Source organism: Oryza glaberrima, chromosome 6 (assembly GCF_000147395.1).
Source record: "Oryza glaberrima chromosome 6, OglaRS2, whole genome shotgun sequence".
In the NCBI taxonomy this organism is placed as follows: domain Eukaryota; kingdom Viridiplantae; phylum Streptophyta; class Magnoliopsida; order Poales; family Poaceae; genus Oryza; species Oryza glaberrima.
In genome coordinates, this window is record NC_068331.1 from 20717469 (window position 1) to 20789350 (window position 71882).

At 41.2% G+C, this 71882-nt stretch overlaps 4 protein-coding genes and 1 pseudogene across 4 annotated transcripts; 3 read left to right on the top strand and 2 right to left on the bottom strand.

The window, feature by feature from the left end:
* Positions 1-8843: 8843 nt before the first annotated feature.
* On the bottom strand, positions 8844-13258 carry LOC127778062 (deSI-like protein At4g17486). Its single transcript, XM_052304706.1, has 4 exons — positions 12918-13258; positions 11025-11312; positions 9370-9453; positions 8844-9253 (listed from the first exon to the last, which is right to left on the bottom strand). Exons 1-4 carry the CDS (start codon positions 13072-13074, stop codon positions 9138-9140), a joined length of 645 nt encoding a protein of 214 aa, XP_052160666.1. The 5' UTR covers positions 13075-13258; the 3' UTR covers positions 8844-9137.
* An 11663-nt stretch (positions 13259-24921) lies between these two features.
* LOC127775964 (GDSL esterase/lipase At1g71250-like) lies at positions 24922-28398 on the top strand. Its single transcript, XM_052302280.1, has 4 exons — positions 24922-25461; positions 26342-26629; positions 27053-27320; positions 27883-28398. The coding sequence occupies exons 1-4, from the start codon at positions 25000-25002 to the stop codon at positions 28098-28100; spliced, it is 1236 nt and encodes a 411-aa protein (XP_052158240.1). The 5' UTR covers positions 24922-24999; the 3' UTR covers positions 28101-28398.
* Positions 28399-38199: 9801 nt separating this feature from the next.
* Positions 38200-42134, top strand: LOC127777883 (probable inositol oxygenase). The gene is made up of 11 exons (XM_052304503.1): positions 38200-38433; positions 38577-38691; positions 39803-39884; positions 40022-40226; positions 40807-40866; positions 40990-41042; positions 41159-41281; positions 41414-41483; positions 41582-41660; positions 41742-41823; positions 41926-42134. Exons 1-11 carry the CDS (start codon positions 38403-38405, stop codon positions 41950-41952), a joined length of 927 nt encoding a protein of 308 aa, XP_052160463.1. The 5' UTR covers positions 38200-38402; the 3' UTR covers positions 41953-42134.
* A 202-nt stretch (positions 42135-42336) lies between these two features.
* LOC127777884 (serine carboxypeptidase-like 50) lies at positions 42337-43855 on the bottom strand (annotated as a pseudogene).
* A 7648-nt stretch (positions 43856-51503) lies between these two features.
* LOC127777099 (K(+) efflux antiporter 4-like) lies at positions 51504-59671 on the top strand. Its single transcript, XM_052303606.1, has 20 exons — positions 51504-52072; positions 52281-52324; positions 53099-53157; positions 53273-53345; positions 53464-53525; positions 53610-53685; positions 53804-53878; positions 54723-54794; positions 54885-54968; positions 55133-55201; positions 56397-56474; positions 56654-56742; positions 57054-57150; positions 57270-57323; positions 57829-57924; positions 58116-58304; positions 58386-58463; positions 58697-58741; positions 58914-59006; positions 59097-59671. Exons 1-20 carry the CDS (start codon positions 51703-51705, stop codon positions 59175-59177), a joined length of 1884 nt encoding a protein of 627 aa, XP_052159566.1. The 5' UTR covers positions 51504-51702; the 3' UTR covers positions 59178-59671.
* Positions 59672-71882: the final 12211 nt, after the last annotated feature.

A 71882-nucleotide genomic window follows, 5' to 3' on the forward strand; every position in this document is an offset into this window, starting at 1 on the left:
TTGCTATTTTTAGGATGTGTATTCAACACATATTGTAGAACTAGCATAGTGTTTCAATCAAAATTTCCTGCTTTAATTTACCACAAATTCAGGTTTTTATTTGCTAGACTTAGAATTTACAGAAAAAAACACAAAAATTGAATCGAAAAATTCAGCCATTGTATCTATTATTTTTGCGTCACATATTAAAAAACCGCCACATAGTGTAGTAACTTCTAACTCCTTACTTTCTGGTTATTCATTATTAATTGGCATATGCAATGCATAACTCCAAAAAACAACCCAATTTTGGACGAGTTTTGAAACCAAGAAAAAAATTACATTTGTAAATCACAGTAAAACAGAATAATATAAGTATTGAAAAGCGTTGGAAACATAATTTAAAAACCCCTGCACAATCACGCGTTCTTACTAGTATATTGTCCAAAAAGAAAAACAAAAAAAAAGTATTAAACTCAGTACCGCTAAACAGCATGACACGCACTACTTAACAACTAGCGTGCCTCACAGTCGCCCAACAGTCCTTCTCTCCCTGTTCTTCGTCCTCTTCGACTCTCCCCTTATGTAAAAGAATTACTCTCAGTCACCTTTACGCAAACGTTCATTTCGTCCCTATCCTCCCCTCCATCCTCTTTGCTCCTGTTCTCTCCCCCACTCGTTGGTTGGAAACTCCCCTCCATATATATCCTTGGCCTCCCCGTCCCTCCCCTATTTTGTCTCAATGTAAACAAATTACTCTCAGCTCTTCCAAAGTTACCAGATAAATTTTTTACACCAGAAAGATGAAAGGTAAAACCCCTTCCAAAGTTACTAAATATTTTTTTACACAATAAGGAATGAGGGTAATTTTCTTACATCGGGAGGAGAGGGATCCGGCATGTTCCCTTCCCCAGTTCTAGAATGCAAGATATTTTCTGTATTATTTTACATTAGGAGATAGAGTGGGTAAGGAGAGGGGACGGATGGAGAGCCTAGCAATAGAACCAATGTTCGGGTGGGTAAAGGGAAGAGTAAATATTTTACATTAGGAGGGAAGGTGAGCAGGATGGGTGGGCGCTGTGAGGAGCACTACTTGCGCTAAACACTCGGTGCTATATAGTAGTTCTGTTAAATTTTAATAGTTTTAAAACCACGAAAAAAATTATATTTGCCCAATCATGGTAAAATTTGAAGATGTGTATTGAAAAGCGTAGAAAACATAATTTAAAAAGTCGTGCACTATTTGGGCACTTCATATTAGTATTACTCTAATGAATAGAAGAAGCAATGTTCCGGTTCCTCATTCTCTTTTACTTGTACACTATAATCAATGACAAAAAAAATAGCATCAATTTTGATGTACTAATTTAAATCAAATATATGCAATGATTCCACTAGTAGCGCACAGTGGCGGATCCACGACTGTCAACTCCAGGCGGCCTCCTAGGCTCATCAATGAACGTGCAACAAAGTTTAGTGTTATTTTAGGGATTAAAAATAAAGTTTACATAGTAAACGAAAATCTCTAAAAAAAACTTTTTATTTCTACTATCTACTATCAACACATAACTAGAAGAAATATGGAAATCAATTTAATATCATTGAAATATATACCAACTTTAGTTTACTTTTATACAAATTATAAAAGTTTCACCAGTACACTTCAATACAATTGAATCCACAATATTTTGTATTTTACTGTTGTGTCACATTCTCTTAACAATTTTTTTTATTTTTCAAAGGAAATATGTCTATATGAAATACCAAGGTTTCCCTTCTATTAAGTCATAAGTACTAAACACGTGCCCAACCTGTATACTCCGTGACACACATGGGGAGCAACATTAGTCACAAGCATTGCGCAGGCTCAAGCACAAGCAAATGCAAGAGGCAAGGCAGTGCTTACACACAACGAACCCTGTCCCGACTCACCTCTAAGCGCGATGGACCATGGGGTGGTGCATGAGCCATTTTTATTTGAAATCAAACATAATTGTTTTTAAAAGCATGGTAAAATAATCAAAACGAGATAACTCACTTTTTGATATTTTTTTTCTTATTAGGACCATAGAGATCACCAAAAATAGTTGACCAAATGGTTTTCTAAACCCTAGCTAATTGGCATGTGGATGTAAATTTGCTTGGTTATATTTACAAGTAATATTGTATAGAACACTATAAATATTATAATTAATAAAAAAATATAATGGTCCTAAATTTAGTAAAAAAAGTATTTATATCTATAACTAGCAAAGTACCCGTGCGTTGCTACGAGAAAAGGTTCACCAAATCCAATCTAGCCTTCCCCCCCCCCCCTCTCTCTCTCTATCTATCTAGCTAGCTTAGCTCCACCTATCCCTTGAGAGAGAAAGGGACACACAGACATGTCTACACCTATGCTAGCTGCTGCTCCTGGGTTTGAATTTTTTACTATTTTGGGTAAAATGGATAATTTGAGCAAATTTAGTTTGAATAGATGTTATACTAAACTAACAAAAATTGAAAAGAAAAGGACATTTGTTTGGAAAAAAAATAGTTGTGTGCCCAGGGATGATCGGATATTTTGAACCGGAATTGCAAACCATGCTGCTGCATACTGCTCGGTCTCTCTCTCTCGCTTGTTGACTCTCTAGTAAAGGCAAAATTAATCCAGTTGATACTCTAGTACTGTTGAAATATGTGTTGTATTTTGTTTGCTATTTTTAGGATGTGTGTTCAACACAAATTGTAGAACTAGCGTAGTGTTTCCAAAAAAAAAACACAAAAATTGCATCGAAAAAATCAGCCGTTGTATCTATTATTTACGCACCACATATTATAAAACCGCCACACAACGGAGTAACTACTAACCTCTTATTTAGTTTTGGTTATTCATTATCAATTGGCATATGCAAAGCTTAACTCCTAAAAAAAATGTTTGCTATTTTTAGGATGTGTGTTCAACACATATTGTAGAACTAGCGTAGTGTTTCAACCGAAATTTTCTGCTTTAATTTTCCACATACTCAGGTTTTTATTTACTCGACTCTAGAATTTAAAAAAGACACAAAAATTGCATTGAAAAATTCAGCCGTTGTATCTATTATTTACGCGTCACATATTATAAAACCGCCACACAACGTAGTAACTACTACTGTAACTCCTTACTTAGTTCTGGTTATTTATTATCAATTGACATATGCAAAGCTTAACTCCTAAAAAACAACCCAATTTCGTACTGGAGTTTTGAAAACAAGAAAAAAATTACATTTATCAAAATTTTAGTAAAATAGAATAATATAAGTATTGAAAAGCGTTGGAAACATAATTTAAAAACCCATGCACTATTCACGCATTCTTACTAGTATATTGTCCAAAAAGAAAAATAGAAAAAGGTATTGAACTCGGTAGCACTAAACAGCGTAATACGCACTACTTAACAACTAGCGTGCCTCACAGACGCCCAACTGTCCTTCTCCCCTCCCTGTTCTTTGTCCTGTCCAACTCTCTCCTTATGTAAAAAAAAAATATTCTCACCTTTATGCTAACATTGATTGCTTCCTATCCTCCCCTTCATCCTCTTTGCTCCTGTTCTCTCCCCCACTAGTTGGTTGGAAACACCCCTCCATATATCCTTGGACTCACCTTCCCTTTACTCCGTCTCAATGTAAAGAAATTACTCTCACCCCTTCCAAAAGTTACAAGATGAACTTTTTACACTAGAAAGATGAAAGGTAAATGCCCTTTCCAAAGTTACCAGATAATTCTTTTTACGAAATAAGGAATGAGGGTAATTTTCTTACATCGGGAGGAGAGGGACCCGTCATGTCCCCTTCCCCAGTTCCGGATTTGCAAGATATTTTCTATGTATTATTTTGAGATAGAGTGAGTAAGGACAGGGATGGATGGAGAGACTAGCAATAGAACCAATGCTCGGGTGGGTAAGGGGAAGAGTAAATATTTTACATTAGGAGGGAAAGCGAGCAGGATGGGTGGGCCGCTGTGAGAAGCGCTACTTGCGCTAAACACTCCGTGCTATATAGTAGTTCCGTTAAATTTTAGTAGTTTTAAAACCAAGAAATAAAATTACATTTGCCCAATCATGGTAAAGTTTGATGATGTGTATTGAAAAGCGTAGAAAACATAATTTAAAAACTCGTGCATTATTTGGGCACTTCATACTAGTATTACTCTGATGAATAGAAGAAGCAAAAAGATCGTCATATGTTCTGGTTCCTCATTCTCTTTTACTTGTATACTACAAGCAACGACAAAAATTAGCATCAATTTTGATGTATTAATTTAATTCAAAGATATGCAACGATTCCACTAGTAGCGCACAATGGCAGATCCACCACTGTTGACTCCAGGCGGCCTCCTAGGCTCATCAATGAACGTGAAACAAAGTTTAGTGTTATTCTAGGGATTGAAATAAAGTTTACATATATAGTAAACGACAAGCCTCTAAAAAGAACTTTTTATTTCTTCTATCTACTATCAGCACATAACTACAAGAAATATGGAGATCAATTTTATATCATTAAAAGATATACCAGTTTTAGTTTACTTTTCTACAAATTATAAAAGTTTCACCAGTACACTTCAGTACAATATGAATCCATAATATTTTATATTTTATTGTTGTGTCACATTCTCTTAAAAAAATTAAAATTTTTGAAAGGAAATATGTCTATATGAAATACCAAGGTTTCCTTTCTATTAAGTTGTAAATACTAAACATGTGCTCCAACCAGTGGACTCTGTGACACACATGGGGAGCAACATTAGTCACAAGCATTGCGCAGGCTCAAGCACAAGCACAATAGAGAGTGCAAGAGGCGGCTGCCTCTTCACACAACGAACCATGTCCCGACTCACCTCTAAACGTCATGGACCATGGGGTGGTGCATGAGCTATTTTTATTTTAAATCATACATAATTATTCTTAAAAGCATGGTAAAATAATCAAAACGAGATAACTCAATTTTGGATATTTCTTATTAGGGCCATAAAGAAAACCAAAAATAGGGTCACCAAATGGTTTTCTAAACCATATTTGGCATGTGGATGTAAATTTTCTTTGTTATATTTACAAGTAGCATTGTATAGAACAGTATAAATATTAATTACTAAAAATTATGATGGTCCTAACTTTAGTAAAAAAATGATTTATATCTAATAATACCAATATGGAGTAATAATTTTTTTTCTATATTTAAAGGAATATGTGGGATGGTCATGCATTAATTCACATATAGCAGCAGGCAAAGAAATAGCCATGTCGAACAATTATTCGACTTCTCGTGGCGTGTTCTAGGGATAAGCTAGGAAAGAAGAAAGCAAAATGTACAAAAGGCAAATAAAGCTGCGCATTGGGAATTTAGTGCATATAAGTTACCAAAGAATTGAAACTAGGCCCTCAAAAATCAAAATATACCTACAAGAATTATGTTTTGATTTTGTTTCTTGACAAAATAATGATTTGGATTGTTATGCTATATGGTCACCTCAAATCGATGCTCTGTATCACCAAACAAATTACTTTGATAGATCATCTACAAAAGACATTGAAATTTAGAACTCAAAAACTAATTAATCATCCTGGTTGGGTCATGTGAAGGCGGTTAGACCATATATACCTAAGATGTTATTCCATCGATCGAGAAATAGAGATGGTAGAGTAGAGATATCCTCAATTAACGGTGAGCTCATTTGAAAGTGGAGGTAAGGCACCACTGAAGAAGGAGAAGGACGAACAGCGATTGAGATGTAGCAATGAAAAAGGTGTGGGAAATGTCCCACACACCAGAAATGATTAATAGGGGGAATCAGCACCAGAGTTTTGGAATTGGGAGGACCATGTTTACAATATGGTTGGAATACGACTTTTAAATCCAAGATCAATACGCAATATTTCGTGATAATATATACTCCCTCCATCATAGAAAAGATCAACTTCCGGAGATGAATCCAGTTGATTCTTTTTAGACTCTTTTTGGAATGGAGGGTATGCTGTAGGTACCTTCTCACTAAATTATTTCTCAAACATTAATTAATTGTGACATTCATTGAATGTTTTCACAACTAGTGCATCTCTCCATTTATTGTATAAATGTGTGTTATATCTCTCTTTCTCATTGGGACACCTATTAGTGGTGCCAATGCATTTAAAAACATATCTTTGACTCATTGGAGGGCAGGGGCATTTAAAATAGTTTTACAAGCATGCATGTCCATCATGGGGTATATTAACCTTTTTGAAAAATGCACAAAAGCTTTACAAACATCACCTCTCATAAGAAAAGAAAGTGTATAACACAATAGTAAGTATGCACCAAATCAAAGTGACCCGATTATATATATGTATATACATTTTTACAGCATTTTTAGAGGTATTGTTTTTACTTCCTACATAGTAGCTAGAGACATTATTATAGCAGCATAAATTGTGCTACTACCACAAATCGTACTGAAAAATGTATGCCTTTGCTATAGTCAATCATTGAATTCTAGAGCAATCATGGAAGTTTAACTTATCTTAAATGTGCTAATAACCTCAACTTCGTTCCACTAATTATTTGTATAAATCTAACATTATTTGTACTAGTTGTTTAGCTACTTAAAAACAAATTAACCTCCCTCCTGTAGATGCTTCCAAATTGGTAAGACTATCCCAAGAAAAATACATATACACATTAAGGTCATCTTTAATGTATACCCTTAGGTCATAAGTTGGGCCTTACCATTAGATGATGTAGTTACCCCAATATATATAACCTGAGTCCCACTGGTCCCACTCAATTAGTAGCTTTGCAAGGGAGGAGGGGGGAGAAGAGAGAGAAATTATTGTTATTTTTTCCTTAAAGCTAGTTCTTAGATACTACTCCGTTCCAAAAAAACGAATTCCTGGATACATGTGTCTTGGTTCGTAGGTAGGATTGGTCTTTTTTTTTTTTGGAATGGAGGGGTACATAGGTAGCTCATTATAAGGACTGACATATGAACCACTTTCACAGTGTTGAGGTAGACCGTATGCTCTGTTGATCACCTTTTTCATACATTGTGGATGCCTTAGGTGAATTAGAGTGCCCAAAAACCATCTAGATTTAGATTATTCTTCAAGGTTCTTTGTAGAGTGTAGACTATAAAGCTCCTAATGAAAATCACCTCTACAATGAACATGAGGTTTTTGTTGTAGTACCCCATCTTCGACAAGCTCATTTTCAAACGGCAGTAAGGCACCACTTGAGCATGAGAATTAGTTATGGATGAACAGCAATGTGAACCTAATTGAAGAGCGATGAAATGCCCCCAACAAAGAATTATATCACATATCAATCTCTTATATTTTGGGAGAACAGGTACTTCAAACTATTCTGCCACCATTTTTTTTTCATACATTGAATGGTTTGCTGACCGGTGCATCTCCCATTATTTGTGTAAATTAATGTGAAATTTGACAATTAATTAATCGTTTGCATTGACCATATATAAAGTATATATTTAAATTGTAAGTGGGTAAGTTTTACAGCATGTTTGCAATGATATATAACCTTTTTTCTAGAACTAGAAAGCAAAAAAAAAAATGTTTCATCTCATAGAAATAATAAAACACGACACATAGACGAGCACCAAAGCAAGGCTCCCTGCCAAAGTTCTAAAGAATAAATACATCACAAAAGAAAAATCGAACAAACAGGACGAACAGAAAAAAAAAAACATCTTACTGTGTGCTGAGTTCATCTACCGCAATTTGATTTGCAGGCATTTTATCTATTTCTTTCCAGTAAGTATGAAAATAGTTGAAGTCTTCCTTTTGAAAGCATGATGATTTTGCTTTTGAACCCTAGCAATGAAAAAAGGCAATCGAACCTGAACATTGTTGGAACATAACATATCCATGCAAAACGTGGATCCACTAAAACCTGTCTGCCCATAAGTTCCTAGTACTGGGCAACAACTTGCCTTATCTGATGTTTCAGCTAAACTGAAACGATTTTGGATGCCCTGGTGAGTATTTCTCCAAATTGTTTCACACATGAAAAGCATACATAAAATTAAGTAAATGGGCAAACGTCGTTATTACATCCGAAATGTCCAGATAATGCATTTGAGTATTTGACAGTCTGACATGCATATCATGTACTATCTCCGTTTCAGGTTGTAAGACTTTCTAGTCTATATGAATATGAGCAATGCTAGAAAGTCTTATAACCTGAAACGATGTAGTATTTAGTTATATGGGTCTGACAGAGTTGACATATATTAAGTGCAGAGCAATCTGCTTGTTATAGGTGAGCAGATGCAACCCTCCTGAGACCATTCAGTTAGCAATTTGGCCACCACATGGAGCAACTCTCAACTACTTCTAGATCTTATACTCTGTTCAGCTGAGAGGTTAAACTGAATTGACCAGGTAAAAGGTAAAAGTTTGGTAGTACAATCTTCAGGGTTGATGTTGGAGCCTTCCTAGATTCAGAACGATCAGAACATTAACTTGAAATGAAGGGTTAACATTCTTAACGATAAACGAAACCGACCAGAAACTGGTAGACACTGAATCACTGCGTCTTTCAACCCATAGATCTGATCAAAGTTACCCAACTTTGCAACTAAGAGTTTAAAGGATGACTTGCTAATCTGCTATTACTGTCATCATTCACAATGGATAAATTATGAGAGTATATCCAAAACAAACAGCCATGGATATGGTAGGCCAACTACCCCTGTTACTGCTCCTTTGTATCATTTTCAGGTGCAACTGGAAAATTTCTATTACAATGGGTCAATAGTCGACTTAATTAATTAATTCAAAACAGCAACCATAAAAATCAATGGACATGAACAAATTCTATGCACAGTTCACTGACAATACGTCGCAGTCATCGGGATCAACTCGCTCTTTGAACTCACATTTTTACAAGAAACGAATTTAAGACTTAAGAGTACACATGCAGAGTGACTTCCAGACTACCTATAAGGCGCCTCAGTAGGTAGGGTATTACAGTGTTTGTACAAATGGAATGAACAAAATCAATCATGACAATAAACCGGCCACAATAATATGAATATCAACTTAGAATACAAAGAGCGCACTAAATTTTGGAATACAGAATTACAATGTACAAAATGAATGACAAACTACACACCAAATTATTCTGTATAGCCTCAGCAGTTTGTCACCTGTGAACTTCCTTTACAATTGCATCTTCAGAAACAGAAGATTGTGAAAGCAGGTGCTTGTCTTCAAGATCTTCATCTTCAAAATGCTCATTGCTGGATGTGTGGGAATCATCTAAAGGAAAAAAATGCAACATTACCACAAACCGCACACAAACATGAGATTGAAATAGCATGATCAGCTAACGTAGCAGCTAGTGAGCTTATGACAGGACAAACAACAGTATCTACCTGAGAAATGACAGTCCGCGAGGTGCTTTGTCCCAGTTGACTCCAACCGCATGCTTTCTGGCAGAAGGCAGTTGCAAAAGGCACCTGAAATAATTTGGATTATCATACATGCTAAAGAAAGGGTGACTATGAATTGTCATCTTTGCAACAGAACAATTCAGAACATAATTGGGAGCAGGAAATGTACATATTTTGGCATTTTAGCAGCTTTTGAATAATTGGATGTTGATATATGAGTTTCTTTCTGAGTAAATGGCTTGAAGTTGGGTCAAGAGTGGACAACTCAAGGCAAACACAGTAACGTGCATCTTGGATCAATTTCTCTCTCAGGCTCACATGCAATACAGGGGCAAGAAACAGTTGGAACAAATTCTGCCCTGCCAACTTATCGGACTACTTAAAATTTATTGATTGATATATTTAAACTGAAACACCATATTACTCTCACATAATTCCAATATAGAAACATATGTCATGATGCTCCGATTGTTTGAGCTATGTCTAACAAGCCGTAGAAAAATGAACAAAACAACCGAAACTAATTTATGGGTAACACTCTCTCAACTTGTATATTTGTGTTGTTTGCGATTTAAAGGATAATACTGGAAAATAGACTACGATTAAAAAGCTACTAAATTTATGTTTCAAAATTTCAAACTTTGGCTGTGGCTGATAAGCTAACAAGCAGACAATGAGAAGCTAAACTGCAATCTAATCCTCCTCATCCAAACAGACTTCCTATTTTTGAAAGATCTATGTTGTTTGTTGGAACCTGACCTGCTGATACAGAGCTTATTTCCAGCAGAAGCTAGCTATTTTCTCCATCTGGTGGAGAACGGTAGATGGCATTTTCTAATTCTATGACAGATTTCAAAATGATGGGCCCAATATATTAAACAACTAACAGAGAAATAATTAACTTTATTAAACTTCCATGTACTCATGTATATCAAGTTTGATATAAAATTATTAATATTAAATTATGTCATTAACATTTTAGTTGACACCTATGAGGAGATCCAACATACTCCTAATTTGGATCATTCAGTAATCCTCATTTATATTGCCACATATTACTATCTCTATGATTTTATCATCTATGATCTCATCATCATTTCTGTGAATACTCAATACTCTGTAGTCTGATCAGACATTTCCCTTCTTGTTCATGTCAGCAGATGATACTCCCTGGACATAAATCAACATCTCATTCTCAATTGATATTGTTTTCGCCCATGTCTGAACAAAGGTGTGTGGGAGAGGGGATTGCTTTATAACTTTTCGGGACATATTTAATTAAAAAAATCCTAAGGATTTGGATCCAGATTTCTGAATTGTGTAAAACAATACTGCATACTCCACCACTCTATGACCTTTCCCCCAAGCCTTAATGTTCGCTACCTTTTATTATAACTTGTCCAGAATCCTGACTAGTCAGGAAAATAGGCTGGAAGTTCAAAACTCCAGATACTACAAGTCGAATATTTGTTTCATCTTGCTTTGAAAAACTGTCCCACATAATGGACATAGTTTGTTGCAATCTTATCTTTTTTGACAAGGTAATATGCCAAAGTGCCAGTGTGATGTACTGCTTAGTAATAAAGTATTAGAAAAATCAAAATATAATGATGTAAAAGGAGCACAAGTTTTATTACCTAGCTTCGCAAGTCGGTTAACCCAGCCAGGAATCGGTTTTCCTGTCAATCTGGTACTGAGATCATCCGTAAAGTGGTTACAGTTTTTAGAAATGAGGTGATAAGTATCTCCATGGTATTCTGAAGCCATTCTCTGAATGAAATCTCGAAATTCTAAGGGATTCAAACTCGTACGGCCTATGAAAACTGAACATCTGTACATGAACCCTGGGCAGCACTTTGGTTCCACCTCAAAAACCCCACTCGTTGGGTGATCATGAGCTCCAAAACTGTACTCCGATCCATGGACTGTTCAACATAGAATTAGTCAAGGAGATAAATCATTAAAAAATGCAGGACATGGAAAACCATCATTCACATAGAGAATTAAATTGTTTTTAAGTCCACACAATACATTAAAACACTAAGAGAAGTTTACATCATCATCATAGAAGCATGAAAACAATTAGCTAAAGTGTACAGAACACACATTGGGGTGGAAAGTTGATCAAACATCACAGTAATAATACTACTAAATCTACACTTCTAGTTTTGAACACGATGAATAAGGAAGAGAAGCCAAGTCACAGACACATAGTACTCATTTTGTGTAAAAGATTCCTACAGAAAGAAAATTGACAGGAAGTTGAACATCTAACCTTGCTAAAACAGCATGTATATCCTATAGAGCCTTCTAATACTTGCAACCAAAACATAAACACGAATACACTATGAGACGAATATGAGAACATCTAACCTTGCTAAAACAACATGTATATCCTATAGAGCCTTCTAATACTTGAACCAACCAAAACATAAACACTAATACACTATGAGACGAATATGAGATATACATCACAGGACAGGATTCTAGTGCAACGGCTTCACAATGGCAAAGGTAACGTGTGCGGCTGTACCAACAATAAATACATACACACCCAATGTGATACTTTTCTTCTACTAGTTCTTTAGTGTCCCATAGTTGCGAGAGAAATTCAATAGCACGAAACAATCCAAAAACTAAATTGCTAAAGCTCTTTCTGGGAGAACCTTACATTTCGAATCAGAACGCACATGTCATTGTATCAAGAGAAGGTAATACTGTAACATTGTTTATCAAGTATATCAATGTGCAACACATCCAACTCAATTCCATTTCTCTAAAAGTACTCATTTCGATTTGATTTATCATAATAATTCACAAATTACAAACATATGTTTTGAAAACCCAGTAGAGCCCGTTAAAACAAAAGTTTAAGTAAATGTTTTGTTCCACTATACAACCCCCACAGATACTTTTCAAATGTGTCATATAAATCGTATAATTTGATCAGTACCAGAAACAAAACCAGTTCTAAAGGAAAGTGAAAACACACTGATAAGGAATCTAATCTTTCCCAAATGAATTAAGAAAAGCCTCGTCAGAAAGAAAACCGGAAAGATATTTGATGCCATCTTCAAAAGCAACCATAGCAATGCTTGGTCCCAATGTTAAACCAATGGCTTTACTTTGCAGCTGGGCTCACATAACTGGTACACAAATCAGAAATGATGAACAAAATTACCGGTATGCGTTCCGCAATTCAAACTGTTTGTTGCCTTTCACCCCCAAATATTTTTTTATGAATCCCGTTCCACCATGTTTCCAGCACGGCATCTAACCTACTAGCGTGATAAATCTGTCAGCTCGGCCAAATCATCCCGCCACTATCAGATTCGCGTAGCAAACCGCCTAGAAAACAAACCAAGATCTAGTAGTAGATACCCTTAACGCTAAAAGGAACTCACCTTTACATCATAAACTAAAGCTGGAATCCCATCACAAATCATGCGAAATGGTAAAATAATAAAAATAAACTGGGGGGAGATTTACGGTTGGAGCTTGGTCTGGGTCAGGATCAGGCAGAGGCTCACCCTCGACGGCAGAGTGGAAGATCCCGAGGCCGCACCAGTGGAGGTAGTTGTTGAGCGGCGTGAGGTCGTACACATTCAGCACCACCGTGTACGCCCCTTCCCCCTCCGCCCCCGCCCCCGCCGCCCCCGCGCCGCCGCCGGAGACCGCCCCGCCCATCTCCCCTATCCTATACCCTCCCCTCCCTCCCGCCAAGCGCAGCCCCACCCGGCTGCTGCTGCGGCGGCGGCGATCCGAGATGGGATCGAGGGGGGAGGCGATGCGGACTTGCGGAGCAGCGAGGAGGAGGACGACGACGACGAGGAGGAGGCAGCGTGCGAGAGAGGCGGGTGCGGGTTCGGGTTCGGGAAGAAATGGGTTTTTTTTTTTTGGGTCGCGGGCATGAGGTAGGAAGGTGACTGAGCGGTGGGGTCCAGGGCCGTGCGGGACCAGGTTGCAGTGTGGAGCGGCATACTGTAGTGTGTACGCGCGTGGTCGGTGATAGGGGCGGACACGTCGGATCGGTGGTAGTGCTCTTGTCGGCCGAAAGGCCCTGGGCCCTGGGCCCTGGGCCTGACCTTTGGGCCGTATCTGTGCCTCTGTCTCGGCACGATGGGCCGGCTGGGTCAGGGAAGTAAAATATAGGAAAAAGTACACTGAAGGTCCCTCAACTTGTCATGGAGTTACAAAATCATCCTAAACCAGATATCATGTATCCCTCAATTTACAAAACCATACAAATTAGGTCCCTCGACGGTTTTGACTCTGGTTTTATCCTATGTGGCAGCTGACTCGTGGAACCCACGTGGGCCCCACGCGTCAGCCTCTTCTTCTCTCCCCTCTCCACCTCTCTTCCTCTCTCCTCTCTTCTCCAATCTCCACGGGCGGCAGTGGGGAGCAACTGCACGGGCTGCCGCCGGCGGGCGCGGGCGGCGTGGGGAGGAGCCGCGTGCGGGCGGCCGGCGGGCGCAGGCGGCGGGGGAGGAGCTGCACGGGCGCAAGACGGCGGCCATGGTGCGCATCGACACGCCCACCGCCTGCTCCTCGTACGCCACGAAGGCGTGGGAGATGTGCTTGAACTGCATCTTCGTGTGGCTGAGCCCGTGGACGGAGGCGTCGTAGGTCGTAGGAGGACGACGACGACACGGATGCGTTGATGAGGAGGAGCGGCCGACGAACTCGATGAGGTGGAGGGCGTGGACGCCGACGGGTGACCGGCTGGACGGCGTCACCACGTCGAGGAGCGTCAGTAGCGGGGGCACATCACGTGGCACGTGGACGCATGCCAGGATGCGGAGCTCCGATTCCGGTTCCGGGTGAGCCCACGCCACCGTGCGCCGCTTGTAGAACACGAGGCGCCGCGGCGGCTTCACCACCATGCCGAGGAAAGGGCTCACCATCGCCGTGATCAGCGATTCAGCGCCGCACGAACACCAGCACCGAGCACCGTGAACGACTGGTCACTCATGATCTACACAACACAAGCAGCTACCTAGCCTTAATTAATCACGACATGCATCGCATGGCGATCGATTAAGTAATTAACTAATGGATTACCCCTTTGTTCCTTGCAATGTTGAGGATGACGAGCTCGATGATCCACTTGGTGTTGAGCAGCAGCCCGATGGACACCGACAACAGCGGCGACCTTCAAGACCGCAGAGGCCATGGCGGCTGTTATGAAAATAGATGCACAACGGAGACATAAATTTTTACGTGGAAAATCCTTGCAGGAAAAAACCATAGACGCCGACCGGCAATGATCACTATAGAGAAGATGATTACAAACGTAGAGGAATCACAATGGGAACGTCACCCCTTCCCGTATGGCTTACAAAAGTATATATAGGGGATAAAAGAAAGACACCTAATAGGACTCCTACTAGGAAACTAATCCGAATATATTGTGGGCCCAAAATTCGGATGACATATTTAACAATCTCCACCTTGAGACGAATTTTCTCTTGTAGCATAAAAACATCAATCACCAAAAAATACCTCATGTAGGTAAAATCACCGCGTGCCAAATAGTCTCTAGGACTATACTGTAACACCAACCAAGCTTGAGCAAAGCTCAAACTTAGTAGAAGGAACTAGCTTTGTCATCATATCAGCTGGGTTATCATGAGTACTTATCTTGCATACCTTGACATCACCTTCAGCAATCACACCTCGAATAAAGTGATATCTCACATCAATGTGCTCATGAAACATCTGATCCTTTGTAAGGCATATTGCACTTTGACTATCACAAAATATATTAATGCAAGACATAACTCCACAAAGCTCAGTGTACAAACCTCTAAGCCAATAGCTTCTTTACAAGCTTCAGAAATAGTCATATACTCTGCTTCAGTAGTAGATAAGGCAACAGTTGCTTGCAAACTTGCCTTCCAACTAACAGCACATCCTCCAATAGTGAAAACATAACCTGTGAGCGATCTTCTCCTATCCAAATCTCCAGCAAAATCTGAATCCACATAACCAACAAGTCTATCTCTAGATCTCCCAAACTGCAAACAAGCACTAGATGTACCACGTAGGTATCTGAAAATCCATTGAACAGCTTTCCAATGCTCTTTGCCAGGATTAGCCATGTATCTACTGACAACACTCAATGCATGTGATAAGTCAGGACGGAAACATACCATGGCATACATAAGTGAACCAACTACACTTGAATAAGAAACTCTAGACATGTACTCAACATCATAATCTGACTGTGGACATAAATCTGAAGATAATCTGAAATGTGCAGCTAAAGGAGTACTCACTGGTTTTGCATCATGCATATTGAAACGATGAAGAACTTTTTCAATATAACCTTTCTAACTAAGATATAACTTGCCAGAATGTCTTTCTCTAGTAATTTCCATACCGAGAATTTTCTTCACTGCACCCAAATCCTTCATCTCAAATTCACTACTCAATTGTGCCTTCAACTTTGCTATTTCTGATTTGTCTTTTGCAGCAATCAACATATCATCGACATAAAGAAGCAAATATATAGCTGAACCATCAACAACTTTGAGATAAACACAGCTATCATAATTGGATCTTCTAAACTTCTGAGAAAGCATGAAAGAGTCAAATCTCTTATACCATTGTCTAGGTGACTGCTTCGACCCATAAAGAGATTTCTTCAACCTACAGACTAGGTTCTCTTTTCCAGGAACAACAAAACCTTCAGGTTGCTCCATATAAATGTCCTCTTTTAACTCCCCATGTAAAAATGCAGTCTTAACATCCATTTGCTCTAGTTCATAATCATGCATTGCAACAATACTGAGTAAAGTGCGAATTGAACTATGCTTCACAACAGGGGAAAAGACATCATTGAAATCAATACCTGGAATCTGGCAATAACCTTTAGCAACTAACCTTGCTTTGTACCTTGCCTCATCACTTGGAGACATACCTTCCTTTCTTTTGAAGATCCACTTGCAACGGATAGGTTTCTTCTCCTTTGGCAACTTCACCAATTCCCAAGTATGATTCTTTTCAAGTGACTCCATCTCATCATGCATAGCAGTTATCCATCTATTGCAATCATCAGAAACAATAGCCTTAGAATATGTAGAAGGTTCGGCATTACCTTCAATTTCTTCTGCCACACTCAAAGCATAAGCAACTATGTTCGCTTGTTCAATATATCTTCGAGGAGGTTTAATACTTTTTTTGGCTTATCTTTTGCAATAGAACGTTTTGGAGACTGCTGAACAGTAGAAGAATTTGAATCTTCAATAACAGGTGCATCTTGGTTAATAGCAACATCTTCTTTTTCTGGTGCATGCCCTGAACTGATCAAGTGCTCCACCTGCACACTTGCTTTCTCCTGACTCTCAACAGGAACATTACTAGAAGGTTTGTCATGTAACGTAACTGATTCATGGAAGACAACATTTCTACTAATCACAACCTTTTTGGTTTTAGGACACCATAACTTATAGCCTTTCACACCAGATGGATAACCAAGAAAAATGCACTTAATAGCTCTAGGCTCCAATTTACCATTATCAACATGAGCATAAGCAGTACAACCAAATACTCTTAAGTCTGAATAATTTGCTGGGGAACCAGACCATACCTCAATTGGAGTCTTCTTATCAATGGCATAACTAGGTGATCGATTGATAAGATAACAAGCAGTGGAAACGGCCGCCCAAAACTGTTTAGGCAAACCTGCATTAGACAACATACAACGGGCCTTTGATATAATTGTCCTGTTCATATGCTCTGCTACGCCATTTTGTTGAGGTGTGTGAGGAACGGTGTAGTGACGCACAATGCCTTCAGACTTGCAATATGATTTAAATATCTTAGAACAGAACTCCATCCCATTGTCAGTACGAAGGATTTTCACCTTCCTTCAGTTTGTCTTTCAACCATAGTTTTCCACTCTTTAAACACATCAAAAGCTTGATATTTGTGCTTCAAGAAATAAGGCCAAACTTTTCACGAATAATCATCAACGATAGTCATCATGTAACGAGCACCTCCAAAAAATGTCTTACGAGCAGGCCCCCATAAATCAGAATGCACATAATCAAGAATACCTTCAGTAGTATGTGTAGATGTGTTGAACTTCACCCTCTTATGCTTGCCAAAGATGCAATGCTCACAAAATTTGAGCTTCCCGATGCTTTGTCCATCTAGCAATCCTCGCTTGCTCAATTCTGCCTAACCAATTTCACTCATATGCCCAAGACGCATATGCCAAAGATTAGTAGCATCGGAATTAGATAATGAATCAGAAACTGCTGCAACATTACCTAATATAGTTGTACCTCGCAGATGGTATAGGTTGGCAGATTTAATATCAGCTTTCATCACAACAAGAGAGCCTTTAGTTACCTTCAAAATTCCGTCTCCACCGGAATATTTGTACTCTTTGCGATCAAGAGTACATAAAGAGATGAGACTTCTCTTCAAATTTGGAATATGCCGCACATTTGACAATGTTCTGATACAGCCATCAAACATCTTGATTTGAACTGTTCCAATACCTGCAACCTCGCATGGTGTATCATCACCCATCAAAACAGTACCACCTTGCACAGCTTCATAGGTGGCAAACCAATCCCTATTCTGGCACATGTGAATCCCTATTCGAGCACATGTGATAGGTGCATGCAGTATCAAGAATCCACTAGTCACTAGTTTGTGCACAACCAACATAAGCAACAAGCAATTATGCATCAGACTTCTCATCAGTAACAACTGCGGCTTTACCTTCCTCTTCTTTCTTACCTTTTGGTACATATTTTCCGGTTTTCTTGTCTTTATCCTGTAGCTTCCAACACTCAGAGATATCATGTCCATCTTTCTTGCAGTATTTGCATGACTTATACCTGCCTCTGGACTTTGATCTCCCACGGTAGCTACTTGAACTTTTATCTCTTGATTTGCTGTTTGTGTTCTTCTCCTGTTGCCTGCCCCGAACAACCAAGCCTTCTGCTTGTGAATTTGAATCTTCAGAGGGTACCATCTTCATCTTTTCTTTGGCATGCAAAGCATCATAAGCTTCTTTCAAAGTTAGAGTATCACGGCTATAAAGAATAGTATCCCTGAAGTTTGCATATGAACTAGGCAATGAACACAATAAAATAAGGCCTAAATCCTCTTCATCATACTTTATCTCCATAGACTCAAGGTCAGCAACAATTTCCTTGAAAGCGGAGAGATGGTCCATGACAGACCCATCATCTTGCAACTTGTGCAAAAATAACTTTTGCTTCAGGTGCATCTTACTGGTCAGATCCTTAGTCATGCATATCTGTTCCAGCTTCAACCACAGCCCAGCGGCTGTCTCCTCCTTAAGCACCTCCTGCAAAATATTATTAGATAGATGAAGATGAATATATGACATATCCTTACGATCCCTTTTCTTCTCATCATTGGACCAATCCTATGTCCTCTTGTCAAATCCGGAAAGCGCATCATCGAGGTCTTGCTGTGCAAGAACGGCTCGCATCTTCACTTGCCAAAGTGAGAATCTTGTGTCTCGGTCCAAGAGCGGTAGATCATACTTCAAATTCGCCATGGGAATTAATCCTGAATTTGCTAGAAAGAAATTAAACATAGCAAAAACACGAAACCTGGTACACTTCTCGTGTGCACGTAGCGAAGTATGTAGATCTCCTGGGTACACAAGCTTGGTGCGTATAGCAAATTCGCCTCTGGGAAAAATCAGCCTGTACTGGACAGACCTCTCGGCTGATACTCCTATACTTTTCCTCGATGCGCGTGCGCTGCAGTAGTACTCCTCTGCTTCCGCTTTTCTCTTGCTTCGCTGGCCGGCTGCTGCTGCTTCGATTGCTTGCGCGACTTTTCTCCTCTGCGCGAGGACAGGAAACACTAAGTCGGACTGGGAATCGACGAGACGACGGGAGCCGCCGCTGCCGCCGATAAGATCGATTTCTTCGATCGGGAAACAATCGCTGGTGGCCAGGAATAGTAGAACGATCTCCAATGCTCTGATACCACTTGTTATGAAAATAGATGCACAACGGAGACACAAATTTTTACGTGGAAAACCCTTGCGGGAAAAAACCGCAGGCACCCCTCGTCGTCGCGTCGGCCTTCCGCTCTTTCAGTGAGTCGGAGGAGCTCGTGCATAGCCGCCCAATTGTTCCCCGCCGGCTTCCGCCCGTGCAGCTGCTCCCCACGCCGCCTACGCCTGCCAGCCGCCGCCCGTGGGGAGAGAGGAAGAGAGGGGGAGAGGGGAGAGAAGAAGAGGCTGACGCGTGGGGCCTACGTGGGTCCCACGCTGAGTCAGCTGCCACATAGGATAAAATCGGACTCAAAACCGCCGAGGGATCTAGTATGCACTGGTTTTATAAGTTGAGGGATGCGTCATATCCGGTTTTATGGTTCAAGGACAATTTTGTAACTCGATGACAAGTTGAGGGACCTTCGGTTTACTTTTTATTTTATGAGAGCGCCAAAATAGTTTTATTCTAGCCATACAAGGGGACATAAGGAATGCAAAATAGACTTACTATAGCCATATAAGAGATGGCCCAAAAGAGATGAGGGAGGCAAAATAGACTTTTCTAAGGAGGAGCACGGTGGGCTTTGGGCTGGACTGGCATGGGCCGAGTCTTATTAAGTCATTGCATCTTGTACATTAAATTTCAAAACCTCGAAAATCCACTTTGCATCTTGTACACTGGGTTTCAAAAATAAATTCCTTGTTGTATCCTCCTTGTTCCTTTTATGTGACTTCCGACGAAAACCACCATTGCGGACTTGGAGTCATCGGCACTAGCCGATTGAGGTTTTTGGCACCGTGCCAGCGCCGCGCCTCGCCTCGCCGCAGCGCCATGCCGAGGAGGTCAATGGGGAAAGGAAAGAGCAAGAGAGAGGAATGAAATTGGCAATTTTGCAAAAGGCCCTTTTATTATTATTATTATTTTTTGAAAATCACACCCACAACTCTCAGCATGGAGTTTCCTTGCGCAATACTAGAATTTCGGAAACTTCCATTTCTAACCGTCCACCGCATGGAAACTTAGAAAACGGCCCTTGGTTTTTGCAAATTTCGCTTATATTTCGTTTTTGAGCATATTGTGTCTTACGAATTTAGAATTTGAACTTGTCTTTTCATACTTGAGGCATTAATTACTGTTACTTGAGATTAAAAATTTTATTTTCAGTATTTATATGAATATATTCACTTTATGCTTCTTTTGTATATATTTTGTATGAACTCTAGCATTTCTTTATTGTATTTCTTTAATTGAATAATTCGCATTTCCTACATAGAAGTATTGGAAAAAATAATAAAATATTTGTATTCGTATTTGCAAGCATGTTACTAGCAGTTACTTATGAATTTTTTATCACTTTGCAACAGAATATCAGGAATCACGAACAAGGAGTTCGCTTATCTAGCCCCGCACAGCCAAAACTACCTAACCTAGGCATCCAATGTCCAGAGTGTCCTCAGGGCCAAGAAGCTTCGCCAGACGATCTGGATGGGCACACTGCAAGATCGTGCGCTTATCCCTGACGAGAACGATGAGGCCTTGCACTTCCTATGACAACATCTATGCGCCATGCTCAAGAATGAGGAAATGGGATTGAGCCATTAAAGAGCCTACTCGCTCTTTGGACCTCACTCAAGAAGCGATTCAAGAAGCTGAAGTATACCATCTTGCCCCAAGCAGAGCAGGAGTGGGCTCGCCTGAGGTTCACAGACTTCAAGAGCGTTGCCGGCTACAACTCCACACTGCACCGGATTTGTACCAACCTCTCCCTCTGTGGCAAAGTTGTCACGAACACAGAGAAGATGATCAAAAAGACACTCTCCACCTTCCACCGTAGTGCCATGCAGAGCACTCGTATAGGCATGCATCATACAAGGAGTATGACAAGATGATCGACATCATGCAAATGTCCGAGTCTCATGATGAGGTTCTTCGCAAGAACTTCGAACTGTACCTTATCGGCTGCCTTCTTCCTACCTTTCTTGCCCCTCTTCGTCTGGACGGGCTTGCGGATCTTGTAACTATTGGTGTTGACTTTAAAATAATTTGTAGGTAAAATTTTTATATATGTATTATTCATGGCTTAAAATTCAATGCTGAAAGTAATTTACAATAAAAAACCCCTCAAAGTTAACTCTAAAAATTGGTTTTAAAATATAAATTTTAGCAATGGGTGATAAGCCAAACATAGAGATGATCTAAGAGCAAGGATAATATTAGACTATAAGGCAGATATAAGCTTATGTAAGAGAGATATAAAAACAAATAAAAGGTGTTGGCCTTTATATAATAGCTAGCTCTACATATACTCGAAGATAAATATATTTAAAGTGAGAGAAAGAGAGAAGAAGAAAAAGTAAAAGCACCTTATAGTTAACATATTATATGTGTTGATTTTATGAGCTTATAGCTTACTGTGAGCTCGATCTAGCTACTACTCTGAGTGTTAGAAGCATAGATATGTCGGTTAGAGATAAGAGTCAAATACAAATATAGAGATAAGATATATCCTAGAGATAAGATAGAGTACTAGAGATAAAATCCTAGAGATAAATCTACTCTTACTTGTATTGTACTCCAAGTCTCTGTACTCCTATATATACTCCATGAGAGGGTCCATCTAATAGATCAGAAAACATCAGAATACAACAATTAGAATTTTTCACAATGAGACCCACAAAGAGACTATTCATATTTATTTATCTTTACTCTCTTCTATCAGTATCAGTAAAATAAATGCTACTATATGTATATGAGACGGATTGAGATCCTCTGACGTAACTTCCCTCTAACTTGATGGCTGAAATATGGGCCTGAGAGTGGCGGGGCCCATACGTCAGTCACAGTGTGAACAGTAACGTAAGATGATCTCAAACCATATGAGACGCGCCCAGAGCATCATTGCACTGTATCATGTGTGCACTGAAAACTTAAGACCAGGAGAAGGGGAACTTCCCATAGACAAACACTTCAATGAAGGGAGAACACCTGCGGACAAAGCGTTTCTATTCCTTCGTCTTCCTTCTGGGTCAAGTACTTGCTCATTCAATGTGCGAATTAAACCATCTGTCACCGATCGAGCTACCAGCTGCTCCCTCTATGTCTAAATTATATTTAGACGATTAATCTTTAGAATTTTTTTTATAGAACAGATTGAGTTGAGTTTTTTTCTTTTATGGAACTGATTGTAACTTTGGCCCAGCAGCAGCTAGCTGCCAGTAACCCTAATTAATTTAACCCACTCATGATACTGATCGATCTAGCGCATATGCATGCACGGTCAGCTCCGTACAGTAGCAGTGCAAATGCGCGATGGCCAGTTGCCCACACACAAACAGAAAAGCCAAGTTCAAGTTGATAACTAATCTGAAATAGGGATGGCAATTTCTTCCACGCGGGACCCGCCCCTACGAGTGCAGGGGCGGGTGCGATTTTGGACCCGCGGGGGAGTCGGGGCCGGGGACCCGCATTTGAGCGGGGAGGGGACAGGGGAGACATTTCACCCGCGGGGCCCCGGGGAGTGTATATAAACTCTCAAAATATATAGCCCATAAAAGATCCAAAACAGCCCAGCCCAACAAAAAAAAAGGAGATATATAAATAAAATTACTAAACCCTAACCTTATCCTCTCCCTAGTCTCCCCCATCCCCATCTCCCTCCCGTCCACATCACGCACAGCGGCGGCGTTGCGCAGGGCGCACAACGGCGGCGCGGTGCAGGGCGCATGGCGCACCTCTAGATCTCGCCGCTCGTCGGTCGCCCTCTTCCCTCCCCTCCTATCCTCTCCCCTCTGGCCTCCCATCCCGTCCCCTTCACCTCTCCCTCCCGAGTCCACCTCCACCTCTCCCTCCGGCAGTGCAAATGACGCACGGGGTGGCGCATAGGCCCGGTCGTGCGGCAAGGCGCGGCGGCCGGCGAGGTTGCGGCAAGGGCACGGCGCCCAGCGAGGGGACAGGCACGGCGGCAGCCGGCGATTCACGGTGCCGACGATTCATCCTATTTTTGATGGTGTGTCCACTATGTGCAATTTTTGTTTTTGCCAATGTGATGAATGTCTTGTATTTTTTTTCTGATTGGATGGAGATGCTATCCAATGCGGGGGTCCGGTCGGGTTGCGGGGCCCCGGAGGGGTCGGGGACGGGGGTTGATTTGGCCCCGCATCAACGGTCGGGGCCGGGGCCGGGGGGGGGGGGGTTGAAGTTGGGGGTCGGGGGCCAGGGCGTTCCAGCCCAACCCGCCCCCGCCCCGTTGCCATCCCTAATCTGAAACATATCTCCAATTATTTGAGTTCTACATTCATGTATTCATATTTTCCTTAAGATTATGATTAAGATATTGTTTCTACCTCGATTTCTATTAACATGTTTTCTAAACATGTAAAACGTAAAACAGTGAGTTTCGTACGAAAACTTTTTATATAAAAGTCACTATAAAATATTACATATTTTTTTTGAAATTTTATATATTTTTAACTTAATTAATTATACACAAATGGTTTTCTTGTTTTGCAAACTTGACTCGATCGTTAGAATCGAACACCACCAAAGATCTTACGCATGGATTTGATATATTCAATGGTCAAAATGCACAATGGCCGAGATAAGACAGAACAACTAGGGCTTAAGTCCAGAGCCCTAAATTTGTCTTCTTGATTTGTGTTAGATATCTATGAAAAAATTATAGAAAAAAATAAGATACAAAGTGTATAAGCAATTACAGCCTGTCTTGAACATTTCCCTGTTCTCCGTCCTTGAGCACATGTTGTTTATACAATATAGATGTGCCCTAGAACATATCAATGTGATTTTTTTTTAAAAAAAAGACCTAGCTCGTAGTACATCAGATATGTATATAACTAGAAATAAGCTACTATAAATATGATTGAAGATAAAATACTGTTTTCGGTGGTTACTTTTTGCATATAGACCAGCTGCTGCGAGTTATAAGTGGGAGGAGGGGATAGAAGAAGGCCTTGTTTAGCTCTCAATTTTTTTTCCCCATAAAAAACGTCACGTCGAATATTTGGACATATGCATGGAGCATTAAATATAGATAAAATAAAAAACTGATTGCACCATTGCATGGAAATCATGAGACGAATCTTTTGAGCCTAATTAGTTCATGATTAGCCATAAGTGATACAGTAACTTGTATGTGCTAATAATGGATTAATTAGGCTTAATAAATTCGTCTCGAGGTTTTCAGATGAGTTATGGAATTAGTTTTTTCATTTGTATCCGAAAACCCCTTCGGATATCCGATCAAACATCTGATGTGACACCCAAAAAATTTCTTTTCGCGAAGTAAACAAGGCCGAAGTACAGTTGGGCAAATGGCATGTGCCGTTGTGTGCACCAGATCCTTCCTTCGCGGGAAGAACACTGTACATGCATTGCAGTATTGCACCTTGCACCCGCATAAATTGCTGCTATACTAAAAACCAGCACGCAGTAACTTCTCTCTCTCCCCCAAACTGTAATTACTAAACCACGACGTGCATGCAGTGCCCAAACCTACCGGCTAGTAGCATTCAATTCTCTCCTTCTGCTATACAAGTAGCAGATGCTATCGATCTTGTGCAGCCACATTATCTAGCTCATCAGCTTGCCGGCCATGGCCAAGCTCGTCGGAGCAACTCTCTACCTCTACCTCTACCTCTTCCTCCTCCTGCTGCTGCATCTCCATTGCCACCAATGCAAACCTGCTGCTGCTGCTGCTGCTGCGAGCTTCGTCGTCCATGGCGGCGGCGGAGCAACGGCAAGGGCAGCGGCGGTGAGGGCGGTGTTCGTGTTCGGGAGCTCGCTGGTGGACAACGGCAACAACAACCACCTGAACGGCTCCGGCGCCGTGCGCGCCGACTACGCGCCCTACGGCGTCGACTTCCCGCTGGGCGCCACCGGCCGCTTCTCCAACGGCCGCAACGTCATCGACGCCCTCGGGGAGCTCCTCCGCCTCCCCGCCGCCGGCCTCCTCCCGCCTTTCGCCGACCCCGCCACCCGCGGCCGCGCCGCCCTCCACGGCGTCAACTTCGCCTCCGGCGGCTCCGGCATCCTCGACCTCACCGGCAAGAACAAGGTCTGCGTTACTTGATGAGCAATTGTCCCTATATAGTAATTCCCTTCGTTCTAAAATATACAATGACGCTGACTTTTTTATAATGTTTGATCAATCATTTTGTTTTTCAAAAAATATAAATATTGTTTATTCTATTGTTACTTGTTTTATTATAAAAAACTATAATCTAACTTCTATTTTTACAAATTTATATTGAATTTTTGAATAAAATAGATGGCCAAACAATATGTAAAAAGTCAACGGCGTCGTATGTTTTAGGATGGATGGAGTATACTTCTTCATTCCTTGTACTGATGCTTGTGTTTATTTGAGGGTAAGGCTCTATTCGGTTGAGCTAAGGCTGAAGTTGTGAAAAAAAAAAGGTTCAAGACATATTTTTGGTAAAATTATTATGGGCTGATTTGGTTTAAAACCCTACTAAAATACTGGTAGTGTTAAAATCTAGATAAATTTTAACACGGTCAAATTTTGTAGGGCGATATATTACTAGCTAGGTAAAAAATTTGGTCTTAATCCAAATACCAACAAAATACTATTTGAAACTACCAAAACAAATTGGAACCAATCCAAACATCCCCTATATATCTATTCTTAAAAGTTTGAAAGCCACAACTAGAAACAAAATGCCATAAAGAAACCTCAAATCAACTTATAAACTAAGCATCAAAATAGGTTGCTTCCCTTGGATGGATGGTTAGGAGTTTTATTTATACGCGTTGCTTGCGATGGGTTTTTTATAGGTTTCATTTTTATAAATTGCTCTGTTGTACTTTTTTTTTTCTTAATGAAATGAAGTGTATGGTTCTTGTGTTTCAAAAGAATTAAGATGTAAAATTAACCAGCTTAATTGCTAATTTGTGTCTGTAACTAATCTTATTAGGGAGAGGTCTTGAGCCTAAAGCAGCAGATCACCAACTTTGAGGCAGTGACACTCCCTGACCTGCGGGCCCACCTGCAGGGAGCAACCACAGCCACCACCACCACCGGACACAAGATGAAGGGCCAGGATTTCTTTGACCAGTGTTACCTGCCCAAGAGCCTGTTTATCATTGGGACAGGTGGCAATGACTACTTGCTCAACTACTTCAACGCTGGTAGTGGGCCCACAAGGGCCCCCTTGTCAGAGTTCACAAGCTCACTCCTCACCAAGCTCTCAAACCACCTGCAGGTAGTACCACCTTAATTTAATGCTCACCTTAATTAAGTAGGAGTATATCTTTGTGTACCCATAACATATGGATTTGCTATTAAAGCCACAGATATGGCATGTTAATTAATTATAACTACTGGATATGGTGGTATAGTTCCTGGTACATGTGAAATAAAGAGAAGGAGCTGGGGAGAAAATGTACAAGCAGCTATATATATGTGGACCTTGAACTCAATGAATGTGAAGGGTACATGACATAATAATATTGCAAGAGTACATAGTAGTTGGATGGATAGTACATTGATTGGTACTGTAGTCTTTCTTTTCTCCATATCATCCCTTTTATATTCTTCGAGATTACACATAATAATCAACAGATACAATAAATATCTTCTGTACATGTTTAATTTAAATTATGACTCTTATTTTTACTTTTTTCAGAGATTGTATGATCTAGGGGCAAGGAAGTTTGTGCTATTCTCCATCCAACCCCTGGGTTGCACCCCTGTGGTGAGGACCTTCCTCAACGCTACCAGTGATGCTTGCATTGAGCCGATGAACCATGCGGCGCTCCTCTTCAACTCTGGGCTAAGATCTATCGTTAAAAATCACAATGGTGGCGTGAGGTCACACATGCCCGGCGCGAGCTTCGTCTACGTCAATTCCTACAAGATCATTAGCGATATAATACAGCACCCGGCAAAATATGGTAATAATTAAGCGATCATATATTTCTGAAACTCAAAAGAAATTAGTTATGAGTGAAATGATGCACCCTCCCCTTTTCCTTTCCTACCACTACTACTTTCTCGTGATATTTCCAGGGTCTATTTGGTAGGGGAATTTTAAAGAAAAACAAAAGGAATTTAAAATTATAGTCTTTTTAGCTATATAGCTGTTTGGAATGCAGGAATGGATCAAGAATCCCTTGAAAAAACTTTCCTAACATTATCTATTCTATTGTTATTCTAGTGCAAATCAAGGGAAAAAAATGTCCTCAAATCTAGGGAAAAAAATTCCTTGAAAGAATCTATTACACCTTTTTTTATTTTAAGCAAGTCTAAAATTCATGTTCCAAAACCACGTCCATATTAATTTTTCAGTGTTGTTTTTTTAATTATTCATATATTTCTATATATTTCTTTTTCCTACAATATTATTATTCATGTGTTTTTGTCCATCAATCCAAACATTCCTCATCACTCGTGCAAGCAACAAAGCTAGCTGTATTAAGTGCCTAATTTGCTTTGATGGTTTTTATAATTGCTCAGGCATCAGGAAAACGAGTCGAGCTTGCTGTGAGGTGTCGAGGGGAGGCGTGCTGTGTCAGAAGGGGGGGCCCATCTGCAGTGACAGGACCAAGTACGCCTTCTTCGATGGGCTCCACCCGACAGACGTGGTGAATGCCAGGCTGGCACGCAAGGCGTACGGCTCCAACTCGCCGGACAAAGTCTACCCTATCAATGTTAAGAAGTTGGCAATGCTGTAGCAGTAGTAGTAATTAATCATCTCTAATTGTAATTAAGTCGTACTTAATTAGTATTACTAGCTAGTAGTTGTGAAATGGATAATTAGCTCTAGTGACATCTAGTAGTAACTTGGAAGTGTGGCCTCTGGTGGCATATATTGAACTAGGTGAAATCCCGTGTGTTACTACGGGAGTTTACTAAGTAAAAATAATGTGTAAGATATATAGCTAGAATACTAGATAATATAATCTTACGAAAGTTAATGTGGTTTATAATAATTTAAATTTAAATAGTATGTAGAATGATGATTCAAATGTAAAAGTAAGCTGATATGACTTTACGAGAGAAAGAAAAGAAAGAAGATAGTTTGGATCGTAGATTAAACATCGAAGGGCTAAAACAATTGATTAGTGATATGACTTAATAAGAGAATAAAAGAGGGAGATAATTTAAACCATAGATAATCATCTAAGAACAAAACAATTGAAGTGATGTAACTTAATAAGAGGAGAGAGAGAGAGGAGCATATTTTAACTAAGTTAGGAGTTAGGATGAACTATAAAGATTTATAAGATATTATAAAAAAAGATGAAAAATGACATATTGAAATATTATGTGAATTATATAAGATGATGACTTAACATGCTTGCATTTAAAAAGCTATAAAATTTAATAAATTATAAAATTATAGATAAAATAACATGTTTACACGATGTTTAAATATAATAATTGTTAGTGGATGATGATGTGGCATCTTTATACGTTAAGTTTTAGATTTAGTGGATATGCACTTCTTGACAGGTATCCCATGTGCATATAGGTTTTTCGTACTAATAGCTTGTTGATGGTAAAACTATATATCGTAATAACATATCAGTAATTAGTACTACTATGTTTTGGTGGCAAGATATAATGATCTAATTAGAGCTTTTGAGTAAGGTCGATTAGGCAATAATGCGCTGGTTATCTGAAGTTCATAGTGGATTAGTTATGAAATACTGCACATGACTTTTGATATATTGCGTTTTTTCATTGGCAACATGTTCAGTTCTCAAGATCTTTGGTTGTATATTTGGTAAGATTAATGCATGTTTGGCTATGAGATGAAGAACTAGGTATCTAGCAGAAACTGCAGTTTCTTTTCTTTTGGAAGAAACTGAAACCAGCAGTTAAGTCTGCGAATTGTTCACTCGCAAATCTACCGTAGCTTTTCATCGAATCCCTCTTCATTGTGTTGTTGCTGATTGTTACAAAGCTTAATTCTGTTGCATATGCTTAAGCTTCTACGGAGAGCTTCAGATATGATCAGAAAACTATTGATCAAGGAACTTGTGGTTCAATGTTACTAATGTTTCTCTCTTACAGCAGGCACATCTACTTATCTGACGCTCAATTGCTGCTTCCAGTCACCAGAGTAACACTTGTCACGGATGAGGTGGCGGTGGTGCTCCGTGAATGCGTAGAGCTCGTTCGAGAATTCGTACGAAATAAGGTTTACATCCTCTATCATTACTAATAACCATTATAAACACTGACGTGTGAAGCAATGGGAGAGTGGGAGTCATCTATCAGGGACTGGCTGGCTCAGGGAAGGGGAAATCGGTGCAGATCGTGCAGAAAACACTGCTTGTGTTAGTCGGTTAGTGGTCCAACTGCAACTTGCAAGATGATGTAAAATCCGACAAATCTGCTGGGTCGTAGAAATGATGGGTGGTCCTTTTATTTTTGTCTTCTAATGATTCTCGATCTTCTGGGTTCATTCACTATTGTTCTTGTTTGTTTCATCAAGACCAAGTGGCAGGATCACTGCATTTCAGCTAACAGGGTGAAATAACTCGGTTTTTGTGCAGGGCCTATCTATGGGCAATTACAATGTAGGCATCGTTTAGATTAAAAAAAATTTGGCCAAAAATTACATCAAACAAGACACATGCATAGAGCATTAAATGTGGAAAAAAATCCAATTGTATAGTTTGCATGTAAATTACGAGATGAATCTTTTGAGTCTAATTACACTATGATTTGACAATGTGATACTACAATAAATATTTACTAATGACAGATTAATTAGGCTTAATAAATTCGTCTCGTAGTTTACAGGCGTAATCTGTAATTTGCTTTATTATTAGTCTACGTTTAATACTTCAAATGTGTATCCATATACATCAAAAACTTTACAACCAAATAACTAAACACACCCGTAATAAAAAACCCGGTAACAAGCAATAAATACACCGTTGCTATAAGGTAATAAGCATCGTGGGAAGAGGTAATAACAAAAAGCGGATCTTTGTGCTATTACTAGCAACAAGCAAATAAAGCATATTATTTATAGTGTTTCTACTCACTAGAGAGACTGAAGTTAGAGGATTTTATTTTCAATAGTGCCTCGCCTTGTTTACCACCCTATCCATAACACATAATGGATTTGGCACAAACTTAGTAACTACCCTGATTATGGGACCTATACTACTATCGATGTGGGTAAGATACAATGTTGGTGCCCTAACACCTGAAACATACCGTAGCAAAAACGACAACTCTACCTAATACTCCCTCCGTTTTAATGTATAACACCGTTAACTTTTTTACTAAACGTTTGACCATTTATCTTATTAAAAAAATTTATATAATTAATATGACTTGATTTATCATCAAATATTTTTAAGCATGATATAAATATTTTTATATTTGCACGAAAAATTTAACTAGGACGAATGGTCAAACGTTTCATATATCCTTCAATTTCTTTCTTTGAGAGGTCCTACGGATAACGTGCGAACATATCATCGTTTCACCCCTTCTTAATGAATATTGACACTATAAATATTAAAGCTCTAATATTATATTTAACGTGTTGGTTTCCTTTGAAAGTGTAGTTGCTTATGTTAAAAGAGAGTCCACGTTAGTTACAACTAGCTAATTATTAATTTCGAATTTTAAAAATAGATTAATAAAATACTAAACTGACAGTCTAAGCTTGATATTTTTGCCACCATATTTATTAAGGGAAAATTTGAACCATGCCACATAAATTTTGCAAAATTTGTGATATGCCATCCTGACCCACATGTCATTGACTCATATGGGTCCTATATGTTATTGAGATACAGGTGGCATATCTCAAAATTTGCAAAATTAGGGTGGCATGGTTCCAACAAACCCTATTAATTACTAATTTCTGATTTATTAAATAAGAGTCCATATCATTTTCAATGGCATGATCTTTCTTGGGCGTAAAGTGTGGCATGATTTATTTAACATGGACCCTCAAGAGGATCTACGGTCATGATAATACATTCAATCAAACAATGGAGGGATGTTAACGTTCCTAAAAAGTGCCCAATTAGCGCATATATATATACTAGCAAAGGTGCCCGTGCGTTGCAACGGGAAGTGTACAGAACAAAAAAATTGAGAAAAAGTTAAGAAAAATTTACATTATGTAATTAATTAAAATAAGCAAAGGTGCCCGTGCGTTGCAACAAAAAGTGTACATAAAAAAATTGAGAAAAAGTTAAGAAAACTTTACATTATGTAATTAATTAAAATATTTAGTATTTTTAAATAGGTAGGTGTATAATTAAATCAATTTACAAGTAAAGCAAGTGTGAAAAATAAAATGACATGGTTAAATTTAATTTTATTAAATTTTCCATGATTAGTTACACTCTTTGGAATTTTATTGGAATTATAAGAGCTTAATTGCTAATTTTTAATAATAAAAAAGCAATTAACAATTATTTAATTGGAAAAAAAAATCAAAATCCTCCTTTCTATGATTGGGCCGAATATAGAAAATGTTATATTCCCTTCCTTTTATTCTATGTGTCTAGCCTGTTTTCTTCTCCATTGAAGTCCATTTTACGTCCTCCATTCGGTGGCCTGAATTGACTAACATACAGCACTAGCTCCAATTATAATCATCTTCTTAATGGACCTAGATACCCCTCTAAGCTAATTACCGAAAATGTTTTTGGCGTTACGGGGTGGAGGGATATTAAAAGCAAAAAAACACACATCTCCAAACAAACTGAGCGACATGACACTAAAAAAAAGATGTTGGATTGTCTCTTGCACATAGCAGAAAGAACAATGTTTGTCCCCCCCCCCCCCCCCCCCCCAAATTTCTTTTAGCCAGGTTATCTTTCGTTAGAATTACTTTCTTGTGAAGAAACCACGTAAAGATCTTGATCTTTAGTGGAATTTTCAAGTCCCCCGGAATTCTCTTTTTATTGAACATTACAGTTCATGGTCGCAGCATACATAGATTTGACGGAAATATGTGATCCCAGTTATAGCTCCGAGTTTTATAAGTTTCCTTTTTTTTTTACTTTTAACAACTGGCTCATTTTCGCATAATATCTCTCCACGAACCAAAGGACTAAAATTCTCCATATTAACACACAAGTTAAGGAAAGGGACTGAACAGCAGTTTTAGAGCAATCAAAGAACTACTTAGCCTCCATCCCATTTTTTTACTTGCTAGTCCCTTTCCTGAACTCAGTTGATGATAGCATTAACTATGATAGCTCTCTTGAAATCCATGCATCTACATTGTCAAACAAATTACTTGCTCCAGACAAACAAAAAAATATTGTCACCTTGACTCCTCACCTAGCACATGCATACACCACATTACATGTACGATGTTCAGGTTGCAGAAAATCAGAGGGAGCAAAAGAATAATCAACATCACATAAACATCTTTGTTGACCAAGTTTGCTACTCCAGCTAGTAATCCTTCCATCTTTAACAACTTTTAACTGTATATCTGAATATTTTAGGATAGAGATAGTAGTAGATAAACGGATTCATGTTACTACTATCTGTTTCATATTATAAGTGGTTTGACTTTTTTTCTAGTTAATTTATTTTAAAAAAATTGATCAAATTTATAAAATAATATATAGTACACAAAACAAACATATTATCAAAAATATATTCAATATCCAATGTCAAATTTAATGAAATTAATTTTTTATAAATTTGATCAAACATAATAAAGTTTGGTTAGAGAAAAAAGTTAAATAATTTATAATATAAAAGGGAGCGAGATCTACCACATCATGCATCAGTGCATTACTACTAGAAAAAAACTGAGATCCCCAGATCCTGACAGCATATCACAATAAAACACGTGCAGTGTTCGTGTCCTGCACTCATCTTTGTCACGGTCCAGTCATTCACCGGAGTTGTTGGGAAGAATCCATCTCGCGGGACCCTGCTGGTGCTGGCTGATCCTCAACTTGTCACTTATTTTGTACTACCATCGCTTGTTTGCTTGTACTTTGGCTAATTGTCCTGAGCGCATGCCTGCCTCCAGTGGAGCAGCTAGCTAGATATTTGGAGTTGTGAATAATTGTAATTGTGATAGTAACAATTGTCTAACAAATGTATATTCTCTGAGGGCATTAACATATATATGAATCTTGGGTATATATGTGTCTATAGGCTACAATCATGGATCTTGGTTCCTTCCCTTTTGGACGAGGATCTCGCAAAAATTTACTCTTATCATAATACTTTTTGAAAGATAAACTTGATTATTTTGATATATCTGAGCTGTTTATATTTGTGGTCAAAATTACTCCCCTCACTCTAAAATATAAGTATATCTGGGATTAAAAATTTATCTAAAATATAAAACATCTTAGTGACGTACATACACTTATGTTCCCGGGATCACAGCATGTATATAATTTCCAGTAATTTTGATTATGGGTTTCACACTTGAGCCCTCTAGAGTACTACTTTCTCCCCAGCCACCTATTATTTCATTTATTTCAAAATATAACTATATTTAGCTAGGAATCATCCTATTCTTCAGTCACCCCTTATTAATTAGGTGTGTCATATTCTTTCTGCTTTAGGCCGAGTCTAGTTTTATATTTTTTCTTTAAACTTTCAACTTTTTTATCACATCAAAACTTTTCTACGCACACAAACTTTTAACTTTTCTGTCATATCGTTCCAATTTCAATCAAACTTCTAATTTTGGTGTGGACTAAACACACCCTTATTCTTGATCTCTGCTACTAGTAAAACCCAATGATTGATCTAGGTAGTTATTTCCTAATCAGATGGTGAATATTTGCCTGTTAATAAACATTCCTGTAGATCTTCTGCATTATTGATACTTTCAATACAAAGTATCCATTTCTGAAACGAAACTAAAGTAGCTACTAATAAAGCGACTTACATTTTTCATTCGAAAGATCAACACTTATCATCTCAAACAACGAACCACATATATTTGATTGTTTTTCCTTGAGTCAATACACACTGCACACGCCATATATTTCTCAAGGCGATGTATATATAAACAATCCAATTCTGACCCTGTTAGCACACGACAAAGGCATGACTTCTGTTTTCCAACACGTACGCCAACGCGCATCCATCCCTGAAAGAAATACAGGCTTGCTGAAGTGATCAGCAAACGCAGCTGTTTTATTAGCTGTACCCCGGCCCCCAATATGTATAGCTAGTTGCCAACTTGGACTCATAAGATTTGGATTTCTAATATCATCATCCTTTTGTATTCTTGTCTGTTGGCTTTACTATCACAATTGCATAGATGAAATACAGGAGCTAAAGATCTGTGCATATCAAATCCTACTGTACTTTTTTTTTCTCCGAAACGCAGTATATAGGCAGACGCTCATATAAAATGTGCACATATACCATGATTAACTTACACACATATCCTACTTTTATAAGTACCTTCAAAAATTAGATCGATATATCTTTAGATTTACGAAGTCACCACAAAAGTCCTGTCATCGACGGGTGATATGAAATACCGTTGTTTCCAAGAGTTATAATCAAATTAAATTCTTTTAAAATCTAGCTCCGATATTGCGCAGCAAAATTCGTTAGTATGTGTACAATGCATAACACAACAATCAGTCAAAGCTTTTGTCTAGTTATATATATTGTACTTTGCCAACTTTACACTAACTAAACACGCATTCATGTGGTAAAAATACACAAATCATATATGCACTCATGTAGTCGGCAAGAAATTAAAGATATAATTCCTCATCAACAATTAGGTTGACAACAGCTCTCAAGTACCCCCCCAACTTGCAGCCGTATTGTGTCTGTATATATGCATGGTATTATCATCTCATTACAAACTTGTGGTATCTTATGCTAATGACATGGGCTGAAAGATAAGTTCACGGATGCAAATGGGATACCCGTCCATGTCGCAAATGATGAGTGTGCCTAGCAGGGGAACAATATAAGGATTTATTATTATTTTTAACCGGATTACTTTTTAATATGAAAAATAAACACCTAAAACTTATAATTTCCAATTCTAAAGTTTTTTTACCACTCCAGAGAGAGAGCAGAATAACACACAACATTTGGCACCAATTGGACTGGCGCAGCAAAAACCTTACCATGCTATGAATTTTTACTTGGCGCGGCAATATTAAATTATAATATAGTTCATTAATAAATATATTTTGTAATTTGTAATAATAGTTAATATTTAAGTAATGATAAGCTAATTGAGTATGTTTTTTCCAGTGAGCCAAAGCGGCCGATTGTAACCGACATATTGAGGGGGTGTTTGGTTTATTTCCTCATTTTGCCACGTCATGCTTTAGCTGTGCGTTTGTTTCGTTGTCACGGTTGTGTCATGTCATATTTTCTTAGTTTTAGATCCTACATATCATACTCTCAATCTTAGAGCAGAGCCCTGTTATTTTTTTTCCAACTAAAGTTGTATGAAAATTTGGATATTTGTGGCACGTTTTTCAAACTGCTAAATGATACATTTCGTGCGCAAACTTTCTATATGGAAGTTGCTCTAAAATATCAAATAAAAATATTTTTCAAGTTTATAATAACTAATACTCAATTAATCATACAGTATGTTAGTACCACCTCGTTTTGCGTAAAACACTTGATCTTCATCCTCGTCTACATGAGTTTTAAACATCACCGTATGCCATACTTATGACCAAACTATTTTCAAGCCGTACTTATGTTTCTCGCCACAATTTACCTACTCTTAATTATGGTATTTTTAGACATCATCCAAATCAACATCCCATGCATGATGAGACTGACGCTGCGCCAGGTGCATCGCAACACCTGACCACGAAATCCCCCCAGCGATTCGTCCACCGCACAACTCCACACCACACGTCAACAAAACCATCAAAAACATCCAGCAGAAGTGAAATCAGCAGCTAGCTAGCGTCTCCACGCATGCTGGAATTAAATGGTGGTGTGATCAATTCAACTAGTATTCATCAAGCAGATAAGGGCAGAAGGCGTAGCTGCAGCTGCACGGCCTGGCGTTGCCAATTGTCGCCGTTAGCAGGCATGGCAGCAGTTTTGGAGATTTATCGATGCTTAAAAGTTCTTCTTTTTATTTAAAAAAAGAAGGAAACTAAACCGACAGAAGAAACTATCAATTACTATATTTCAAAGATATTTATTGTAGATGGAGGCCAATTTGAGATGTTAATGCTATTACTTGATTAATTTCCGAGGCGAAATATCAGAATGGTGTGGTACACTGTTACAGCGGGTGAAATTAGTCTCCCTTTATCTATGTCCTAATGATTTAGTATTAAATTAGAGAGTAAAGTGCATTGGCGGTCCTTAAACTTATAGAATTGTGTCATATTCAACACATGGAGACGTGTCCTTTACTTTTTTTTTCTTCTTTTCTTTTTCTTTCGTTTTCTTCTCATTCTTCACAAAGAAAGGAGAATAAAGGGAAAAAAAGAGAAGAAAAAAAGAAAAATGAAAAAATTTCAATGGGTCCCATTTATCAGTCAAAATTTAAATGAGACTTGGATATTCATTTCGAGAGTTTAGGGACCTAGATGACATACCCATACAACTTTAAGGACCACCCGTACACTTTACTCTAAATTAGATGTGGACATCTCCTCGTATGTATATGTGTGTGTCTATATATATATATATATATATATATATATTATTTTCAGACATTGTCTATACTAAAAAGAATGTAGAGTATGCATGTTGGCCATCCCCCATCTCACCAAAATTGAAGTCTAAAATCAACCTATAAAGTGAGAAAATTATTACAAAATTGAATAGCTAAATTACTATTTATGTTTTATATTTGTCTCTTTTTTTCTCGATATATGACTTGGATTTAGACTCTAATTTTCTGAGAATATTATACTGATGTTATATTTTCTAAAAAAGAATACTATTATCTTCTATTTATATTATTTTATAAGATAAGTAGGGGTATTACAAATACTTTATCCTTTTAGTATGCCATCTTGAAAAAGAGCATATATGTATATATACACCAGCTGAGATAATACAAGATAACACCGACAGTCCAAATGAGAAAACCCATAGTCTTAGGGGGTGTTTGGGAGAGGGGCTAGCTAAACACCCCCTTAAACAAATGCAAAAGGTAGAGAAGAAACAACTTTTTATCCTCCAACAACTTCATTTCTATATCTAGACAGCCAAACCTCCCCCAAAACAGAAACCTAAAAGAAGAAAGGAAACTAAAACGAAACTTTTTTTCAAAAAAACAAACTATATATGAATCTCTTAGAAACTATTCTAAATTCATTTTTGACTTTACAATATTTATCATTCGTTCTACTCTTCAATTATTTATCATTCGTTCTACTCTTAAATAATTATCGTAAATCATTCTGTCATTCAGATATTCTTAGATGCTTTATCCGTTCTGTATTATAAGATATTTTGACTTTTTAAGTAAAAGACTTGGATAAGTCTGTAAGAATAGCAATATTTTTAATAAAAGCATATTATTAAAATATATTCAATGTTATATTTAATGTAATAGTTTGACATAGTAGATATTACTACTTTTTATAAATTTAATTAAATTTAAATAGATTTATAACTATGAAAGATTAAAACGACTTATAATACGGCGATGGAAGAGTAGGAGCAGATGGACGGAGCACCCACCGCTGCGGGCGTGAGGTGTCGCTGTCATCCACAGCCGTAGCTCCACGCCATGGCTGAGTCACTCGCTCGCTCGCCTAGGATAAACCCGTTCATAGTCTCTCTCTCGCTGACGCCCCGGCCCCACCTCCAGCTTCCCCGGGCTATAAATCCACCTCGCCCTTCTTCTTCCTCCTCCTCCTCAGCTCAGGCAGCAGCAGAAAGCAACGCCAAAACGCCATTGCCGTGCTCCTCGACCTGCATGCACCTCTGTTCTTGGCGTTGAGATACATAGAGGCTTGGGGTGGGTGTTTAAGAACTAAGACCGGAGTTAATTAGCACCCCTGTGGCTACCATCGATCTGTCTAAAGAGTGATTAGATCGAGATGACCATCACCATTGAGCAGCCTCACCTTGGTGAGCTCATGATCCTTTTCTCTCTCTCTCTTGATTTCTTGATTCCAGTCCGTGAGGAAGAAAAGGTTCAGCAATGTTCCTGGATGGATGGATGGATCGTGGAACTAATTAAGGTTCTAAGTTCTGACATGGTTCGCTTGCAGATGCTATCGCCGACCGGAAGGTCGCCGGCGGCGGCGGCGGCGACAACGCGGCGGAGCTCGTGCTCGACGGCGGCTTCGTCGTGCCGGACTCCAACGCCTTCGGCAACGCCTTCAGGTCAGCTACATATTCCTGCATAGGAAAAAAACAGAGCATCATGCAAAAACAGAGCAAAACAGAGTGTCAACTATGGTTAAAAATATTATCCCCTCAGAAGAAAAAAGATTTAAAATATTTCTAGTGGATTAGGGAATTTAATTAATCATGTAGTATTTTTTTTAAATATGGTGAAGGTTATTGTTTCTCTTTGCAAAAAACAGAGTGGCCAGCAAGTTTTTTTTTTCAAGTGGACATGTGCAAATAATCATATATTTTGCATATGGAAAGGTCTTCTTTTTTCTCCTTTGCAAAAACAGAGGTTGGTATTACTTACTCCCTTCAAAATAAGCCAACATCGTATTAAAATATGATACATTTTAGTATAACGTTATATTCAGATTCGTTATATTAGAATGATTGGCTTATTTTTTAGGACAGTGCGAGCAGGCTGACAAGACAGACATGATATTTTCGTACGAAATTAGTAAACTAGAACATGGGCACAACTCGAAATGAAAGAGATGTGTGGCCATTCTTGAAACTTGTGGTTGTGCATTCAAATCGTACATACCTCTCTCTCAAGCCACAATACATGTTTGTCCCATTACTTCAAGTTGTCTTTCCATGATTAGCCGTTTGGTTTAGTTTTTCTTGAAACGTCCAAACCCAGGTTTTGTTTTTTTTTTTCAGATAAAACTGGACAAGAAGAAGATGAATTTGACTACTTAAACGTAAACTCAATTTTGCTGACCAAAGTGGCAAGCTACTTATTGGTCAAATAAAATAAAATAAAGACTTTTCTTTTCTTGTACGATTTCAAAGGTTTCTGCGTGTCTATGCACAGTGAATGTCCCACGTGGCATTTCTGTGGCTGCATTAACATGGCCTTTTGCCTATTCCTTTTTTGCACGTTATCATTTTCGCTTCTTCAGGAATTCTGTACTTCAATTTGATGTTTCTTTAAAAAGTCCAACACGTGGACAAATAAAACACTACCTGTGTTCGGAAAAAAAAAACCTTAGAGTCATAATCTAGAAATGAAATCTTTTTCAACGGTGGTAGTAAAAGATATTTCTTAAAAAAAAAAAGGAATTAACCGGAATAATATGGTGATGGTTTTAATCTCCAGGAATTATGAGGCCGAGTCTGAGAGGAAGGAGACGGTGGAGGAGTTCTACCGGGTCAACCACATCAACCAGACATACGATTTCGTAAGTGCAAATTCTGTATCTGATAATCTTTTTTTTAAAAAAATACAGACTCATAATATCCTAAACGACAGGTAAAAAAGAACGGGAGCTTTAATATATGAGATTTACCATTATTTTGGTGCATTGTGACATTGCAGGTGAGGCGGATGCGGGAGGAGTACGGTAGGGTGGACAAGACGGAGATGGGGATCTGGGAGTGCATCGAGCTGCTCAATGAGTTCATCGACGACAGCGACCCGGACCTCGACATGCCGCAGATCGAGCACCTCCTCCAGACCGCCGAGGCCATCCGCAAGGACTTCCCCAACGAGGACTGGCTCCACCTCACTGGCCTCATCCACGGTAAATTAAACTATTTTATAACCGCCACAAAAACCGTCACTGTAATTGCACATCCACCGCGTCGCCGCAATGAATTGATAGGCAGGCCTCACACGATACACCGGGTAGGATTTGTTGGTGTAAGAGCAGGTACAATAGCAGGCTATTAGCCAGCTATAAATATATTTTAATGAGATAAACGATGAGAGAGAAGAGTAGCGGGCTACAGATCTGTAGCCAGCTGCAGCACGGACTTCAAGACGCAATGTGTGTATGACAGGTGATATCATATATTAATAGTATAGTAAGCAACTATTGTATGAATTGGCTATTAGATTAGCTATAGATGAATTGGAGCTAGTAGTGGGCTATACTATTAAACTTGCTCTAAGGTAGTAATAATAGTATATATCTAGGACTCATCCAGTCACTAGCAGGTAGGCCAATAAAGGTGAATAATTAGATATGATGGAGTGATACAGTATCAGTGACGGTTCGTAACAACCTCTTTGGAATTACTCGGCTAAAGGAAGAAAGAAATGAAATGGCAATACAGTGGGGCACACTTGTGACGTGTAACATGTTCTCTTTTCTTTTTCAGATCTGGGCAAGGTGCTGCTGCATCCCAGCTTTGGGGAGCTCCCACAGTGGTCAGTCGTCGGTAAGAAACAAACAACAGAAGCAAACAGCTTATTGCCATCTCACTGAAACTTCTTCAGATTCAGCTAGGAACAATAGCTGAACATCCATCCATCTCTGAATCTGAATGTCTTTGACCTTTCAGGTGACACCTTCCCCGTCGGCTGCGCATTCGACGAATGCAACGTCCACTTCAAGGTAACCAATGAATCATCTAGCAAACTGTTCAAGACAAATCAAAAGCGTAGATGGATCAAGCAGTGAGCTAGTGGTCTAAGACTGAAACTGAAAATATTTTGTCTGAAAATGTGCAGTACTTCAAGGAGAACCCTGACTACCTGAATCCAAAGCTCAACACCAAGTTTGGGGCCTACTCCGAGGGCTGTGGCCTTGACAATGTTCTCATGTCCTGGGGCCATGACGACTACATGTACCTGGTAAAACACACGGTTCATCGTGTCGATTCATCACCAATTGCATACCATGGAGCAGAGAAATCTTCAGTTCTAGTACTGAGGTTATAGTTTTCTCTGAAATGTTGATGTGTTTCTTGTTCTTGTTCATCTCAGGTTGCCAAGGAGAACAAGACCACTCTTCCTTCTGCAGGCTTGTTCATCATCAGATATCATTCATTCTACCGTAAGTGCGCGCGACAGTCTTCTTTTTTTCAATTTTGTCAGAATTACAAGTTTTAAGTAAGTTTTAGCTAAATTTTGCTATCTTTGTCCATGATTCAGCCCTGCACAAGCATGGAGCCTACATGCATCTGATGAACGATGAGGACAAGGAGAACCTCAAATGGCTGCATGTGTTCAAGTAAGCCACCAGATTGATCACCCTGCATCTTAATGTATATAGTATGAAAATGTACTGAACATGAATGGTTTTCTTCTGCAGCAAATACGACCTGTACAGCAAGAGCAATGAGAGGATAGACGTTGAGAAGGTGAAGCCCTACTACATGTCACTCATCGAAAAGGTATGATCGATTTTGCAGCGAATACTGAAGCTTGAAACAGACATCTTTTTGTCCTAAAACCTGAAGAAATGATCTTCTTTTTCTCTCTGAATTCTCTCGCAGTATTTCCCGGCCAAGTTGAGATGGTGAAGAAGAGGGAGAGAACATCAAAAAAATTGGTCGAAATTATCCTGTAATATGATGTAATTGCAGGAGTTCAGTTGGCTGTACAAGTATGTAGTAGTACGTGTACACATTTTGTATGTTAAGAGCAGAATTTGTTGGGAGCCATGCACGTGGAATAAAAGTTGCCGGTGATTGTTCTTTGTAAATGAGCTCTTGTAGGTGGGATCTGAACATGAAATTGCATTCGAAAAGAAGGGTTGAAATTTGCAAAGAGGCGTGCAGATTTTTCGTGTGTACGAGGAAAGATGAGATGAACTGAGCATCTGAGCCATTATCTGGATGGGCCTTTTGGGGTGTGAGGAAATGGGCCTAAGTTAAAGATGGCCTGAGCTGTTTTGATGCCTTCAATTGGCAAGGGGAAAAAGTACACCGAAGGTCCCTTAACTTGTTGTCCAGTTACAAAATCGTCCTCCAATCACAGTACCAGATATATGACATCTTTCAACTTACAAAACCATTTATTTTAGGTCTCTTGGTGCTTTTCACCCTGGTTTTGTCTGATGTGGCAGCTGAGTTGGCGTGGAACCCACGTGGACCCCGCATGTCAGGACGCCACATCATCATCCTCTCTTATTTCTTGTCTTTTTTCTCTTTTCTTTTATTTCTTCAATTCTCCTCTCTTCTCGATGCAGCCGGCGCCAGATGGGGAGAGGCGGTCATCGAGGCCGACGAGGGAGCCCCAGGCTTGGCAGAGGGGGAACGGGCATGGCGCCGGTGGGTTGGGGTGGTCGTAGAAGGGGCACACCGGCGCCGTCCCCTCCCACGGATGTTCCCGCGCCCGACGACGACGACCCGACACCGGAGAACATGGCGGCGGCGACCGGGCTGAGGAAGAAGCTGTCCTGCGTGGCTCCAGCAGCGGCGGCGGCGGCCCCCGCCGCTGGGTCTTGGGCGCCCGACATCATGTGATGGTGAGCGCCGTGTTGGCGGCGGCGGTAGGGATGGACGGGCCGCGCAACTCCACTCCGCCAGCCGCCACTCCTTTCCCCCGGCCACCGTTCCTCTGCCTAGTGGGCGGCGGCCAGCGGGGGAGCCCGCGCACCGCTCCTCCCCCCCACACCCAAGTCTCGACCATCTCCTGCGCCGCGTGGCCATTGTCCGCCGGCAAGAGGTGCCCGGCGCCGTAGACGACGACGTGGGAGAGCGGATCGGAGCGCTGCACGTGCCTGGCGAGCTCCTCACCGATGCGCCACACGGCGCGGTCGACGTCGAGGAAGGTGGCCAGGCCGTCCCACTTCAGCTCCCGCATCCACGCCTCCGTGGACACCACGCCGTCCCTGAGGTCGCGGATGCCCTAGTACAGCAGCACGCGCGTTCCCCGCAGCAGCGCCTCCACCTTCGGCTTCACGCTCTTCATCACGTCCCCGTGCATCGCCACGCCTACCGCGTCGCTGCACTCCTCCCACTCCACATCGCCGCGCGCACCCAGCGCCGCCTTCACCTCCACCCGGTTCACGAACTTCCTCACGGGGCCCGTCTCGTACGGGCGCTGCTTCGCCGCGTCGAACAGCGTCGCCAGGCCAATCGCGTTCTCCAGCAACAACAGCACGAGCTCCCTCGCGTCGGCCCGCCGCCGCGTCGCTCATCGCTGGCCGCTGACGCCCTTCTCCTCCCGCCTGCTGAGTCAGAGAAGGGAGAGAAAGACGAGGAAAGGAGAGAAGAGGGAAGAGAGAGAGAGGAGGTTGAAGTGGTCACGCTGACACGTGGGTCCCACGCTGACTCAGCCACCACGTAGAATAAAACCGGGGTCGAAACCATTGAAGGACCTGTTGTGATCGGTTTTGGTTAGTTAAGGGACGCTGGATATCTGGTTTTGTGGTTGGGGGACGATTTTGTAACTCGATGACAAGTTGAGGGACCTTCGGTGTACTTTTTCCATTGGCAAGGTGACAGCTCTTTTTGGATGGAATAAGTTCACTTTAGGTCTCTTAATTTATTGCAGAGTCTGAAAATCATCCTTGAACCACAATAACAAATATGATACGTCTTTCAACTTCTAAAAGCAGTGCAAATAAGATCTCATTACGGTTTGGATGGTTTCGGATGTTGGTTTCGACTCCTTCAACAAGAGACTTCGTGATAACATCGTCAACCCGAAGGGAGCGGTGCCATCAATGATCGAGAATCTGGTGGCCACCAACACCGAAAACCAAAATGTCAATTTCCTTTTATATATGAATCAAGTAATAGCAAACGAGTAATCACAACTTCACGATCAATTACACATCACTACAGCGCAGAGTCCCAAAGTACTTACCAATCATCTAGAACTGGACATTCCTATGGCTAAGAAAAACACAAAAGACAAGAATCATTTGAGAGTGAAGCAGGCGAGGCTAGCAGATCTATCGGAGGTGCCATAGGCTGGGAGGTGATACCTTGAGGTTGGAGGACGCCGCCTTGGAGTCGAGCGACCCCCAATTGCTCGCCGCGGAGACGGGGAGATTGGGGAGAAGGAGACGCGAGTCCCGCTATATTTTTTTTACTTTTAATTGGACCGTCACTAACATGTGGGTTTCACCATTTTTTTCTCATTTTAAACATCGTGTTAGTTAAAACCACCATCCAAACCGTCTTTGATTTTATTTGCATTGTTTTTGAGAGTTGAGGAACGCGTTATATCTGGTATTGCGGTTTAGAAATGAATTTCAGATTCGACGACAAATTTGAGGGACCTGAAGTGAACTCATTCCTTTTGGAATGTGGATGATCCTTTGCAAGTTGAAAATGGGCCGAAAGAACAGTCTTTCAACTGACCCTAAACTGTTCCCTTCTCGTAAATCATTTCGCATGACGTCCATAGTCGAGGTCGTCATCATCGGTTGGCCCTTTTTTCTCCTCCACGATTGGGTTGGGTTGAATGGAAGGGAAGGGGAGGGGGGACAATGCATGCTTCGATTGAAGTTGGGTGTATGCCACTATAGAGATACACGGGTTTTACCGAGGTTCCGACTTGTGCAAACGTGGAGGGGATTCTTCTAGCGGTCACCTTATTAGAGAAGAATGCCACATAAGTATAGGTCTAGCTAAGACATATATGATATATGAAACATAGGACAAAGGTAAATATCTCTAAATTTCTACTCAAATCGTGTTCATAATAATCGTTGATAACATAGATTTGATGTTTAAGAAAAAATCTATTTCTTTTGTATAGCACTTTGAGGATAGTGACGGCAGAGAATAATAACAAGAGAGCACACAGAAGTCGCGTGTACTTGCAGTGGAGTTTCTACTTTGCAACTACCCGGTGTTCTCAGATACCGAATAGCTTATCTCTATTTCTAGCTATTTTAAGTCATATTAATCATTATATTACTACTTCTAGCTATTTTAAGTTATATTAATTATTGTATTACTTGAAAATTAGACTATAATATGTCGAGAATCCGGTATAATTATTTTTGCAAAGTTTGTCACCGTACGTGTATACTTGTACCCTACGCTTGGACGTACCGCTCGTTCACTGGCTAGGACGGACGAGACAACCGAGTAAACAGTACTCCATCCGTCCTGCAGCCTTGCTTGTTGTCTCCGTGCACCAGGGAGAAGCAAGCAGCATCTATACGTCCAAAGTAAAGTAGTACTAGCACGGTGCGAGATCAAACTGACCAGTGAGCTTTTCAGTTTTCACGGCAACAGGAGGCAGAGAAAGCGAGAGGAAGGTTGGCCACAACCCAATCAAAAAGGACGTGTATCTGTGCTTTTTTTTGTACGAGTCCTCCATTTTCCTTGTGATGCAATCATCCGTTGAAAGATGAAACACACCACGTCTGAACAAAATCCCCCCTTTTTCGTCCGATATATGGTTATATTTTTTGGGGGTTTGAATTTGAATTTGACGACGGCCAGGCCACGATCGCGAGCGAAGTGGACCGCGGCCGAACCACAACCTGCTGGACTGGACTGGAGTGGTGGCGAGACAACTGATATCGCCTCCTCGCTCCAAATCCAATCCCACCAAGGCTGGAGGAGCATATACACGATGCTATTGGCCAACTTGTATCGCGCACATCAGAAAAAGCGTAAAAGCATGTGTTTTAATTATTTTGGACACGCGGTAGAATAGGATGGACTTATCCATGTTTATTAATTATGAGACGGTTCTATTTATCTGTCTAGTATGAGAGATAGAACGATGCTAAGCTGGAGCTGGAGCTTTACCAAATATGCCCTAAGGGTGTGTTTGCAACTCCTTTTTCCCAACCCATCTTCCTCTGTTTTTCGCGCGCACGCTTTTCAAACTGCTAAACAGTGCGTTTTTTATAAAAAAAGTTTCTATACAAAAGTTACTTAAAAAATCAAATTAATCCATTTTTGAAAAAAAAAATTAGCAAATACTTAATTAATCACATGCTAATGGACTGCTTCATTTTCCGTGTTTACTGTGCATGCTGGGAAACTAGAGTAGCGAATACACCCTAAGTGGGTTGGGTTAATTAGTTTGTCGATTTTAGTGGGATAGCGTCAATTAAACCTGAATCTTATGAGAATATTCTTTTTAGGGACCGTTCTCATCATGCGTGTCCTTAAACCAATGACACACTGAAAAATGTGTTTGATCTATGCCGATACATCCTATTCCTTGAACCAAGCACATGCTTAGTGATAGGAGTAAATCATATCACGTGAAAATCATGTGTTCCAAACTGGTGCCCTCCTCTAGAATTACACATTTACGTAACACGGTCCTTTTTAGATGTGTAATTTTGCATGACTGAAACTAGGTCTAACTTGGTTGACGTGGATTTGTCCATTTGTCTGTTTGATCTCCTTTAACAGCAGGTGTAAGGTTTTCGAGTCTGATTCCTCTTGAACAAGTGTTTTTTTTCCCTTCTTAGTATAAAAAAATAGGAACAATCTGTCCTCTTTATCGAGGTTTAAAAAATTTGGGTTTGATGTATGATTTCATCTGTCAGCTGCTATTTCTATGTAACACTCTTCACGCACGCTTCTTTACGAAAAGGCTAATAGTTAGGGGCCACATGAGGACATGATCTCCTTAAATAATTCAAGGTTTCCATGAGAGCCGACAGTGCCAACAAAAAGGGTCTACCTCCTTTTCCCTGCATCTACAGCCAAATCTCATCAAGACATCTCCCTCCCCCCAAAAGCTGGATTGTGTTTGGTCGTCTCCCTCTCTCCACCACTCCCACCCAACTAGTACCGATGGAGGAGGACCGAATAAGGTTATATCTATGGAGTTCAAAATTCAAAGAAGCAGATAAATAGACACTTAATAGGAATATAAAAATATTTCCCAGTTTTTTATTTTTAAATTTATTCTTCGAATTCTGCAACTATAAATTCTTAAATTATATTCTAGGTAAAATCCTGTACCGTTTGAAGGAGCTAAAGACTTATTTTTTTAAAAAAATAATTTTAGTCAGACATAAACTCCTTCAAACATGACCAAACTGAGCTACCGGAGTTAAAAAAAAAAAAGCTGAGCTACTGCTAGTGCTAGTGTGACCAGATTGTGGAGTATATACCTATGCGGCCAATAATAGGGGTTCGGAGATCGTTGCATTCCGCCGACGATTTTATAGTGCGTAGATACTCTAGTACTCCCTCTCTCCATACTGGTAAAGGAAGTCGTTTAGGACAGCGACACGGTCTCCAAAACATAACTTTAACTTTTTGTTTCTATAAAAATATTTATTGAAAAGTGATATATGTATACTTTTATGAAAGTATTTTTCAAGACAAATCTATTCATATAATTTTTATATTTTCAAACTCAATAACTCGAGAGTTACTCATGATTTATATTCCTAAGGTTTGACTTAAATATTGTCCTAAATGACTTTCTTTAATAGTACAGAGGAAGTAGTAGAGTCATTATGCATGGGGATGATGAATTGATGATTATTATTGAATTGGTAGAGTGCTCGTGCAACTGCCTGCCAGTGGAAGTGGACTCCTGCAGGGGATATCGATAGTGGTGTGTGTGAAGGCAATGCACCCAGAGGCCAGCCGGTGGGAGGTACACGCCGTAACATCGCTGCAGACCATACATGGGGCCATGGGATTTCACACGGAAAGATATACAGTTATTTTGGAAAAAAATATGGGCCTGTTTACTTGACAAAAAAATTTAAGAAAATTCGATTCATATCACAGGAGTACCAACAAATAGCACAAGAAGTTTTCGCTTATAAAATTATAGAACGTCAAGAATTATAGAACCGGAGGGAGTACTTTCTTATTTATTTGTCGGTGATATGGTGACCTTCTCATCTAGCCACGTGACCGTGCGGCCTGCCTTTTCCCCACCCCCTCGGGGGGAGGTCAGGTGGTTATGAGGTGGCCAGGGGCCTCAGGGCGCCACGTCACACCCCTCGGACCCGTGAGGCATACTGCCTCGAGACCCTCACCCGGCCACCACGTGGCGGAGTGAGTGGACGAAGCAGGCGGTGCCATCCAGCGTCTTAAATGCGCGGCGCCCCAACCGTCTCTTACCGCATTTAATGTGGCGTGGGCAGACGTGCGGTGCCACCCGATTGACGCATGTCAATCGACCTTGACTGGTCTGCGACCGGTCGCAGACGGATAGGACAAGCGGCAGTGCCCCCACGTCCCGCCCTGTGTCAGGCAGAGTGGGGGTAGATATGCCCCGTCCCATCGGCACACTGCCAAGTGTGCCCCTGTACATGGTGAATCCATCAAAGTCTCCATACATTTAAGAGGGAATGGAAGGGATGTCCCCCGTGTCAGGCGGAGGACGGCGCTGGGCCGCACCTGGGGGCGGACAACCACTTTGCTTCCAGTTGAAGGCACGAATGGTGATCTGACTCAGGCCAAGTGAGGCCCCCCCCCCCCCCCCCCCGTGGAGGGGTAGGTATGAACGGTGCATGTAGTATCCCCTTAAACTATAATATGAGGACCTTGTCCACCGAAAAAAATGGACGACTCTTGATAGCTTGAGCTCCAGAGGAAGCACAACTAGGGTTTCCAAGGAGCACAAGATCTCTTATAAGGACTCCACCATAATTCCACACACAGGAGTAGGGTATTACGCCTCCCGGCGGCCCGAATCTGGATAATCCCTCGTCTTCCACATAGATTCGCTAGCGATCTAGCAGCTAGACCCTAAGCGGAGATACGCTCTTGATCATCGCGCCTTATCCTCCGGTCGAACTCACAAAGGGGGGTCTCACGACCTCCCGCTAGAGAGGATCACTCCTCGACAATATTCGTTTCTTGGGTTTGAAATTGTTGATTTAAAAACAAATTGAAGCTAATTTAAGAAAAAACAAATTGAAGTTGAATTTTTGCATGGTTATTATGGTAATTAAAACCCATGCATCGGTAGAGAAACATTGGTTATAGAACCCTAGGTTGGTTTTGTTATGACAGTCTATTGATATACATAAAAATTTGGTATCTTTATATAGACTCTACTATGTGTATTTTAGATAAAAAATTCGTATTTTATCGGATGTTTGCAAAGACGCTATGCGTATTTTAGATACCAATAGAAATGCAATCTATAAAAGTGTTAGTATTAATCTTGAAAGACTTTAAGGAGCAGCTGATAAAAGAAATGTACTAGGGCAGAGGAGGTGGGGCCTTCTCTAAAAAGGAGTATATAATGATACATTTAGAAAAAGTCTTCCATCATAGTGTCGTACAAGTCATTTTGTACGGTGGTGTAGCATTGCATCACACAATGATCCTATAGCAGCTGGTACGTTGAATGACCAGCAGTACTAAAAATGCATTCAAGTACATTGCATTTGCATACAGCTCGTTAACGTAAGAAGCAAATTAAATGATATTTCCGTACAAACTTCCAACAGCGCATAGAATGGGCGGAGGATATGATCTACAAAAGGAAAAATCACCACCATCGAGATATATCGATTTTACTTTGAATAATAGTGGAATTTCTTTTTTTGGCTAACCGTGAATGTTTTTCACAATCACAATATATTGATGACAACTCTCAACTCTGTGAGTAATTTCATTCGTCTTGACTTGTGTGTAATGCTAATTTCCGAGCCTAGCCATTTACAAGATTATTCGGTTTGACCACACCTCTTATTTCAAGCCCAATAAAGATCGACTCGTTAGTTTCATTGACTATAATTATCTTCTATTCCGTCTCGTACCTTGATATGCACTAGTCACATGTTATTCTACTATGGCTATGTTAGGATAACACCCTTCATGCATGGTTCTTGCTCCTCCTATGCATTTTCGATCAAAGTCAAATACTCACTCAGCCCCTTGGTCATCTCATTGTTGTTCTTGTCACCACATCTCTCTCATACTATAGTCGACACTCCAAGCTGCAAATAATGTTAATTTGAATCCATCGCTTCTTGCCATTCTCAACATGATCCTCCCTCCTTTCCTCCAGCTTCTCGTCTGGAAGTGATGAATGAGGAGTGCATGACATTGTGATAATTTGATGAAAGTAATCTCGTTGGGCTCATCAACGAATAACCAACCAATTATAAAAAAAAAGCAACAAATGACTCAAAATGGATATGACAAGAGCACCAGTAAGACGAGTTGTATCATGTTGCTATGACATGCCTTTTAAGCTTGAGCAGCCAAATGAAGGCAACATATTATGGCTTAAGTTGGGGCAACAAGCGCAACAAGCATGCCACATTCTAAACTTGTTTACGGGTTGAACCAATTCTGGATAAAAGGCATTTCGCTTGCTTAGTTTGGTAAGAGGAAACTATCTATTGAAACCAGTTTCCCTGTATCAAAAAGAATCAATCTAAGATAAGATGTAACATATCCTAGAACGATGAATTTGAACAAGTGTTAAAAGTGGAATGGTAATAAATTTCTTCAATGCTAATGAAGAATTTTGTAACAAAGTGAATATGTTGTAAGTTTTTTATGACAAACTAAAAACATACCCCCTTATCCCAAAATGTAGCTATGAATATATACAATTGTCTAGATTCATAGCTAAAGTAACTACTATATAGTACTATCTAAATTCATAGCTATATTTTGGAATGGAGTGATTAGTTTTGCAAAAGAAAAAAAATCTAACTGTTGTTCAATGTTTTATTTCTAAAAAACTGTTGCTCAATAATGAGAAATTGAGAATGCCCTAAGGTGAATACCTATGTTTTTTTATAAACTGTTTTACTACTCTGATGTTCTCTTCAGAAATTGAATTGTTTCAACTGAAAACAATTGTCACTGAACAAATGAACCCCTATATCACGTTTGTAAATCTTACCAGCATACTCCCTCCATCTAAAAATACCAGCTTAATACAGAATGTAATGCATTTTAGTATCTAAATTTGTTATATTAGGATGTGTCATATCCAGTGCTACGTTGATATTTTCTCAGACGAAGGAAGTGTACTACCATGACACCCAACAAAATGGGCCCTCAAAACCCTCCAAAAAAAAAAAGAAAAATTGGTGAAGAAATGAAACGAAATTGTTAGGTCGCCAATCCCATTAGCAACAGATCTCAGATACAGACACACACACACCCCCCTACATATTGCCGCAAATCCAATCCCGCTGCAACTGCACGTAAGCATCTCACACGCTTCTGTCTCGCCTCTCCCCGTTGGCGTGCGCGTGTGTTTCGCTTTTTCTCTCTCGCTTTCTTCTTCCCTCTCCCTCTCCTTCTCCTTCCTCCCCCCCGACACGCACACGCACACCGCACCGCCACACCCGCCTCCACAATCTAAACCCCTCTCTCCCCCTCCCCTCCTCTCCGGCGATGCTGCCGCGTCGCCGCGCGGGGCCCCTCCGCCTCCTCCGTCTCCTCCTCGTCCTCGTCGTTGCCTTCGCGGCGGTGGTCGCATTCTGCCCCGCGGCGGCGGCTGCGGCGGGGGAGGGGGTGGGGGTGGTGGAGGAGGAGGAGGTGCGGGTGGGCGAGGCGGCGGCGGCGGTGGCGCGCGGGGAAGGGGACGACGCGGTGGTGGCGGCGGCGGTGGCGGGAGGGGAGGTGGCGGGCGAGGCGGGGGCGGGGTTGGGGGAGGGGGCGGCGGCGGCCAATGCGACGGGGAAGGAAGGGAGCCTCGCGGAGATGATCGACCGCGCGCTGGAGAAGGAGTTCCCGGAGTCCGAGGGCGAGCAGGGCGGCGGAGGTGCGTTGGATCTGGTTACCTCGGGGGGGGGGGGGGGGGGGGGTGGGTGCCCCGTGATCCGCCTGGGGATCTGGTTACTCCCACTCGGCGCCTCAGGGTCGGCGGCGTCGAGATCTCGGCCTCCGTGGCCGCGGCGGTGGGGGATTTTGGGATTATTTGGGACTGCCATTTTGTGCTTACTTGTTTCGGCGGCTCTGGTTTTTTGCAGAGAAGGACCCCGGCAGCTTCAACAACACGGTGGCTGAGAAGCAGGTGATTTCATTTGCGCACTTGTGTTTGCTTGCTTACTTTCAGCCATTCGTTCCCATTTGAGGGTAGAATCTGGTTAAATTTCTTAGTATCATATGCTGCGTGTGGAAATGGGTGGGATATTTGGATCCTGCCGACTTTAGTTTTGAAAGTTCAAATCGTTATCTGTGCCTGGAATTTGAGTGAGGATTGGTTCGATATGGGTGTGTGCCTCTAAAGAAATTTCTTACTTGGCATGCTTAAATTCGATGGAGTTGGCGTTTAAACTGAGGATGCAACTGTTAATTCTGGCTCTGATCATGCTAAATTGATAATGCTCCACTAGGTTTTCTACCGCTGTAAACTCCATGAGCCCCGTGATGCTTTCATATGTTGCTATGTAGTTTTTGTGCCTTTTGACCCAGTATATTTTGACCTGGTGTAGTTAAGTTGACATTTTCCTAGTGCTGACGACAATACCTTGGATGATGTTTGTAGCTTGTCATTGTACTAGACTAGATAATAATGAATATTTATTTATGGTGGAACTAAGAAACTTTCAAACACAACTAATATTAGTTTATGGTGTACCTAGGTTAATGTATTTACTTGCTTGAAAAATCTTTCTAAACTTAAACTAGTTCTATTCTTCTTCTGAAGTTCCTTGTATTAAACTAGTTATATTCCTCTTCTGAATTTCAATGTCTTCATTACTTTTTGTGAAATATTGTTGGCTATACTGTATACATCGCACATGTGTCTCTGTAGAAGTGCTCATCTTGTTCTTTATCCTACCAGGGAGTCCTGGAAACTGTGGCCAGAAGAGTAACAAAGAAGAATGAGACCAAAGACAATAAGTATGTTATTGATCAAAATTTGACTTTGTGATATTCCTTGTTTAAGTGATTTTATCCTATATTATTTATCTTACTCTTTATTAAACCCCCCAAATCTATGATCTTAACCCCCTAGGTCATTCCCATTTAAGGAAGTTTTCTTGGATCGGCCAGAGCAAGAGGATGTTCCCACATTGATTGATCGGAAGGTACAAGCACTGCAATTGGTTGAAGGATTTATTTGACTTTAAAGCTACCACTTGTGCACAACGTGCCAGTTCTTATCTTCTGATTTACTGTCCTGAATTGACACAATTGCAAATCCAGGATAATGTTTTTATTATATCAAATCCGAAGTCAAAATACCCTGTGCTGCAACTGGACCTTAGGTATGTTATCCAATTCTGATGTTGAATATTCATAAAGTATCTTCCTTAAGTATTAACTTATTTGTTGATTGTGAACTATTGTAGATTGATATCGGATCTTGTCGTTGTTATTGTGTCTGCTACATTTGGTGGAATTGCCTTTGCTTGCCTTGGGCAACCTGTGAGTGCTATACATTCTTCCTCTCATTACTTGTACAAGGCATTTATTCTTGTGGCTATTTGAGTGTTGTGGTTTTATATTAAGCCACCTAAGGCTACAACTCTAAAATATATTGCAGGTGATTACAGGTTATTTACTTGCAGGATCTATAATTGGACCAGGAGGTTTTAGCTTTGTCAGTGAAATGGTGCAAGTAAGGTGCTTTTTCCTTTGTTGGTTGCTTTTCTCAAAATATGTTTGTGCTTTTGCTCAATTGTTTGACTTCTTCAGCTGTCAGCTAAATCGTAATTGTTTTTCTATTGGCAATTTGTTGTGCACATGGAGAGAAATATATACCGCTTAAGTGCTTTTACATTTCTATCTTCACACCCTACAAGTTCATGGGAACACTCTGTTTCTTTCACTATCAGTTGTTAGATAGAGATGTACATGAAAATTAAGATTCGCTTCATCTAATTGCTGGAAAATGGCATGGTAACCTGGAATTGTTTTGAGATGAAGCCATATAATGAGATATATTTTGCATTGTCTGAAATTGGTAACTGTATTCGTACAATACATGTGTAGTGGTTAGTGAACTTCACATAAATAACAGTGAGGCCATTAACTTTGGACTTATTGAAGAAACCAAATCCCATCCATGTAAAAGATCAAGGTTCTAGTTTAAATGCCTAAGTTTACTTGAATTGATTTTCGAGCTGTATGCTTGAGAAATTCCCTCTGGCATTTGACTAGAAAAACATCATGCTTCTCGTAACATTGCAAATATTTATTTATCTGTGCACATTTCTTTTTTTTATGTGTATATATCTCAATTGTTGCTCATCTGTTTTTTCTTGGACCATTTCTGTCCTGCCAACTTACCATTGTTATCTTCTTTACTGGTATACACATCCGTGTTTCCTGCTTATTTTGGCTTTCAGACACTGTAGAAATTGTAATGCAATCAATAAATCTACATGTAAAAAGACTGAGTGTAATGCATATATCTACTTGTATATAATTTGTGTGTTTATGACTCATACTTTACCATACAGGTTGAAACAGTAGCTCAGTTTGGTGTGATATTTCTGCTGTTTGCTCTGGGACTTGAATTTTCTACAGCAAAAGTATACATCTTTGATTTTTTTATATATTTGCACTTATGCAAGCATGGACTTGACATAATAACAACATGAGGTGTTTCCCCATTGTCTCAGCTTCGAGTTGTTCGTGCGGTTGCTGTTGTTGGAGGATTGCTCCAAATCATCCTGTTCATGTTGCTTTGTGGTATTTCTGCTACGGTATGTTTCATTGTTGTAATTTAAATAACCATGTTTTGATGTTTCCATTTGCAAGCATAAGTACTGTACACCCTGTTATATGTTGCTCTGGATTATGGATTAGGATTAAAAAACACGTCTTACAGCTCTTTTAATTTTTGTTTATATTTAATATCACATTGCAGCTATGTGGAGGCAAAACAAAAGAAGGTGTTTTTGTTGGTGTTCTTCTTTCTATGTCTTCAACGGCTGTGGTAATTTCTAAATCTTTGAACTTGCATATCTGTGCATTCGATTGCCTTTCATCCAAGTTTACAATGGACCCTACAGGTCCGCTTATGATTTATAACATCAATGGCTTTTAGTTGCTTCAATGTGCGTAGTCCTTGAGCCGTTTACTGTTCTTTGTCTCTTTAAATAGCAATATGTCCATTCTCTCTCGCATGTGTTTTATGACAGTGTTATCGATAATCTTATTGATACTACTTAGTAATCAGGCCATCATCAGGATATATTGAACCAAACAAGGAAATTTGGGGCATGCAGTTGTTTTGTTCGGTTTGATTTTTTCTCTCCCAGTGTCCGTTGTCAGGAGTGCTTCTGCCTCCCTCTCTCGGTTCCCCCACCCTCCACAAAAAGCTAGCCACATCTACTGTTTTGGTGCCAAAATTGAGTAGATTGGGCAGTTGGAACTTGAAGTATGCAGGACCTGGCAGTAGGAGGAGAAGAAGAACTGCAAACGGGAGATGATTTAGCGGCAGGGAGAGAGGAGCTCTTCTTGGCAGCGAGAGGTCAATATGGCAAGGAACTTGATAGTTAATTCATCATCAAGAGCTCTAATTTTTGTGGCAGGGTGCCCAATTTGTTGGTGGGAGCTCTGATTGTGTTGGTGACGACCATTGGGCAGAGCCGGTGGTTCCTTATCTATTAGTCTTGCCTCTGCCAACTCTGCCACAATCAAGGACTTGGTTGCACAATCTGACTGGGACTCAATTTTTTTTGTGACGTTGAGTTTCATGGGTTTTAATCCGGAAAACACTGTGCTTGGTTCAGTTCCTCCAGTGGTTTATGCACAACAATTCTGTTCTCCTTTCTGATGTGCAGAGACAGTGGAGATGACCCTTTTGTGTTGCTAATTAACTCCTCATTTCACTCCACCGTGGAATGCCACTCTTATCTTTTAGTGTTTTGCTACACATCCTCTCAAGCAGCTTTTGTTGTAAATCAACTTGTTCGTCTTGGTTCGTAGTGGAACCATTACCCCTTTCATAGACGATAGATGCCAAATGGTTTTCAATTTAGCACGTTGTTACCTCGTAGATGGTGCTTGACTCATGTGCCAACTGTTTCCTGAATGTCGTATAACTTGCAATATGGTTATGTTCGTGTTGTAAATCCCATTTCCATCTCCTTTTGCTTAACTTTTCTGGGAAAATATTTTCTATGTAGGTTTTGAAATTTCTGATGGAAAGAAATAGCATCAATGCCCTTCATGGCCAAGTTACGGTTGGCACACTCATATTGCAGGTATGAAAGAAATGGATACCATCTTCTAAATTTGTTGAGTTGTTTGGGGAGATGAATTCGTAAAGTTGCACGTTTTGCTTGCTTCTTCTTAAGAATCGAACGAGTGGACTGATTATTCTTTCTTTATCTGAGCTTCACTACTTTCCTTGTATTGGTGATTTGACATTCCTTTGTCTCAGGACTGTGCTGTTGGTCTTCTTTTTGCACTTCTTCCAATTCTGAGTGGCGCTTCTGGTCTTCTTCAAGGAGTTGCATCAATGGCCAAGTCGTAAGTGTAGTGTGTTTTTGGCTTGAAACTTTTATTTACATATAATTTTTTACCACTACAATAATCTGTACACTAGAATCATGTCTCCTGCAGTAAATTCATGCCACATCAATGTCTAAATGGTGGTACTTAAAATAGCAGTGCTACCTGCCTTTACATCATGACAGCACAAAAGTTTATTGCCTTATATCTTGATAATGACATCATGTTGTCCTATGTATATTTGAACTTCCTATTGTCTGTGAAACTTGTTCCATAATATAATCAGGTGTTGGATTAAATTCTTTTGTCACAATTTCTGACATTCTCAGGTTGGTGGTATTGATAACATTCCTTACAATCCTTTCCATCCTCTCCCGAACTGGTGTGCCTTGGTTTCTTAAGCTGATGATAAGTCTTTCATCTCAGGTGAATATAATCGACAGGCACTACATGAATAGTTTTGTTGAGCATTTAATTTGCATTTAATTTAGTTCTGGTTCAGATCATCATGTTATCCTACATTAACATTTCTGCATTTCTTGCAGACAAATGAACTGTACCAGTTGGCAGCTGTTGCATTCTGCTTGTTGTTTGCTTGGGTGAGTTTCTTTAACTGCTCGTATGTTAGTATCGAATGCAATTGTTCAGTAATGGGAAACTATTTTTCTTTAAACACTGGATGACTGGAGTAGTGCAGATAACTGTTACATGTACTAAACCTGGCCAAAAGTTGTGACACTCTAACTGGATCTGGTAAAGGATGCTAAACATTAAATTTATTCAAAGAAAAATTGTGAAAGTAACAATTTTGCTAAACTTGATCTTTTACACTATTCTAGATTGATTTATAGCATGTATTATAGTGAATGTGTAGTGCAGACTCTAGTGCTTTGCCTCTATCTTTCTTCTGTTCCAAGTTTCTGCACTAATCTTTGTAAGTTTTGCTCTTCAGTTTTCAGCAACTCTTTCTGTACTGTTATGGCTCATGCACAGTTTTCTTGCAAGAAAATGTAGTTATGTTTATCCTTTTAACAGTTCTATTTGCTCTCTTCTATCGGTATCCTAAAACTTATGTTTACTCATGTGCGGCCTTCTATGATGCAGTGCAGTGATAAGTTGGGCTTGAGTCTTGAGTTGGGTTCGTTCGCAGCTGGAGTAATGATATCAACAACTGATCTTGCACAACACACACTTGAACAAGTAATTCCTTGCCGTGAAATTATATGCTTTTTTTTTTGGGTGAAGTTCGTCAGTTCTGTGACAATTTGAATGACAAGGCACTTTTTTTTTGTTTTATGTTTCTTTTACTGCTTTAGTCAAAGTTTTAGCTAGATTCATGTAGTTAATGATTCATTATATGTTCTCTTATTTCAGGTTTGTTGTTTCTGCAGATTGAACCTATTCGAAACTTCTTCGCTGCTCTTTTCCTTGCCAGCATTGGGATGCTAATTAATGTCCATTTCCTTTGGAACCATGTCGATATACTCCTTGCAGCTGTGATTTTGGTGATAACTGTAAAGACGTTTATTGTTGCTGTTGTCGTTAAAGGGTTTGGCTATAGCAACAAAACATCTCTTCTTGTAAGTCTTGATTGCTTTACATGTGCTCCCTTCTGTTATTGCTCATGCAGTTACACTGATCTCATGTTATTTTCCTTGTAGGTTGGCATGTCTCTTGCACAAATAGGAGAGTTTGCTTTTGTTCTTCTAAGCCGTGCTTCAAGCATCCATCTGATTGAGGTTATTTCTCCATATTTTGTTCCTATCATGTGTTGCTCCAAAGCTTCCTGCCTGTCAATGTTGTTTTATACTCGCATGGTTACACTCAGTTCTAGCTAGCTTCTGACTAATTTTGCTCTAGCTTGCTTTTGGAGTAGTCAATAGTGTAACTGTTCTGTTATGATAATATATGTTGTCTTGTGAGCACTGAGGTGCGTGTACTTTCATCTGATAGCTGAATTGCTTTTCTTCAGGGCAAACTTTATCTGCTTCTTCTTGGAACCACTGCACTCAGTCTGGTATGCACCTATACGCTTCATTTCTTTTTAAGCTATATTCTGTTCTCACTGTAAATGATACTCAGCAAACATTTGAAGGAGCGGCTCAAATGAGAGCATGATCACCAAACCTTTGTGACATTGTTGGGGTCATGATGCGTTTACCTTATGTCGTGCGTGTGTACCATTGCAGGTAACAACACCCCTTCTATTCAAAATGATACCCGCGGTGGTCCACCTCGGTGTTCTCTTGAGATGGTTTTCTGTTGATAGCAATCAGGTGGAGGTACACGTTCATATCAACTGAGTTCCATCTCTCGATTGTTTTACTCTGGGAATCAGTTTCCAACCAATTCATCGGTTCTTCCTTTTTCAGTTGGGCCTAAAAAGTGATGGCCTCCGCATCGATAGCGGCAAGCGCATAAATTTGATAGTCCAAGGCTCACATGACTCATGACATATTTTGGCACCACGAAAAAGGCTTACTACTTTTTAAGTATGGCTTACGCTAAACAGCTCCACATTGTAAAGTGTTTTTTCGCATGTACGAAAAGTGTTTGTACCACACATGCACGGCCGTGGAACCTGTGGAGTGGAGTGGAGGCAAAAGAAATCAATCAATCTCGTTTCGGTTGTCTTGGGATCGATTGATCTGCGAGTGGTGCAATGGGCAATAGAGTTTGCCGGTTTTGGGAGCAGAGCAGCATGCAGCATACCTGCCTTGGGATGAATGGCGGTGTGCTGCATCGCTCGCTGGAAATTTGAGTGTGTAAACCCCACAAATGAGGGTTTTGATTAGCCAGATAGGGTTTAGTTTGGCTTGGTCGTTACCATGCCATTGTATTCATTTTGTCAGCGCTTGTGTACGCGTTTCTCATCGCGAATTTTGCTGTGTAGTTTGTAACTAGTGACCTTTTACCATTATCTAACCTTGTCCGTTTCTATTACTAACTTCGAATCGAATCAAAATGGATGCCATTTTGGATACTTGCTTTCGGTAGGCTTTTTCTTTTTAGATATCCATTTTGCGTTCATATATTTGTATTCAATGTGCGCGTTGCAGGTCTCAATGATTGTATAATTACACTATCACGTCACATCAATTGCATGCCTTAGCATCCATGTGCACTATAGTAATTAGGAGAGGACGTTGAAAATCTCGATCCTAATCGTGATAATGACGGTGTCTGCGTACGGCACCAACCTTCCCTAACAAGGTCCCCTGTCCAGATGTATACATGTGCAAATCACCAGCCCCAGCTATTTTTGGCACTAGATACGGAGTATTTATGAGCAAGTCTTAAAATCGTGGATTATTTGGCCTCCACGGAGGCACCCACCGAAACAGACAAAAAATTGCTTGCAGGTTGCAAGTGCATACTCGGACTATAGAAAACGATGAAAATGGAGCATGGAAAAGATGGCCCACAAGCGTCTCCTGATGGTCAGCTCGTTCAAAAAAGAGGAAAAATAAATTTGTGGAGTAATTTTTTAAATAAAGATTTATTTATATTAAAAATATCTATTACTCCCTCCATTTCTAAATATTTGACACCGTTGACTTTTTAGCACATGTTTGACCGTTCGTCTTATTAAAAAAAACTTTTGTGAAATATGTAAAACTATGTGTATACATATAAGTATATTTAATAATGAATCAAATGATAGAAAAAGAATTAATAATTACTTAAATTTTTTTAATAAGACGAACATCTAAATATATTTAAAAAAGTCAACGGCATCAAATATTTAGAAACAGAGGGAGGATATACTAAAAGTTCATTAACTTCCTACAAACGCTACTATGTCGTCACATGGCACTCTACAAACGCTACTAAGCTGCCACGTAGCAAAGAAACATCTAACCCTTGATTTTCATTTAAATTGATGGGTCCATCCTTTTCGACCATTAGATTAGACGTAGAAAAAAAATAAGTAATCCACTCATCCTAATCTACCTCCAATTTGGGCCCCACTCAATGTGTACGGATGCACGTATATACGTAACAACTCTGTACGCTCCTATTTCCATTCTTCTCTTTTCATTCTATATCTATTTATCTCTCCTATTTTGCTTCTTCTAATAGAAAGCAAAATTTATGTAAAAACATTTAGGCAACTATTGCATTTAAATCATAAAAGTATTCTAATATGCTTATGCTGTTAGACTATTTATATAGTAACAAAATCATACGTATATGTTTTGATCACACTACTATAAAAAGACATATAGAGATCGACATTAGGTGCCACAAGTGATAAAACCAGCACTTATAGACCATTTCTCATATCTGCAGGTTGAAAATACAAAAAACTGGCACTTTTAATAGACTATAAGTGCCTTTTTATTTAACAAAAACTAACACCATTAATTTACTTTATTAAAACCGACACTCGGTTTTTAAAATTCGGCACTAAAAAATAGAGCAGACCGATGGTCTTGAGCGGATAAGGCTGAGAGGGCTCGGTGCCCCTCTCTCTCGCGTAGATAAGACCGAGAGTCTCTCGCTCTCTCTCGCACTCCACTCTCTCCTCTCTCTGTCTATCTCTATCTCTCGCTCTCTATTTCGCACATTCCTCTTTCTCTCACGCACGCGCACTCCTCTTTCTCGGCCCAGCGGCGATGGCGGCGCCTTCCCCTCAGCCAGATCTGGCGGGAGGGGAGGCGGTGGCACCCTCCCCACAGGGAGGAGGCGGCAGGCGGCAAGCGGTGGCAGCGCCCTCGAAAAAAATTGTATGGCACCCCATGCCACAAAGCTTGCATGGCACCCCTATGGAGATATTGCCACCTAGCGTGCACAAATCTTGGAGCACATCTTCCTTCAAAACCGCATGAAACTAATTAACTGGCTATCGCTAATCTCGCACGCGGAAGGATGCCGGCGGTCGCGTGCACGGAAGGATGCCGGCGATCGCGAGCCGCGACCCACGCACGCAGGTGGAGACGAACACATCACAGGAAATAGAGACGGCGGCAGATCGACGTAACGTATTACTAGAACGCACGCACTAACACGGCAAAGAAGCGGCATTGCACAGCAGCACGGCCGACGGCGGCGGCGGCAGCAGCAAAGTGCACACAAATTGAAACGCGGCGGCGGCAGCAGCAAAGTGCACACAAATTGAAACACGGCGGCGACATCGACTCAATCGATCGATAAATTTAATAGTTTGGAATTAACACATGAGAGCAGAACTAACATAAATATTATTTTTGATATAGTTTGTACATAAAGCAGAGCATTAATGAAATATTGTGATAAAAGGAATTGTTGAATCATAAACTGAATCATTTTCTTCATTCATGCAATCTTCAAAGTAGATCAATCAAAATTACCTCACTGTCGAAACATGAATTCGGCAATAATAAAAAGGGTAACGCACGAGACCTAAAAGTAGATGGATGCGGAGACAAAGGATTTAGACAGGTTCAGGCCCTCTCAATGAGAGGTAATACCCTACTCCTGTTTGGGGATTTGAATCCGCCGGGTGTATTATAGATCTGACGATCATATGTGCTCATGCCCCCTACAGGGCCTTCTGCCCACCTTATATAGGATGGGGGGGCAGAATTACAAGATAGAAACCTTAACCAATACGGTATCGGTTTCCTAAATCTATTTTACAATATTATCAAATCAGGACTTTAGGCCGCTCCATAATATAAAAGGAAACGTAATACCCAAGTCATGATTTGTTACATATTCCATAGATATAAGCTATCCCCTATGACTAGTCGGATAACCATACCGTGTGGGTATGGGGTACCCATAATCTCCACAGTAGCCCCTGAGACCTTCACAGTCAAAAAGATAATCTTCTCTCGAACTAGATTACTCCAAAGCCGAGTGCTTCAATCATCGTTGCTATGGTCTCCCGAGTACTTTTACCAAATCTGAAGACTGTGGAGGGCTGAAAAATAAAGTCAGGTGCATCGACTAGATGCACCTAATAGGTGTAGCCCCCCGACTATGTGGTCAATTGAACAAACCAAGCATATAGTCAAGGAAAATAATCCAACCAACCGAGTGGTTTCAATAATTGTAGTCAACCAAGCGACTTGATATTAATATGTAGCATATGCGGTGTGAATCCCCGAATAATATAATCCAAGTGATATACCGACTACTTTGTAAAACAAGATGCGTACAACCTAAAGTTGACTACATCATTGAAAATTCACATAGCAAAAATAGCTATAAAGAACCTTGTATGCTGTGAATAAAGAATTTTCCAAAGTATTGGGCATACGCCATGCGCACACTGCTTTAACATATGTGCTTAAGTCCCTAAAAGACACATGGTTTCACCACACCTGAAAATATATGGCATATGTGGTGTAACATCCAAGTAAATAAACTCATAAAAGATTTACCAACCGCCTGGAAAATGACCACAATATATAATCAGCCTAAGCCATAATATTGGTCAATAAAAGTGCACACTTACGTGGCAAAAAGCAACGATATTGTATCCAATCAATTGCTTAAAAACCCAAACATCACCTTGACTTATATAAAAAAAGTCAGCGGGGCAGCTATATAAAGCTTTACTATTTAACACCTTTTAAGATGCATTGTACCAACTCCTAAAAAGTTGAGTAACTGCGGTATAAAAGGATTTTAAGGTATTGGGAACTTGATCACGCGTACTTTGGCCTAAGCAAAAAGTGCCTAAGTCCCTAAAAGAACGTGACAGGCCACACCTGAAAATATGGGCTGCAGACATATTAGGCATAGGCCAAAAAATATGCCTTCGACACCCTTTAAAGGATGACGCATGTAACATGCTCCCGAGTAATAAATCTTCCGGGTGATATAGACCAAGTGTAGCTCATATGAATAGCTTCTGATCTGAGTGATTATCCCTTATGGGATACTCCCAAATAGATATAATAAGTGAATCCCGACTGACACAAGTATTCGGTTGATAACCCTTACGGGGAATAATAAATAGTCCAGTCTTTGAGCGTAGAAAATAGGCCCATGATCATGAATTCATGTTGTATGTATCCGGAACAAGTCCAAATTGATGGTATGATACTTGTGTTTGAGCTAGTAAGCCCCTGAGTATATAGCTTGTCCTTCTGTCGTAGTCATAATTGTCCATTGATGGTAGCTGACGTAGTTGGCATATAGACAAGACGACCAATATAGAGATAATATTATCCACCAGAGGTGTTGATGATGATGTCAGTGACAATAATCCTTCAAATTGTTGAGAAGATGGCGAAGCTCAAATAGTTTTCTTGACGTTAGCGTGTGCATAATTGAGATTAATGCAATGCCTCTTGATTTATGATGATAGCAGTAGAACTTGGTCTTGTAGCTATTGCAGATGCTTCATTTAGAAGAAAGTAGATGTTGTTGTCCAACTCGTCGAAACTGAGCTGATTAGTTGATAACTCTAAGCTCCCGAACATGTAGATTAAATCTTGAACTTGATACTTGACATTTTTTGAGTAGATTATGGCAGCGCTAAGAAGCCAAAATTGCCGGTAAAATAATTGAGATTGCTGAAGTAGAACGCCTGCTTTGGAGCGAGGACGAAGCTGATGACTCCCGAAGTAGATTCCATAGAACTCCTTGGCTGATTAATTGATTGCTTCATGTTGACATAGCATCTATCAAATTTTGAGTCTTGTATTTGTGTAGCCCCCGACTCTTTGGTTAGTTGAGAAACAACTGAACATAGAGTCGAGAATTATAGCTTCTTGTCGTCGAGTAGTCATTGCTTGATTGAAGATATGTGTTGAAGATGACCAAGTAGAAATCCTGAATATTGGAGAGCCACTTGTTCTAGTAAAATAACACGGCATCGCATGCCGAGATGTTGAGGTTCACAAAGACGTCGTGGTTGGTGAAGTAGTAAAACTTGCGAAGTAGCAGCAATAGAGTTTGCCGGTGCCGAAGATAATAAAGATGAAGTCGCTCCACCATGATGACAAAGTTGCATTGCCGTGATGAAGTGAACACAAGTCGGCGGCAACAAAAGCAAACCGGTAGCGAAGACACGCAGCTGTGAAGATAAAAGCACCAGTCGGCGGCGGCATAACCAGTCGGCGATGGAAGACGATGATGTCCATCAGTAGTGGTAGCGGTATAAACCAGATGTAGAGGCGAGGGCACTAGTCAGCAGCAGACGAGACGACCGGCGATGAAGACGATAAGTCCAATCAACACTGGCAGAATCATGCAGCTATCGAAGTGAAGAAACCAGTCGGCAGCAGACGTAGACAGCTTGCGTTGAAGGTGATGACGCCTATTTGTAGTGGCGGCAACGTGGCCAGCCGTGAAGACGAAAGCACTAGCTGGCGTCATACGAGGCGGTCGATCGGTGAAGATGTAGATGTCCAACAACGGTGGCATAATAAGCCAGCCGTGCAGGCGGAGACACGGCGACATAATAGGCCAGCCGTGCAGGCGGAGACACCAGTCGGCAGCGGCGGAGGCAAGCCGGCGGTGAAGACGTAGACGCCCAACAACGGCGGCATAATAGGCCAGTCGTGCAAGCGGAGACACCAGTCGGCGGCAGCGGAGGCAAGCCGGTCGGTGAAGACATAGACGCCCAACAACGGCGGCATAATGGGCCAGCCGTGCAGGCGGAAACACCAGTCGGCGGCGACGAAGGCAAGACGACGGTGAAGACGTAGATGCCCAACAACGGCGGCATAATAGGCCAGCCGTGCAGGCGGAGACACCAGTCGGCGGCAGCGGAGGCAAGTCGGTCGGTGAAGACGTAGATGCCCAACAACGGCGGTATAATAGGCCAGTCATGCAGGCGAAGACACCAGTCGGCGGCAGCGGAGGCAAGCCGGTCGGTGAAGATGTAGACGCCCAACAACAACGGCATAATAGGCCAGTCGTGCAGGTGGAGACACCAGTCGGCGGCGGTGGAGGCAAGCCAGTCGGTGATGTTCTGACTGATCCATTCCTGGAGCGTAAGAGATAAGCTTAAAGCCATGAATCCCTTTTATGCATATTTAGATCTGGATCCTGCAGAACAAACATATAGGATGAGTAGTATCTGATGTTAATATAATACTCGAGAAAAATTCAAGTATTTTAAAAATTTATAAATATGTATTTCTCCTCTTACCAATTTTGATTTCCCCGAACAGATGACTCCGTACATTTAAACACTCTGTCCGACTAGTCATAGCCCCCAAGCATCGGGAGTCGGCCTAGGCACCTCCCAAACATGCATATGAGTGACATGAGTTCGTCATTAATGGAACAAAGTTTCATGAATCAGAATTTACTACTCGGGTACTTTTGCAATTGTTAAGAGAAGAAAATAAATTTATCTTATCTCTATGCTTTTGATTTATTCCGAATAATACTTAGCACCTTGCGTTACTCGGTCCATCCAACGAGCCCCCGAGTGCTAGGAATCGGCCCAAAGGCAACTATCCATTGGCAAACCAAAAGGAAAGCATAGGAAGATGGAACTCCATAACTCGATAGGCACTTTTGTACTCAGATTATGTCGCAAGCAATAAAGATAAATGAAAATTGTTAAAAAAATATGATATAACATCTGTAGCCCACGACTCACTAGTCAACGCCGAACCAGTTGATGTAGTGAGGCAGAGGAAAAGGAAAATATCATATAAAGAAAATTAATGATGACTTAGCTTTTTGGTATTTCCCTCGGTGATGATAGAGGTGACTGATGTGGGAACAAAGTCATCCATCAATGGCAATGAAAACACCAGCCGTGGAGGCAGCCTAGGCGGTCGGCGGTGAAAATGTGGACGCCTATGAACGGTGGTGTGACCAACCAACCGTATAGGCGAAAACACCAATCGGCGGCGACGGAGGCAGGCCGGCGGTGAAGTCGTAGACGCCCAACAACGGCGGCATAATAGGCCAGCCGTGTAGGCAAAAACACCAGTCGGCGTGATGGACGAGGTAGCTGGTCGGTGAAGACGTAGATGCCCAACAACGTTGATGTGACCATCAAACCGTATAGGCAAAAGCACCGGTCGGCGGCGATGAGGTAGCCGGTCAATGAAGTTGTAGATGCCCAACAACGGTGGCATAATAGGTCAGCCGTGCAGGCGAAAACACCAGTCGGCGGCGATGGAGGCAGGCCAGCAGTGAAGACGTAGATGCCCAACAACGGTGGTGTGACTAACCATCCGTGTAGGCGAAAACATCACTCGACGGCGACGAAGGCGAACCGGCGGTGAAGTCAATGACGCCATTAACAATGGCGGTGGAGTACACCAACCGTAACTGTCACGACCGGAAATAACCCAACGGACGTTCCTTACGTGCGTGCATTATTCCTTGTCCCAGGAGGCAAGGTACACCAAAAGTTGATACAATTCAGAGTTTAACAAGCGGAAGCGTAATTAATTAATTTATTACATGGGCGGCGAAGACCCAGCACACAAGAAGACAAACGAAAAACAGCGGAAGACTAGGGCGACGACCACAGGCGCTTGACGGCAGGCACGAGCTAGACACCAAAGCCTTCATCTTCCAGGGGCTCCTCTTCTGGGTTTGGGACAAATTGAGCAAGACTGAGTACAACCACCGTACTCAACAAGACACACCCATAAGTGCAGAATAAATGCAAGGGAGTATAAAGGGGGTTATAATATAAAGGGTTAGGGTTTGCAGTAAACAGCATTAAAAGACACTTAGTTGCTCAAAGCTATTTTGTAAACACGATTCTAGAGCTGTACAATATTATTAATCAAGGCCGTGAACCCACACGAACCTGCCTTAACCCAAGGCCTACGATGATTCAGACCGAACTGGCAACCCGACCCTGGGTCCCAGCTCGTCCCAAGCCAACCCAGGCCAACCATTCCACATTTTAGTTGTTAAGAAGGTTTTAAGAATTAAAACACTAACTTGGGTACATTGCTCGGCTTGCCCATAACCGAGGGCGCGGCTATTTGAATAGATTATACTCTGATCAGAGGTGTACATCTTTACCCACAAGACACATCTTCCTCACGTGTAACCACGTGCCACATACCACCACGGTATACGGACGGAAGACGTGACATAGTTTCCAACCCATCCTAGCCATAGACAAGAGTACCGACCCAACCCCACCTACGGCTGGAACCCCTGGGATAGGTAGGCAGGACTGAGCCCCTAGCAGCAGGACACCGGCCCTGTGCCATGACATCTCGACTACCGGGCCGCAGCTCGTGTAGCCTTCATTTGTCCTAGAGATGTCCATCGACCCCCGACTTCGTCCATCTCCATCCGTGTACTTTTGTTTATAGCCAGACTGAGCCACAAACTAAGCCTTACCCACTAGACATGTGGAAGTACGGTAGTGCTTTGCAACAGAGGCCCGAAGACCGGTCCTTATATGGCCGAGGTGCTACTATCAAAACCATGCACCCCGAGCCCAGCCTGAAACCATTTTGAGGGTTTTGAATAGAGGGGGAGGTGTGAATCCAATTGCACAATAATCCAACCATTCCATAGTGTCCAAGTGATATGAATATCCCCAAAGTCTAGAGTTGTAAAACCACCTAATGTTGTCCTATTAATCAGCGAAGCATCTACCTAGATTCATACTAGTGGAACCATGAATAATGTGCCCACTAGTTGAGGTTTTGTTTATTCTAGGGTGAACAAAGTAATAATAACAATAACAATAATAAGGTCATAACAAAGGTAAATAGGCATGGCTAGATAAAACAGTGATAACGCGGGAATTTAAATAAAGCGATAATGCAATAATTTAAATCAAAATAATTTTATAAACTGGGATTCAATATGTTCAAGGATGATGTGACTTGCCTTGCTCACTTTCCCAAACGTCGGCTTCAACCTCCACGAAGAGCGGATCTTCCGAAGCTGCAGCGTCTACACGACTAACGGGAAATAAAAGGGCTTTTACTCTAATAAACTCCATATAACAATCTGGAACAAAGCACAAAAATAAGTTCTTGACTTCTTAATGAAAAATTAGAGACTTGAACGGTCCAATTCCGAGTTCAAATGGCCAAGTTATGGCCATTTGAAGCTTATATGCTCTTTAAATGAATATTTGCGAATTTCTTCATTTAAAATTTAATTTAAAAAGGGTTTATTGCGTCAGCCGAGGGGAGGGGGCGCGCAGACCGGGTCCACGGGAGTGGGGCCCACGCGGCAGCCTCACGGTCCACGGTGGACCGGGCGCACCCGGGCTCGCACCGGCCGGCGCCGTGGGCCCCACGCGTCAGCCGCACCCGAGGGCGCGGGCGGCTGACGGCCGGGCCCGACGCGGCGGCCACTCGGAGCGCCCGAAGGCAGCCACTCGGCGCGGCCGGCGGGAGGCGGCGCCCGCGCCCCTATGGTCGCCGGCGGCGGCCATAGGCACGGCGGAGCGGCGGCCGAGGGAGGGGAAGGGAAGGGGGAAAAGAGGCGACGGTCCACGGCTCACCCTAGGTCGACGGCGACGACGGAAAAGGCGGCCGGAGCGGAGGAAGGCGGCGGCGCGGCTCGGGTCGACGGGGTCGACGGCGTTTCGGCGGTCGGCGGACTCGGCGAGGGGGTGGACGGGGTCGACGGCGGTGCGGCGAAGCCGGAGGAGGCGACGCCGAGGTGGGAGGCAGTCCGGGGCGACGACGACGGCGGACCGGAGCTCGGCGGTGACGGCGGAGAGAGAGCGACGTCGCGAGCTCGAATCCGGCGAGGAGGATGGGCGGCGAGAGGCGGAAACTGTCACATCCTAAAAAATCCTAAAAATATAAATTGTTGTTTAATTGGAATTATTAGAATTGATTTTAAAAGCCTTGAAAAGAAGATCTAATTTTAAATAATAAATTCCAATGTAAAATAGGGCCAGATAAAATTTCATTAAATACTTTGCTTGATTCTATAATTCCTAGATTTTTTTGGGATTTATTTGAGCTAAGGAAGTATTTTTAATAAATGGAATTGCATTTCATGAATAATTTAAATTGAAAAAGGTTTTTAAAAGTCTATTTTGGCTTTGGGCCGAAAGTCGGCCCAAAACCCTCTCTCTATCCCTCGGCCCAAGCCGGCCCGCAGCCGCCGCCCGCGCGCGCGTCCGCCCGCTGACAGGTGGGGCCCACCTGTCAGTCTTCGTCTTCCTCGCGCCGCCGCCGCCGCCCGAAACCCTAGCCGCGCCGCGCCGCCGCCGCCATTCCAATCCGGCCGATCCTTTCCGTTTCCGATGAAATCGATAGAGGGGAAATGATCTTCTCGATCTCCTCTATCTTTTCTCTTTTGGAATCATCGGCTAAAATCGTTTGGAAATTCGTGGATTCGAGGTCGAATCGGATCGGTCTCTCTCCTCCGAACCCTAGACTTTCCTTCCCGCCGCCGGTCGCCGTGGGCCTCCGTCGCCGCCTCCTAGCCGCTATAAAAGCACCCCCAAGCCCGCCGCTACCCGCCGCCACCCTCGCCTTCGTCCCTCGCCGCCCGTAGCGCCCTAGCCTCGTGCAGTCTAGCGCCGCCGTCGCCGCTGTCGCTCCAGCCGTGCGCCGCCGTCGCTCCGGTCGTTGCCGTCGCTCGGGAAGGCCGCCGTCGTGGTCGCCGTCGCGTCTCCGTCCTCGTCCGCCCCTCCGCCGTCGCTGTCGACCGCCGGAACTCCGTCGCCGTCGTCAAGCCGAAGGTTGCCGCCGCTTCTTCCTCGTCGCCGACGTCGTCCGGTCATCGTCCGCCGTCGCTTTGGTCGCCGGTGAGTTCGCCGTGCCGCCCGCAACCCGTAGAGGCTTTCCGTTCGCGCTGTCGTGCCGTGGTTCGCCGGCGAGCTCGCGCGGTTTGGTCGCCGCCGGTGGTGACGTCGTCGCTGACGTCATCGTCGTCGTCCATCCGTGAGCCGCGGTGGATTCAATCGATCTCGGCCGTCCGTTGTGGGTAGGATAGATCTCAGCCGTCCAATCTCGTGAACCGCCGTCGTGCACCCATTCCACCGCAAACCCTAGCCGCTGACGCAATAAATCATCTTTTCCTTTTCAAAAATAATTCATTATTGTGTCATAATTCAATTAAAATCCATATAAGTGTTTTAATCCGATTTAATCTTTAAAAATTCATAACTAATTCATCTTAGCTCGGATTTAGTTGGTTCAAGTCTCTAAATTTTTCTAAAATTGAGATCTACATGTTAAAAATATCCACATATACTGTTCATGCTTGTTTATGTGCTGTTTTGGTGTTTTTTCTCTTTTTTTTTAGATTCCGACGTTTCCGGAGAGTCCGTTTTCGCAGGAGAAGAATTTGAAGAGTTCCAAGGCCAGCAAGGCAAGTCACACAGATCCCAAACAACCCTTTGAGCATGTTGATCCCGTTTAAAGCTATTGTTTCTATTCAACTATTGCATTTATTTTCGAATGTCATTGGGTGGAATTAACCTATTGTTTGTTATAGCCCTTTTGTTCTTGATTACTTTATTCCTTGATACCTTGGGTTATTATAACTTGACTAGTTGGGCTTTATATATTGGTTCAGCTAGATATTAGATATGATTGCTTAGCCATGCTTAGAAACTTTAGCACACTATTGGGATAACTTATGACTCACTACTAATTAATGATGGCTTAATGATAGCTCATGATGGTTAATCATGATTGGTTAATTAATTAATTTGCCAACTAAAACCTGATAATGGTGGGTTGTGAGCACATGGTTCTGATGGTCGTGCTCATGACAATTAAGGACCGGTTCACGAGTTTCGGTTGTGAAACATTAACCGTGCCAACCACAAGCCAGCGTGGGCAACGGCTTTACCTTTTGTATAGCATGGTTCATTGCGGGGCACCAGACTGAGAAGTGGCGGAAATAAGCCCACGGGGGTCGCTGGGGAGTCCATGCCTTGTTTATAAGGGGGTGATTATGATCCAGGAACGGTGCGCTGTGGTGGATTGTGTTGTGCGAGGGGTACTGTCACAGCTCCTTTCCGACGTACCGTGGTGGTATCAAGGCGCATGGTGACATGTCGTGGGGTTGTGTCTTGTGGGTACAGTGGTACACCTCTGGCCAGAGTAAAACTATTCGAATAGCCGTGCCCGCGGTTATGGGCGGGTCTAACAATGTCTTTCGTGATTAGTCTCACACCTCTCATCATAATGAAAGATGCTATAACTGGTAATAATTTGATTAGCTCCTGGTTTGGAATGGTATATTCCTGGTTTGGAGATAGAACTGTGCAGCCGGGATGGTTGTTCAGAATGGTT

What these genes read in the sequence shown, in the direction of transcription:
- LOC127778062 (XM_052304706.1), bottom strand. Translation starts at nt 13,074, where the DNA reads ATGGGCGGGGCGGTCTCCGGCGGCGGCGCGGGGGCGGCGGGGGCGGGG. An exon ending in TAACCGACTTGCGAAGCTAG is followed by an intron (nt 9,454 to 11,024) that starts GTAATAAAACTT and finishes AAATTATTTCAG; the next exon opens with GTGCCTTTTGCAACTGCCTT. An exon ending in CGCGGACTGTCATTTCTCAG is followed by an intron (nt 9,254 to 9,369) that starts GTAGATACTGTT and finishes TTTTTCCTTTAG; the next exon opens with ATGATTCCCACACATCCAGC.
- LOC127775964 (XM_052302280.1), top strand. Translation starts at nt 25,000, where the DNA reads ATGGCCAAGCTCGTCGGAGCAACTCTCTACCTCTACCTCTACCTCTTC. An exon ending in ACCTCACCGGCAAGAACAAG is followed by an intron (nt 25,462 to 26,341) that starts GTCTGCGTTACT and finishes TAATCTTATTAG; the next exon opens with GGAGAGGTCTTGAGCCTAAA. An exon ending in AGCTCTCAAACCACCTGCAG is followed by an intron (nt 26,630 to 27,052) that starts GTAGTACCACCT and finishes TACTTTTTTCAG; the next exon opens with AGATTGTATGATCTAGGGGC.
- LOC127777099 (XM_052303606.1), top strand. Translation starts at nt 51,703, where the DNA reads ATGCTGCCGCGTCGCCGCGCGGGGCCCCTCCGCCTCCTCCGTCTCCTC. An exon ending in TTTGTGGTATTTCTGCTACG is followed by an intron (nt 54,969 to 55,132) that starts GTATGTTTCATT and finishes ATCACATTGCAG; the next exon opens with CTATGTGGAGGCAAAACAAA. An exon ending in GAACCACTGCACTCAGTCTG is followed by an intron (nt 58,742 to 58,913) that starts GTATGCACCTAT and finishes GTACCATTGCAG; the next exon opens with GTAACAACACCCCTTCTATT.
- LOC127777883 (XM_052304503.1), top strand. Translation starts at nt 38,403, where the DNA reads ATGACCATCACCATTGAGCAGCCTCACCTTG. An exon ending in GCCTTCGGCAACGCCTTCAG is followed by an intron (nt 38,692 to 39,802) that starts GTCAGCTACATA and finishes TTTAATCTCCAG; the next exon opens with GAATTATGAGGCCGAGTCTG. An exon ending in CCTCACTGGCCTCATCCACG is followed by an intron (nt 40,227 to 40,806) that starts GTAAATTAAACT and finishes TTTCTTTTTCAG; the next exon opens with ATCTGGGCAAGGTGCTGCTG.